At 40.8% G+C, this 72089-nt stretch overlaps 2 protein-coding genes and 1 long non-coding RNA gene across 3 annotated transcripts; all 3 read right to left on the reverse strand.

Moving 5' to 3' along the window:
* Positions 1–12374: 12374 nt before the first annotated feature.
* Positions 12375–24177, reverse strand: LOC128355630 (NLR family CARD domain-containing protein 3-like). Its single transcript, XM_053315947.1, has 13 exons — positions 24151–24177; positions 22280–22395; positions 21653–21687; positions 21484–21614; positions 21105–21130; positions 19281–19433; positions 17456–17534; positions 17066–17294; positions 15110–16898; positions 14189–14362; positions 13489–13662; positions 13124–13170; positions 12375–12987 (listed from the first exon to the last, which is right to left on the reverse strand). The coding sequence occupies exons 5-13, from the start codon at positions 21110–21112 to the stop codon at positions 12443–12445; spliced, it is 3198 nt and encodes a 1065-aa protein (XP_053171922.1). The 5' UTR covers positions 21113–21130; positions 21484–21614; positions 21653–21687; positions 22280–22395; positions 24151–24177; the 3' UTR covers positions 12375–12442.
* Positions 24178–26741: 2564 nt separating this feature from the next.
* Positions 26742–51486, reverse strand: LOC128355427 (NLR family CARD domain-containing protein 3-like). Its single transcript, XM_053315666.1, has 9 exons — positions 51407–51486; positions 46927–47005; positions 46537–46765; positions 44472–46230; positions 42934–43107; positions 28209–28382; positions 27796–27969; positions 27432–27478; positions 26742–27295 (listed from the first exon to the last, which is right to left on the reverse strand). The coding sequence occupies exons 1-9, from the start codon at positions 51472–51474 to the stop codon at positions 26742–26744; spliced, it is 3258 nt and encodes a 1085-aa protein (XP_053171641.1). The 5' UTR covers positions 51475–51486.
* Positions 51487–51545: 59 nt separating this feature from the next.
* Positions 51546–52874, reverse strand: LOC128355693 (uncharacterized). Its single transcript, XR_008321142.1, has 3 exons — positions 52817–52874; positions 52589–52614; positions 51546–51625 (listed from the first exon to the last, which is right to left on the reverse strand). It is a non-coding gene; the product is annotated as an uncharacterized LOC128355693 (long non-coding RNA).
* Between the last annotated feature and the right edge of the window lie 19215 nt (positions 52875–72089).

The following is a 72089-nucleotide window of genomic DNA, read 5'->3' on the forward strand; positions in this document are numbered from 1 at the left end:
CACAATGGACCACAGTCTCTGTTGTACTCTTTTTTTTTTACAGACAGGAGACAATACACAGAGACACAAAATACACAAAAAAAGAAAAACAAACAGACAAATAAATAAAAAAAAAAAAAAAATAAGGTTAGTTTAGGTTCAGAAAGTTGAGCATCCAGGCACTTTACACTTTACAGTGGTTCATCAGAGTAAAGATTACAGGTTTTCTCACTTCCACTATCCAGGTGCAACTGTTTTTGAAACGTTTAGAGGAAATCTGTCAAATCTATAATATTAAATAGTGTGGAGGTGGTTTGTGCAGAGTTGGCTCAACAGGAGCAGCTCTAGGTGAGTCGATAAGCTCAGTGGTCTCTGCAGTAGTGGCTGGATGACTGAGGGTTGCACACAGACAGTGGAGGTGCAGAGCAGCTGAAGAGAAGAGCTCAGAGTTTGTGTTGCTAGTGGAGATGTGACTGGGCACCATGCAGCTGCACATGGGAACTCCACAACTGTTTAATGTGCAAATAAATGACACCTGTCTGTGTTCTCTGCTGAGTGGGGAACCCTCAGTGGCAGCAACTCTGCTACTAATAGTTCAACAGTAGAAAAAGTAAACAAAGTAATTCTCTGCTGCTGAAGTTTAGTAAAACTGGTTTCTTGAATCCTGACCTGAGAGTTTCCAGCCCACAGTGTGGACTCTCCAGTCCAGCAGAAAGCTGCTTCACTCCTGAATCCTGCAGGTTGTTGTTACTCAGGTCCAGATCTCTCAGACTAGAGGACTGGGAGCTGAGAACTGAGGACAGAGCTGCACAGCTTCTCTCTGAGAGGTTACAGTCAGTCAACCTGGAGACACAATGATGAACAAGACAATAAATAATCTGAGTTAAAATATTTACTCATATAGTGTCTTTGGATATGCAGGATATATTCCTCCCAGTACTCGTAACAGAATATGAAACTGAATCAGAAAAAGATAAACTGAAACATTTTCATACCAAAGTGCAGAAAACCTTATGTTTAGTGGCTGTTTAGATTAGAAAAATATCTCAAATATTAACTGTAAGAAGCTCTTACCTGAGAGTTTCCAGTGTACAGTATGGACTCTCCAGTCCAGCGGAAAGCTGCTCCACTCCTGAATCCTGCAGGTTGTTGTTACTCAGGTCCAGATCTCTCAGACTAGAGGACTGGGAGCTGAGAACTGAGGACAGAGCTACACAGCTTCTCTCTGAGAGATTACACAAAATCAGCCTAAATAGGAAATTAAAAAAGTAAAACATTATTTTTCTGTCATGTTAAAAAGTGTAGCAACTACTTAAATTAATGAATCCAACCGAGTACTTACAGAGCTTTGTTGGAGGCTTTGACCACTGGCAGCAGCCTCAGAAGAGCCTCCTCTGAAGCAGAGTATTCCTTCAGGTCAAACACGTCCAGATCTTTTTCTGATGACAGTAAGATGAAGACCAGAGCTGACCACTGAGCAGGAGAATGTCTTCCTGATCTCAGGGACTGTTGGATCTGCTCCACTAGAGACCGGTCCTTCAGTTCATTCAGACAGTGGAACAGATTGATGCTTCTCTCTGCAGACACATTCTCACTGATCTTCTTCTTGATGTACTCGACTGTTTTCTGAATGATGTGTGAGTTACTTCCTGTCTGTGTCAGCAGACCTCGTAGGAAGGTCTGATTGGTTTGCAGTGAAAGACCCAGGAGGAAGCGGAGGAACAAGTCCAGGTGTCCATTTGGACTCTTTAAGGCCTCGTCCACAGCACTCCGATGGAGATGATTTAGTTTAGGTTTGTCTTTAAAGACTTCCTCTAAAAGCAGATTGACTCCAGACTTGATGAATGTCAGATGGACATGAAGAGCAGCCAGAAACTCCTGAACACTCAGATGGACGAAGCAGAACACCTTGTCCTGGTACAGCCCTCTCTCCTCTTTAAAGACCTGTGTCAACACTCCTGAGCACACTGAGGCTGCTCTGATATCGATGCCACACTCTGTCAGGTCTGATTCATAGAAGATCAGGTTGCCTTTCTGCAGCTGCTGAAAAGCCAGTTTTCCCAGAGACTCAATCATGTTCCTGCTCTCTGGACTCCAGTGTGGATCAGTCTCAGCTCCTCCATCATCATTGATGTTCTTCAGTTTGGACTGAACCACCAGGAAGTGGATGTACATCTCAGTCAGGGTCTTGGGCAGCTTTCCTCTCTCTCTGTTTTTCAACACATCCTCCAGAACTGTAGCAGTGATCCAGCAGAAGACTGGGATGTGGCACATGATGTGGAGGCTTCGGGATGTCTTGATGTGGGAGATAATGGTGCTGGCCTGCTCCTCATCTTTGAATCTCTTCCTGAAGTACTCCTCCTTCTGTGGGTCAGTGAACCCTCTGACCTCTGTCACCATGCCGACACACTCAGGAGGGATCTGATTGGCTGCTGCAGGTCGTGTGGTTATCCAGAGGCGAGCAGAGGGAAGCAGTTTCCCCCTGATGAGGTTTGTCAGCAGCACATCCACTGAGGTGGACTCTGTAACATCAGTCAGGATCTCAGTGTTGTGGAAGTCCAGAGGAAGTCGACACTCATCCAGACCGTCAAAGATGAACACAACCTGGAACTCTTCAAACCTGCAGATTCCTGCTTCTTTGGTTTCAGTAAAGAAGTGATGAACAAGTTCCACCAAGCTGTACTTTTTCTCTTTCAGCACATTCAGCTCTCTGAAAGTGAATGGAAATGTGAAGTGTATGTCCTGGTTGGCTTTGTCTTCAGCCCAGTCCAGAGTGAACTTCTGTGTTAAGACTGTTTTCCCAATGCCAGCCACTCCCTTTGTCATCACTGTTCTGATTGGTTCATCTCTTCCAGGTGAGGCTTTAAAGATGTCTTCATGTCTGATTGTTGTTTCTGGTCTGTCTGGTTTCCTGGATGCTGTTTCAATCTGTCTGACCTCATGTTCATCATTGACCTCTGCAGTCCCTCCCTCTGTGATGTAGAGCGGTGTGTAGATCTGATTCAGAAGGGTTGGGTTTCCTGCTTTAGCGATCCCCTCAAACAGACACTGGAACTTCTTCTGCAGGTTAGACTTGAGTTTAGACTGACACACTTCAGCAAAAGTTCCTGAATGAACACAAGAAATAAGGTTTATTCATAAAGAAAATCTAGCAGTTTAATCCCCCTAAAGAATTAACATAATGCACATATAAACATATTTCCCTCCATCTCTTGAACTTCAGTAAATGTCTCATTTATCCATCATGTGAAATCTTTATAGAAATCCTCTTACTGCTCTGCAGACGTTCAGCCAGCTCCTCCTGCTTCATTCTCCTCAGGAAGTGCAGTGTGATCTTCAGAAATGCTTCTCTGTTGCTCCTCCTCTGCTCTTCCTCCTCACCGTCCAACACCTCCTCATCCTCAGTCTGACTCTCTAAGCATTCTGGGTCATCTGGACTCAGAACCTTCTGCATCTTCTTCAGCTCGTTCTTCACAAAAGTGACGATGTTCTCCTCCAGCAGCTGGAACAGAATAATATATGAATGACACAATCAAACTAACATCATGAAGCAAACATCAGATCCATGTTGGACACACTGACAATCCACTGGTCTACAAAGTGCAGCATGGAGATGATTGTGAACACAATAGATGTAAAAGTAGTTGTTGTACATGTACAGACCATAAATATGGAGTCCAGGTGTGTTTGATGCTGCTGGGCAGACTGACCACTGGGAACCTCTGAGCTCTCCTGGTCCACTCTGTGGAGGAATCATGAAGAATGAGCTCACATTATGTCTGTCCACACAGAGACAAACACAAGCTAAAGTGGTGGCTTGTAGTGTTGAGAATCAACAGTTTAGTCTACAGGGTTTCTTTGATTGTTCTTTAACAAAAAGGGTTTTGAGAACTCCTTAGCAACACTGTGACCTGCAAATTAATAATAGCTGCCATTCCAAACCATCACATATTAGAGTTTATATGGATAAGATAAGGAGTACTTTATGAATCCCTCGGAGGGGAAATTGAATGTCACCTTCTCACTACAGCCAACATACAGCAAGGAAACATCCAGACTCAGGCAGTACAAGATAAGAGCAAAGCACCAACATCAACATCAATCAAACAATCATCAACACTCAGCAGTCAACAGCAATGTTCATTTAAAAACAGCAGGTATAAAAGAGCTTCTAAATCTTTCTGTAGAGCAGCGTGGCATCACCAGTCTGGCACTAAAGCAGCTTCAGTTCACTACAAACACCAAACAATGGCTGCTCCTTGTTGAGCAGGAAGCTACTGAGTTTCCTGCCTCTCTCTCTTCTCCATGAGAGTAGGCAGAGGGTATTTACATGCCAGTAATATTTTGTGATGTGTTTTTCCTCCACCACAATCCCAGTCCCCAAAAAACCACAGATCACATGACTTAATGACTCCAGACCCGTCACCCTGACATCTGTGCTCACAAAGATCTTTGAGTTCTTTCTGCTGCCACCTCAAATCCATCACTGATGCACTCATGGACATCCTAAGAAACAGGTCTGCAGACAGTGTAGTCCACATGGTCCTCAACCTCCAGCACCCAGACTCTTCAGGAACCTAGACCAGTTTCCTGTTTATGGACCTCAGCTCCACCTTCAACACAATCATCCTGGGTTTCCTGCCGACCAGCTCTACCAGCTGAGTGAAAACTGAATATTCTACTGTACCTGTAAAGTCTGTCTGTGACATGCAGACACTTGTTACACTGGGCTGGGAATAAAAACCAAGGAAATCAATAAATACAAACACTGTCAAATTCTCCCTGTGTAGCCAACATTACAAGTGTTTGGGTTCAGTAAATGTCAGCTGTCTGTCGCTGTTCTCTCAGCCGATTACAGAAGACGGAGTCAGTGTGGACTCATGTCTCACAACATTAGAGATATTTTATATTATTATGAGAAGTGGAATTATTATTATTATTATTATTATTATTATTATCAATGTATCTAGTCTCATAATCCACCAAATCGATGCATTTAACTTTTAAAAATGTACAAAATGTTCTTCCACAGGACCAAGACTCCAGACCTCCCGAGAGGGTCCAAGGTCCACTCCACAGTCTCACTAAACCCTGTAGGAGACACTGGAAGAACTGTAATTGAACGATATCTACTTGATTTAACTCTCATGTGGACTGAAACATTTATTAAAACAGAAACATATTTGGTTCATGAGAAGTGTGACAGACCTCAGAAACTCTTTTAAAAACACTTTCTAAACAGAAAACCCAGCAACAGTCCATCTGGAAGGTTTCAGAACTACTCACCTCCTCCTTTTTCTCAACTCTTCTAAACTTGGGCCTGGCAGCTCTCTTTTAGAGAGTAACGGGCGCTCCATGGACCGATCACTCTTTACTGACACACAGCCGGGTTCAGGTTCAGGTCCGGGTCCGGGTTCAGGTCCGGGTTCAGGTCCAGGCCTCCTTGTCCTTCAACACAACACACACAGAGCTTTGAGTGTGAATAATGATGGTGGAGAACAGTGATGGACAATTAGAGATCCTCATCTCACCTCTGAGCTTTGGTCTGGCTGTCATGTTCCCCACACAGAGAGCTTTTAGAGGGAGGGACTCCCTCCTCTCTGTCCTCACTCTGATCCATGCTGCTGAAGTCACATCCACATCAGTCACACACACTTTCTACCTTCATCTGGAGAGGAAACACAGATCATCCTTTACATCATTTCTCCTGTCACATCCTAAATATCAGCTGCTCCTCCTGTGATTGGCTGTTATTCTCTGTTATCAGTGTGAATGCAGCCAGACAGCAGTGTGAGGCAGAGAAAGCTGCCATCAGCTGCTGTACTTCTATCTGTCCACTAGATGGCGCCATGAAGCTGCAGTGAAGTGAAGAGCAGCACAAACCCTTCAAGTAGAATTACTGAATATATAGAAGCTTTCTAAAAGTAGAGTTTAGTGCCGAGTGGTTGGACTGCATTATATTGTACAGGTGTTCCTAATGAAGTGCTCAGTGTGTGTACGGTGAGTTGAACCTACACACAGCCGGGTCGACTCGTTTAATCAGCTGATCTCACAACGACCTGCAGCCACATTACAGCCCTTTATGGTTCAACATGTAGATGATCAACTGCATCTGACTGATGTCGCTGTGATGTCTGAGGCTAATTCACACTTTATCATATTTTAATAGGAACATAATTTCTTTTTTATTTTATATCGTAGTAAAAACAAACACTAAATATCTCCTGTGTAATGTTGTGAAGTGGAAATATTAAATAGCAGGAAAAGCCAGTACTAAAGTAAAGTACCTGTACTGTAGTGAATGTTATAAAAAGCAAAAGAGCTTCAACACATTTAATGACACATTTCCACCAAGCAGCGACACAAGTTCATATATATTATATATTATATGTGTCAGATAGCAGGGAGAGCAGCCGTCAGTCATCAGTAAGTGGACACAATAATAAGAACACTGTTGAACCACTGACCATCAGCTGCTCCTCCACTCTCTACTAACACACTAAATGATTTATATATTTATTTATAGGGTGATTATTTCTCAGCTGTCTCAAGTTTACAGTTAAAGATGGAGTTATGATTATTAAACATATCATATCAGTGATATCTGACTCATTTACAGTCTTTAAGTTTAAGTTTAGCATCAGATTCCCTCTTAGTGTTTCCTTTCCTTCCTTCCTTCCCTCCCTCCTCTTAGTGTTTCCTTTCCTTCCTTTCTTCCCTCCTTTGATACTAAAAACACTGAAACGCTGAAACATAGAAGATGAAGACTCATTTACTCTCCTCCTATCTGTCTGTCTGTCCTTCCCCTCCTACTTCTTCCTTCCTTCCTTCCTTCCTTCCTTCCTTCCTTCCTTCCTTTCTCTCCTCCTCATACTTCTTGTTCTTTCTGTCATTGTCCTCCTTCTCTCCTTCCTCCCTTCTTCAGTCCTCAATCACTTCCATTCTAGTAAACATTATGAAGGATCTAATGCTCAGTATGAACAGGAGGAATCATCACACACACACACACACACACACACACACACACACACACACACACACACACACACACACACACACACACACACACACACACACACACACACACACACACACACACACACACACACACTTACTTTAGAAGAACTTAGACTGAGACTCACCAGAAAGACACTGGATCCAGTCTGGAGCTGATTAGTGTTAGAAACCAGCCTGAAGAGAGCAGATGAGTAGAATAAGACAGAAAAGTAAAGTAAAGTTTAGTTTAGTTTAGTTTCATTAAAACACGGACAGACGATCAGCTGTTCACCAGGTTTCCGCCATGTTCAAACTTCTTCTTCTCTGGTGTTTCACGGTCATGTTGTTGTTACTGACACCTGGTGGAGGTTTGTATACCTGTCAGTCATGTTCTGCCCTGGACATGTGGTCTAGTTTAAATTTAAAGGGTTAAAATGTGAAAATAAACGTATAAATAACTTCACACATTCTTTTTTTGTGGACCCAGCATCAAATTTCTGCTTTTAATCCATTTAGAGAGAATATATTAGAGGATTATGGTAAAATGTCTAAGGGGTGTAACCATAAAAACTTTGGAAGGGAGGAAGGAAGGAAGGGAGGAAGGAAGGAAGGAAGGAAGGAAGGGAGGGAAGAAGGAATAAAGGAAGGAAGGAAGGAAGGAGAATATATTAGAGGATTATGGTAAAAATGTCTAAGTGGTGCAACCATAAAAACTTTGTACCAAATAATTCAACTTGCTCCTGAGTTTGGATTTGAACAGGATACTCAGTCTGTCACAGCAGCTTGTGATCATTGTTGGAGCGACTCTTGCTTCAGCCATGACTAGACTGCTGTGTACTTTGTTCTCATCGTTCTTATACTTTAGGTAAGAACGTGCACCATATCCCACATTGCTTGCATCTGAGAAGTGCTGCAGTTCCACCCTCTCAATCTTGCCGAAGTCTTGTGGATGGTAACACCTTGGGACCCACGAGGGGGGGGGCAACAGCGCCCCCTATAAATTAAAAACAAATATAGTCATATGACACACCGTTTTGAACATTTAACATTTACTGAGTAGTTAATATGTTGGAATTACACATTAGACTTACCTCTCTGGAAACAATTCTGTGTTTCTTTGTTTTTGGAAACAGGATGTGGGTCCGTCGCTGATTATGGTCCCCCTGGAAACATTTTCGTTTTCATCTAGTTTGCTGTTCGTTTCCCTATTTGCTCGTGTTGTGAATATTTTTAACATCGATGAAGGTGTTTTCTGAGTTTGCATGTGTTTTGGCATTTGCATGTGTTATGACCCTTCTCGGCCACCGTATCTATAATTACATTTTATTTGCATGATAAAAATATAACACTGAATACAACTAAAGCCATCATACATTGATGAGAGAATATGAGACATCCTGTAACCTGCTCACTGGGAATCACAAGTTTCATCTTAAACCACATAAATTAAACCTTGAGCTGAAATGATTAAATAAAGTTTTGACATGTTAATATTAGAAAGAGTCTAACAGACACACACTGCAACTCCACACCTCAACACACACACTAGATTTACTGCTTCATTTAAAGGTAAAAACACAAGAAGAAACAAACAAGACGTCTCATATTTATGTTAGTTTATTCATATTTCATTCATTCATTCATATTAGTCTCTACAGTTAGCACCGCGCTGCGCGTGCTGTCTAACTACGTCACTGCCAGAAAATAACGGCCGTGGCGGAGGGCGTCGCTGATTGGTCGGCACTCGGCGTCGCTGATTGGTCGGCACTCGGCCAGTGACTCGGCTGTTGCTGGGCAGATGTCGAGGCAGAACTAGTTAAACCCAGACCCGGCTAATCCAAGCTAGACTCGGCTAATCCAAGCTAAACTAGAGTAGAGAATATATAAATATGACGCCAGACTCAATTAAAACAAACACATGAACATTACAGCTCCATGAAAAAGCACGTTTTTCTAAGGAAATATACTTAAAATAGTAATTACTTACTGGTAAAGTACCTTGGAAACGGTCTCTCCTGCTTCTTCACTGTTTATGTTAAATCTAGGTAGCGGAAAAAATATTTTAAAATACCATGGCATGTATATATTATAATAGCTACAACAGTGAAGCAAGTCGGTCCGGGACTACAATTTGGGTATCTCAGAGCAAATAAAGAACTCTCTGAATTTTCATCCAGACTTAAAGTAATGTTATTAGGAAAATGTCTAACATGAACACCAGTGGATCCCTCACTATGGGTGCATTATTCAGGTCTGCAGTGTTATCTACTGCACATGTAGCCTATTATTTATTATTATTTATTATTTATTTACTTAAATCATGTTCATTATTATTAATTATTTAATAATTAATATCGTATCATTGCAGGCTGAATGAACTAAATGAAAATAAATGAGCTGCTAGTCCTTATAGTTGTCCATGCTGTTCCTCAAATTGTCTGTGAATAACTTTACTGTATTTACTTTAATGTATTAGAGATATTATTTTACATTGTTAATATAATCTGCAATCTATCCTGTCTGTCCATCTCCCATCAGCCCAACAAACAGGGACAGTCTGAGGGTGACTGGTGGATAATGGAGCCAGACTGGGACAGACTGGGACTGAACCATGACACCACAACCAGTTTAATTATTCTTTCACTTTATTGGTTAAGTTGCTGTTTCTTGTTTATTTATTTCTAACTGAACATATCATAGAATAACCTGAATTCATTTTAAACACCATGACAGCTTCATACTTTAACATTCAGATACATTAGTTTTGAGGTCATATGTACATCATTCTCATCATTATCTCTTTACTGCCATTTTGACTCAGATGAAGACACAGTAGAGTTAAAATGTTTGTTCAGTTAAAGGTTGTAAATGAATTGGTGTGCTCCAGTCCATTTTGTTCTCTGGAAGTCTGCTGTCCTCCTACTGAGAAGCATCCCTTTTTAGCATTTATGATTATTAACAACTCAAAACATTATTAGATGGGTACATAGAAGAAAATAAAACAATGAAAGAATACAAGGTAACATAAAAATAATGGTGAAGTTAAAAACATTTAAAATCCATTAAAACAAGGTCTGAGATAAGGCCTTTGAACAGCTGTAGTGGTGCTGGAGTTCATATGATTTCATTCCTTTTGGAAGATAAATGTTGGTCTCAGATGAAATCTAACAACTGTAGCTGTCACTTTAGTCTGAATGTAAAGTGAAGCTTCATGTTTTTACTGGACAGAACAACAGCTCTGTCTCTGAGCTCCATATGTACAAATATCATCAAAATACATAAATATAGGGGTTGAGGCTATAGTCCTCGTTGCAGGCAACCCCGGTTCGAATCCCGAGCCAAGCGGTCTTATCCTGCGTGTCATTCCCCCCTCTCTGCCTCCTGTTTCCTGTCTCTCTACACTGTCCTGAACATTAAAGGCAAAAAAGCACAAAAAAATATACTTTAAAAAAAAAAAAAAATACATAAATATATAAATGTATTAAAAATGAACGGATCAGTCTATATGAAATTATTGTATTCAGCTACATTAACAGGTAGATGTTTTATAAAACATAATTTACTGCATTTCTGACTGAGCTCATTTTATGTGAGAAAAATTCACACAAAAGCAGACATATGTATATACAAGCATGAAAGGATCAAAAATAAAATAGAACAAAAATTAAGCACAAATTTAAAAGTGCCAACAGAATGAGCGGGGCCCTGCTAACATGCTAAGGTGGGAGGATCTGAGGGTCTGTTGGTGTTGTAGAGGGCGAGAAGTTCTGAGATATATGTGGAGATGAGACCATGAAGGGATTTAAAGACAAATTAGGAGAATTTTGAATGTTATCCTGTAATGAGGATGGAGGTTCTGGATAAGTTGTAGACGGGATATGTAGAGTGAGTTACAAAAGTCCAGTCTGGATGATATTAGTGTATGAATTACTCCATCGAGCTCAGAGAGAGAGGAAATGCCTGAGTTGGAAAAGCTGGACTTGACAACGGAATTTACCCGTGTATTGAGGTTTAGATCACTGTCCAATATAAGACCCAGATTTCTTTTGGATGTGGTCTGACGAAGGTAGAAAGGTGACTGAGGTTCTGAGCAATAACAGTGGTATGATGTGGCAGTAGAGTATGATGTCTGTCTTCTCCTCGTTTAACTGAAGGAAGTTGTGAGCCTGCCAGTCTTTGATGTCATGCAGAAAGTTTTGCAGTTGGGTTACATCGGCCTGTTTGTGTGAATTAAGGTGGAGGTAGATTTGAGAATCATTTGCTTAGCTGTGAAAGGAGATGTTGTGACGTTCATCCTAATGGGAGCATGTAAAGGCTGAAAAGAAGTGGACCTAAAACTGAACCCTGTGGATCCCACATGAAATATCTGCTGGTGTGGAGGACGAGCTGCCAATGAAGTATCTTAGTATTATATTGTCTCTATGAAATGTAGGAGTGGAACCAGTCAAGGGCGGACCCCGAGATGCCAGCCCACCATATCAGGCAATTCAGGAGGATCTTGTAGTCGACAATGTCAAAAGCTGCACTGAGAACGAAGAGAATTAAAACAGAACATTTTCTGGCATCTGCAGCACAGAGGAGGTCACTTGTCACTCTAAGGAGAGCTGTCTCTGTAGGACCCTCACTTAGGACTCCTCAAAAATAATGTTTTGATTTGAAAATGACAGAATATTTTCTAAAATCTTTGATAAAAAGTAAAGTTTAGAAATTGGCATAAAATTATTCAGAATAGCAGGGTCAAGACCAGACTTCTTACAGAGTGGTTGAACTATGGCATGTTTAAAAGAAGACGGGACTATGCCTGTGGCTAGAGAACATTTAAATATGTTAATATGCTCGGGTCTGCTGCTGTTTTAAGAGCCTCGTAGGAACAATACTGAGCTAAGAGCTAGTTGGCTTCATGCCTGCAATTGTGCAACTAAGCAGGGGAAAAGTGATCAGATGGAAATTACTAAAAGCAGGAGCGTCCAGCCAGTGAGAAGTCTATTGTAGGGTGTGAAATATTTGGCCTGATGCTTTCGATTTTGTCTTGAAAGAAATTCTTAAACTGCTCACAGCTGATTTGGGTGGAATTTGTAGTACAGCAGGTAGAGGGGTTAATTACAGAGTTTGTGGTGCTAAAGAGGATCCTGGAGTTATGACTGCTGTTGGGGGTGTTGAAGCTGAGCTGCTGCTGTTCTACATGCAGAATGACCATCAGATTGACTTCAATCAAAGCCTTTGTTGTGTTCCTCATGTCTTTGTACATTATGACTCAGATGAAGACTCAGTAGAGTTGAAATGTCTGTTTGCTCAGTTAAAGGTTGTAAATTAATTGGTGTGCTCCAGTCATGTTTGTTCTCTGGAAGTCTGCTGTGCTCATACTGAGAAACACCCCATTTTAAACATTTCTATGTCAATTTTATGTCTATTTTCTTATTGTACTGTTGGTGCATGTAATGTCTTTCTTGTTAAGCACTTCTTTCTCCTACAGACGACACAGAGACACTGAGGAACCGGACTTGTCTTGTGACCGAAACCCAAACCCAGCATACAGAGGTTCAGTGAATGTGGTGTTGAAGGTGTGGAGGTGGATCAGTGTGTCAGAGGAGACTCTGTAGAAGGACAGAGTGCCAGCAGGACAGTCCACATACACTGCTACTCTACCAGAGGCAGAGGAAGAGGAGGAGGAGGGGGACGTTCCACTGTTGTTGTGCCAGAAAGAGTAACCACCATCAGAGCACCTCACACTCCAGGACTGATCATTCCATCCTAACCTGCTGTCATCACTGTCTCCTTTCCTTCTGATTCCTCTGTAAGTCACTGAAATATAAACTGTTCCTCTCCACTCGACCTCCCAGTAACAGCGATCAGTCAGATCATTTCTACACAGCAGCTGAGGCCGGTGATCAAATCTGTCTGGATGATCAGGATATGACTGAACCATCTCCACATGTGTCACCTTCCTGTTGTTGTCAGACAGCTTGAGTTTTCTGTTTGCTGTGTTTGGATCCAGTGTGAGTTCACAGGAATCTGATGGAGAGAACGAGACACAATACAGCTGCAGTTATTGATCTATCATCTGTTTGATGATGACATCATCTTCATCCTCAGCAGGATGTGAATGAGTGATGTCACAGTTTGATGAATTAAATGAAATCACACTTACACTTCCTCAGACCTGGTGTCAACCATCGGACTCCAGCAGGCTGCAGGCTGAAAGGAGGAGGGGGGTCAGAGCAGCACGTTCTCTTTCAGCATGCTAACATGGACGTTACATGGCTCTAGTCTACTGTTTTATTATTCTCTTCTAATGTGGGGTTGGGCTTTCATACACTTTGATCCAATCTGAATCCACTATCCCAATCCTTCTGAAACCCTGATTGAATCTAATCAGGTTTAACTTTCAACATTTACATGAAACTTCAGTTAGAAAGAAGAAAAAGTCAAAGATTCAGTTGAGATCTGTGATCAGCTCTGACAGAGAAAATGTTTGCAGCTCTTCCTCCTCTATCACACATTGTCTGTCCATACCTGAGAGTGTCCAGTCTCCAGTGTGGATCCTCCAGTCCAGCAGACAGGATCCTCTCTCCTGAGTCTCCTGGATGATTGTAGCTCAGGTCCAGCTCTCTCAGATGGGAGGGGTTGGCACGCAGAGCTGAGGCCAGAGAAGCACAGCCTTCCTCTGTGATCAGACATCCTGACAGGCTGCAAACACACAAAACAACACACATGTCACACAGTGTGAGAGTACTGCTGTGTGCAGTCACATACAACAACAAACTGTCTCCAAACTAACTCACTAAAAGTCAGCAGCTGAGGAAGGATTCAGCAACATGTTTTAATCTGATGTTTTTACCTCTGAATGCTAAAAAAGTTTTTGCCAAAAGGAAGAATAAAGAGATACTTTTATCAGAATGCTGTGTGAACTTTTCAGGTAAAAGTATTCACAAGACAGAGGCCACAGGTCTGCTCTTTAGCTTGAAATTAGTGCTTTACTATGTTTTTTTCAGAGGAAATCTGTAAAATCATCTGTGGTATTCAACAATTCACAGAGGCAAAACAAAAGAACTAATAAACATCTGCATGAAAAGTAATTCTCACCTGCTGAAGTTGAATAAAAACTGCTTGATAAACCATATGAGATGATGCAATCCTACAAGTTTAATATTTATCCTCTAATGTCATTCAGATTTTAACTGTTCATCTGTTGAACAGGCTGATGAATCCTGACCTGAGAGTTTCCAGTCCACAGTTTGGACTCTGCAGTCCAGTAGAAAGCTGCTTCAGTCCTGAATCCTGCAGGTTGTTGTTACTCAGGTCCAGATCTCTCAGACTAGAGGACTGGGAGCTGAGAACTGAGGACAGAGCTGCACAGCTTCTTTCTGAGAGGTTACAGTCAGTCAGTCTGGAGAGGGAATGAAGAGTAAAAAGTAAGATGTTATTGTGTCTTTTTAGTGCTGTTAAAATTAACATGTTCATTTCAGAATTAATTTGAAATATTTATAATGTGATCGGTCTAATAAGCAGCAACACAGAGCTATCAGGACACTGTGCTCTCACACGCGCTGCATAGATAGTCACACAAACACACAGACATGCAATCACTCTCTACTGCAGAACAGTAACCTGGGCTGTTCGAAGTATTTTCAGTTTCATCCATTTTTTGGAAGGTCTGAAAGATTGCAGCTGCCAAAGCTCCGCTGCCATATAGTTTCTAACTCTGGTCCTTATAGTCTCTTTAACTCTGACCAGCGGCTAGAGAGCCAACAGCAAAAGTCTGCTTCTTTTACCAATATATTTATCTATATCTTTACCTATATCTATTTCTTATCCAAACAACATCAAACTTGGCCCTGCACTTACTCGGATCTGTAGCAAGACACCTGTCATGTTTGAAATCAATCTGATGAACAGTTTGAGAGATATGCAAATAAGAGACAGACAGATGTTCCTGTCATTTATAGATAGATAGATGTATGTCTCACCATAGGAGGGCCATCCAATAAACCCTTATAAGGGTTCCATTGGCTCTTCCCGCACATTTCTCTTTTGTTGGTTATTTTTCTTGTTTCTTAATCTCAGTGTTCTGCATGTATAATGTTTTTTTTCTTTTGTGTGCAATATATTAAAAATATAACTACTCTGTACTTACAGAGCTTTGTTGGAGGCTTTGACCACTGGCAGCAGCCTCAGAAGAGCCTCCTCTGAAGCAGAGTATTTCTTCAGGTCAAACACGTCCAGATGTTTTCCCGATGACAGTAAGATGAAGCCCAGAGCTGACCACTGAGCAGGAGACAGTTTAACTGTGGAGAGACTTCCTGATCTCAGGGACTGTTGGATCTGCTCCACTAGAGAACGATCATTCAGTTCATTCAGACAGTGGAACAGATTGATGCTTCTCTCTGCAGACACATTCTCACTGATCTTCTTCTTGATGTACTCAACTGTTTCCTGATTGATCTTTGAGCTACTTCCTGTTTGTCTCAGCAGACCTCGTAGGAGAGTCTGATTGGTCTGCAGTGAAAGACCCAGGAGGAAGCGGAGGAACAAGTCCAGGTGTCCATTCGGACTCTTTAAGGCCTCGTCCACAGCTCTCAGGTAGAAACGAGTTGATTTGTCTTTATGGACTTCAGACCACATGGGTGTTGTTTGTCTCAGCAGATTGACTCCAGACTTGATGAATGTCAGATGGACATGAAGAGCAGCCAAAAACTCCTGAACACTCAGATGGACGAAGCAGAACACCTTGTCCTGGTACAGCCCTCTCTCCTCTATAAAGACCTGTGTGAACACTCCTGAGTACACTGAGGCTGCTCTGATATCGATGCCACAATCGGTCAGGTCTGATTCATAGAAGATCAGGTTGCCTTTCTGCAGCTGCTCAAAAGCCAGTTTTCCCAGAGACTCAATCATTTTCCTGCTCTCTGGACTCCAGTGTGGATCTGTCTCAGCTCCTCCATCATACTTGACATTCTTCAATTTGGTCTGAAGCACCAGGAAGTGGATGTACATCTCAGTCAGGGTCTTGGGCAGCTCTCCTCTCTTTCTGCTTTTCACCACATTCTCCAGAACTGTAGCAGTGATCCAGCAGAAAACTGGGATGTGGCACATGATGTGGAGGCTTCGTGATGTTTTGATGTGGGAGATGATGGTTCTGGCCTGCTGCTTATCTCTGAATCTCTTACTGAAGTACTCCTCCTTCTGTGGGTCAGTGAACCCTCTGATCTCTGTCACCATGCCAACACACTCAGGAGGGATCTGATTGGCTGCTGCAGGTCGTGTGGTTATCCAGAGGCGAGCAGAGGGAAGCAGTTTCCCCCTGATGAGGTTTGTCAGCAGCACATCCACTGAGGTGGACTCTGTAACATCAGTCAGGATCTCAGTGTTGTGGAAGTCCAGAGGAAGTCGACACTCATCCAGACCGTCAAAGATGAACACAACCTGGAACTCTTCAAACCTGCAGATTCCTGCTTCTTTGGTTTCAGTAAAGAAGTGATGAACAAGTTCCACCAAGCTGTACTTTTTATCTTTCAGCACATTCAGCTGTCTGAAAGTGAATGGAAATGTGAAGTGTATGTCCTGGTTGGCTTTGTCTTCAGCCCAGTCCAGAGTGAACTTCTGTGTTAAGACTGTTTTCCCAATGCCAGCCACTCCCTTTGTCATCACTGTTCTGATTGGTTTATCTCTTCCAGGTGAGGCTTTAAAGATGTCTTCATGTCTGATTGTTGTTTCTGGTCTGTCTGGTTTCCTGGATGCTGTTTCAATCTGTCTGACCTCATGTTCATTATTGACCTCTGCAGTCCCTCCCTCTGTGATGTAGAGCGGTGTGTAGATCTGATTCAGAAGGGTTGGGTTTCCTTCTTTAGTGATCCCCTCAAACAGACACTGGAACTTCTTCTCCAGGTTAGACTTGAGTTTGGACTGACACCCTGCAGAATTTCCTGAATGAATGCACAAAAAATAAGATCATTTATTCATTCAAAAAGAAAATCTGGCAGTCCAATCCCCCTAAAGAATACACGTATAAACATATTTTCCTCCATCTCTTGAGACTTCAGTAAATGTCTCATTTATCCATCATGTTAAATCTTTATAGAAATCCTCTTACTGCTCTGCAGACAGTCAGCCAGCTCCTCCTGCTTCATTCTCCTCAGGAAGTGCAGTGTGATCTTCATAAATGCCTCTCTGCTCTTCCTCCTCTGCTCTTCCTCCTCACCATCCAACACCTCCTCATCCTCCCTCTGACTCTCTAAGCATTCTGGGTAATCTGGACTCAGAACCTTTTGCATCTTCTTCAGCTCGTTCTTCACAAAAGTGACGATGTTGTCCTCCAGCAGCTGGAACAGAATTATATATGAATGACACAATCAAACTAACATCATGAAGCAAACATCAGATCCATGTTGGACACACTGACAATCCACTGGTCTACAAAGTGCAGCATGGAGATAATTGTGAACACAATAGATGTAAAAGTAGTTATTGTACATGTACAGACCATAAATATGGAGTCCTGGTGTGTTTGATGCTGCTGGGCAGACTGACCACTGGGAACCTCTGAGCTCTCCTGGTCCACTCTGTGGAGGAATCATGAAGAATGAGCTCACATTATGTCTGTCCACACAGAGACAAACACAAGCTAAAGGTCCATCAAGTGATATTTGGATGTGAACAGAGAATCAGATGACTCCCTGTAGTGGTAAAGCTTTACTAGTCCTGCTGATCCCACTGAGAATCAACAGCTCAGTCTGTTTGTAGCTTTCAGCTCAGAGTCACGTTGGTTTAGTCCCAACAGCTCTCACCAACCCTCCATACAGCTCTCACCAACCCTCCATACAGCTCTCCCTCCCTCACTTTACCAAGGTCAATTTAACCAACAAACATCCAATCACAGAGCTTCCTGGGAAAAGATGTAAAAAGCTAAAGAGGGCACTTTAAGGAAACCTGATGAAATGTTGACACAGTTTGAATTAGTTCACTTTCACATTCTGGATCAGTTTGGAATATGTTAAGGTTCCTGTGTCAAGTGTGTGAGCATCTAAAAGGAAGTTGATGAATGACATCATCCCCAGATCAAGAAGGGATCAGGAGGCCATTTAATTCATTGTTACTCAAACAGTATGAGTCAATGTAGCTGGGATGCAGTGGTACAAATCACCTGCTCCAACTGAAGCCATAACACAATGCTCAAAAACCCCTCAAGAATGGGCTCTGGGACTGAGATGGATGCTCCAGTCAGACACAGTTAGGTACAATGGAGTCTTTACCATCTACCATGAGGGACATTAACCAGCTGTTGGCAAGTTAGTATGATTTATGCATTAGGTTTCCTCATTATTTTCACTACAAAGGCCTAGTACAGCAGCTATGGACAAAACAGAGACTGTGATGTCAAGCTACATTTGGAGAGCTGGAGAACCTGGGAATGAGAAGTGCCACACCTGGACTAGGTCAGTCTGCCACGGTGCTGTGTAGGTCTACATATTTTTCAATGCACTGAGTCAGTCCTGGAGCACCGAGTAGTTAGAGCTCATGCCACATAATCGCAGTGTCCCTGGTTTGAATCCTGCCAGGGACCTACTGTATGCTGCAGGTCATTCCCCCCTCTCTCTCTCTCTCCCTGATTCCTGTCGTTCTTTCTGCCAGTTACTTACTAAAATAAAGGCATGAAAAGCCCAAAAATAAGTCTTTAAAAAAGCGGGTAAGTCATCTTGCATCTACATTATCCAGCGAGACTCTGTGTTCACAATCACATGAAAAGCACATTCCTGGTGGATTACTCTGTAATATGAACGGCTTACTTCTATTGTTTGTGTGATGATTGACACAACAAAAGATTAAATAACGTCTGCCGTGATAATTATGGCCAGAATTCTGGTCTCTCAATGTTATAAATGTTTTGGCCTGTGATATGTATTTATCTGTTACTTTAACTAGAAGTCCTGCATTAATGAGGACAGTGATGACCAGATGGACTAAAACAGCACATTTGGGACCAGCTGTGTTTTTATTGGCCCACATTGGATAACAAGACTTTGAAGTTGATGTTTCTTAAATACAATTTATCTTCATTGAAACTGAATAAGGATTCAAACATCAACAAAAACTGTGCTCCATCCTGCAGGATCAGTCACTGTTTGTCTGTGTTCATACAAACAGTCACACATACTGTAGTTTGTGCACGTAACAAGTGAAACAATCATTTCATGTCTCAGACAGAAAATGGTGGATTAGTTTGACCAGTTTTCTTCACAGAGTTGTTAAATATCAGCAGTAGAAGATCAGTTATTCTGAGCAGCTGTTTGCATTCAGTTACAGCTTACTTCTTTGCAGCAGACGGTTGTTGTCCTTTGAAATTAAAAGGCTGATCAATTGACCAGCCACTCTTTATAGATACACAGCTGGGTTCAGGTTCAGGTCCAGGTCCAGGTCCAGGTCCATGTTCAGGTCCGGAGGAGTCTGGTCTCTGATGGATCCTGATAGAAAGAGAGGAAGAGCAGCAGGGAGGAAATTCACTGTTTAGTCTTCAGCCTCAGTAACTGTTGCAGAAACTAGCAGCTATCAACAAGAAAAGGATCAACACAGTAAAGTTGAATAAAGTCTGAACCTCAGGTGAAAAGAGGTTTTCTGCACATCTTTCAACAATGACAGAAACCTTCAGAGGAAAAGAGGAACTGTGGCACATTGATAGATTTCAAACAGACTCATGTTTAACACGACTGTGTCTTCATTAGAGTCAACATGGAAAAAGATAAAGCACATTCACATATACAGTACACCTAGAATAGATGTACAGCTGGTTGAAGAGAACTTTAACTCTATTGAATGATGGATGATCCAGACTCTTCTGGTTTCTGGTCCTGTGATGGTGGACTGAGTTAGTCAGCTTCACATGGTGCGTTTAAGAAACGCCGGAAAACTGAGCTCCTCTGTGAACACCTCAACATTTGAGCCCCTTCAACCTTTTAGCACTTTTAGTGATTGTTGCACTACTTTGTTGTTGTTTGAGGCATTTCATAATGAACTCATCTATTATCCGTCATTGATTACTTTAATTATTAAAAACAAATAAACCTTTGTTCGGCACTTTTTATCATTTCACTTGTACCTGCTCAGCTATACAACAGTTTGTACCACAGCTCTGTCTCAGTCACTGTCCTCTAATGCTTCACTGTCTTTCTGTCTTAAAGTCAATTTGGATAAAAATGTGTGAAAATGATTAAATCTGAAAGTAATGCAACAGACTGATCAGTCCTCAGGGACACACAGCTGGGTACAGAGGAGTCTGAACTCTGCTGCTGGACACTTTTCAACCTACAAGCTTTCACAACAGGAAACACTCAGTAGAATCACATCTATCAGTCACTGTTTGTCTGTGTTCATACAAACAGTCACACATACTGTAGTTTGTGCACGTAACAAGTGAAACAATCATTTCATGTCTCAGACAGAAAATGGTGGATTAGTTTGACCAGTTTTCTTCACAGAGTTGTTAAATATCAGCAGTAGAAGATCAGTTATTCTGAGCAGCTGTTTGCATTCAGTTACAGCTTACTTCTTTGCAGCAGACGGTTGTTGTCCTTTGAAATTAAAAGGCTGATCAATTGACCAGCCACTCTTTATAGATACACAGCTGGGTTCAGGTTCAGGTCCATGTTCAGGTTCAGGTCCAGGTCCAGGTCCAGGTCCATGTTCAGGTCCATATTCAGGTCCAGGTCCAGGTTCAGGTCCGGAGGAGTCTGGTCTCTGATGGATCCTGATAGACAGAGAGGAAGAGCAGCAGGGAGGAAATTCGCTGTTTAGTCTTCAGCCTCAGTAACTGTTGGAGAAACTAGCAGCTATCAACAAGAAAAGGATCAACACAGTAAAGTTGAATAAAGTCTGAACCTCAAGTGAAAAGAGGTTTTCTGCACATCTTTCAACAATGACAGAAACCTTCAGAGGAAAAGAGGAACTGTGGCACATTGATAGATTTCAAACAGACTCATGTTTAACACGACTGTGTCTTCATTAGAGTCAACATGGAAAAAAATAAAGCACATTCACATATACAGTACTGTTGCTGTAATGTTTAACTGAAACACAGTCAGACTGAACAGTGGGGATCAAACAGTATCAGCTGTAATGTGAAGTGTTGAGTGTAATACCTTTCCATGTTGGTAACCTGCAGCACCTGATGAAGACACACACACAGGTTCATTATTATTCTGCAGTCTGACAGAAAAACTCATCAGGAAATCAAAAGTGTGTTTCTACATGTAGACTCTGATTTAAAGGCAGCCAGCTGTTATTCTGAGGATTTACTGCTGGATGAACTTTGTGTGATGAAGGTCGGACATTAGCCATCATAATGAAGACAATTCAAAACAAACAAACACACACCAGAAATCAGTGATGAAATGATGAGAGTCTTCTTCTGTTCTGGAAGTCAACACAGTAACAAACACAGAGCAGCTTGTTTGTGATGAAGAGGAAACATTAGAGATCCTAATGAAGACAATTCAAAGCAAATAAAGGTCCACTTACTCAACTTCTTCCCATGAAGGTTTTCTCTGTGAGGCTCTCTGCTGTCTGGACCAGCTCTGTTTCAAAAAGAGTCTTATTCTTAAGACATTTGAATAGTTGAAAAATTAGTATAATCTCCCCAGGACAGATTTCTTTAGATATTTACAGAACTTTCCTGACAAAACACAACGAGTGGGAAAAACTCCTTCCCTCCTAGAAATGTTCCTGATAGAAATACAAATGGGGAATGGAGATAATTATTAAATTATATTATGTATGTTTATCTATGAATATGCATGATTCTCTAAAGATAGAGCAGTGATGGGAGGCAAAATTGAACAAGATTAAATCAGTGGATACCTGGAAGGAGAAGCACACATAGTCACAAACTCTAATACATGGAGGGAATTCAAATGTTAAATAAAAACCAGATTTTTCAGAACACCAGAAATAACAGCTAAGATAGGCCCAACACATCCCTGTTCATGCTGGAGGAACCATTCACACTCATATATTCTGGCTGTGTCCTAAGCTTAGTCTATTCTGATCAGAAGTATCTGATGCCCTCAAAGAAGTTTTCAAGCAGGATATTCCACAAAGCCTTACAGTGGCATTATTGGGAGTCATACCTAAGGGTGTGGACAGGAAGGCTGAGGAATACCTTTTAAATATATTGCTAACAGTAGCATTAAAATGTATTTTGCTACTACTTTCATTACACTATGTGTATGTTGTAGGTATACGTGTGTGGATGTGTTGTGTGTATTCATTGTGCCCAAGACACATTTCTTTTCAAGGACAATAAAGTTGATCTTACCTTACATCAGCTCACTGTGAGCACAGCTGAAAGCATCAATCATAGCAGCTGCTTCTCCACAATCTCAACCTTCTTGTGCTTCATAGAAATGAGCTGCTGTATATTCACATGTACACCTGTAGTGAGTTAGAGGTGTAAAATATGTTAGTTTCCTATCTGCTTCAAATGGAAAGCTAATTCAGCATCCATGGCAATGCTACATCACCCAAAGCATTATGGGAAATCTAACTAACTCTAAGACGAAGAACAAAGAATAACAACAAAATTCATGAATATTAACTTTTTGTCATGTTGACATTATTAATGAGCAGACTTTGCTCTAAATTTAAATTTTTCATCTTCTCTTCACTTGAGTCACATAATAACTTCCTCTCAGGATCAAACTGTGTTCAGTCAGCACTTAAATATAATAAAAGAAAGAAATCCACATTTATGCTTCAGGCCAGACAGCCCTCACTTATTGATAGTGTGAGCAGAGCAAGCTGCCATCAGCTGCTGTACTTCTACTATCGGTCCACTAGATGGCGCCATGAAGCTGCAGTGAAGTGAAGAGCAGCACACATGATGCATGGAGGAGGATTTACATTCACTGACTCACACTGACATAAACACTATTTAAATAGTTTCATTTATCTATGAGTTATTTTTATGTCATCACATTAGTCCTACACATGATCAATCAAAAGTGTAAATGTATTAAATAATTATAATCAGGTCACATTTACTGTGATATGACTTAGTAACTAAATTATATAAATATAGTAAATACAAACTGTTTAAACAGATGATTGAACGATGTCTGCATGTTATTATATCAACACATCTCTCCACATCAGACCCTGACCCAGACCCATCTCTCCACATCAGACCCAGACCCTGACCCAGACCCATCTCTCCACATCAGAGCCAGACCCTGACCCAGACCCAGACCCATCTCTCCACATCAGAGCCAGACCCAGACCCTGACCCAGACCCAGACCCATCTCTCCACATCAGAGAATCTGGAGACAAATAATGTTCTTAAAAATGACTAAATGATTAATCAAGTATAATATTACATCATTTTCTGTTAAATCAATAACTAATCAATTAATTGTGTAACTGCTGCAGTTCAGTGTACTGACATCATGCAGTTTATCTTTGAGCCACCAGATGGCGCCAAATCATTTCTAATGACCAGAAGGAGAAGCTGAAAAACCTCCAACATGAGACTGAGGCTCAACAAACAGTAAAGTTCATCTTTGAGCTGCTGACATGCAGAAAGATGCAGTTTGTTCATGTTCATCTTTCTTACTTTAGTTCACGAATTCTGTTTTAACACAAATAACTTTAATAAGATTATTTCATTAAAACCGTTAACTTATTTACAGAAAACATGCATAAATTAAAAGGAAATAACTGACCCATAAAATACATTTGTTGTTAATTAAAATCTTCAAATACGTAGAAACTGTTAATAACAGCATCTAAACGTTAAACAGCGAACATGTCTTTGTTCAGCAGAAACAGGAAGTAGTTCTCACATGACTGATAACCACAGAGACTGTCAACAAACTCTATATTATCATGTCTTACTCTCATTTCTCTTTTATTTAAAATCTTAATAAGCTCTCAAACAGTTGTACTGTAGTAAAAGTAAAATATATCTCTGATAATGAAGCGGAAGTAAGGCGATACAATAACAGGAAATAGACCAACTGAACTCTCTCAAGAATTAAACTGATAATGTTTTACTGACGTTGTTTCTGCGTTCATTTACAGTTAATGCAGAACTTCAGATTAATAAACGGATTAGCGGCTCGTTTGTGCAAAATCTATTTATAAGCTACAACCGGACGTAACGAGTAAAACATTTAAAAGTGGATTCAAACCTTCAGCTGGATGTTTGCGGGTAGACATTTATCTGCACAACTGGTAGAAAGTGAAACTAACAGCTGATTGGCTTCGCTGCTCTGGTGTCGTTTCCTCTGCTGCTTTAAAGCATTTCACCAAAGATCACTAACAGAATATAACAGCTGACAAACTCATTTATGATTCTCTAATAACATTCATGAGAAACACAGAGAGGCTTGTGTGATTTAATATATCATTCCTGGTAGCCTCAACTACTATACTGTAGTACAGTTAGAGGTACTAATACTTTACTGTAGTACAGTTAGAGGTACTAGTACTTTACTGTAGTACAGTTTGAGGTACTAGTACTTTACTGTAGTACAGGTAGAGGTACTAGTACTTTACTGTAGTACAGTTTGAGGTACTAGTACTTTACTGTAGTACAGGTAGAGGTACTACTACTTTACTGTAGTACAGTTTGAGGTACTAGTACTTTACTGTAGTACAGGTAGAGGTACTAGTACTTTACTGTAGTACAGTTAGAGGTACTAGTACTTTACTGTAGTACAGGTAGAGGTACTACTACTTTACTGTAGTACAGTTAGAGGTACTAGTACTTTACTGTAGTACAGTTAGAAGTACTACTACTTTACTGTAGTACAGTCAGAGGTACTAGTACTTTACTGTAGTACAGTTTGAGGTACTAGTACTTTACTGTAGTACAGTCAGAGGTACTAGTACTTTACTGTAGTACAGTCAGAGGTATTAGTACTTTACTGTAGTACAGGTAGAGGTACTACTACTTTACTGTAGTACTGTTAGAGGTACTAGTACTTTACTGTAGTACAGTCAGAGGTACTAGTACTTTACTGTAGTACAGTTTGAGGTACTAGTACTTTACTGTAGTACAGGTAGAGGTACTAAACCTTTACTGTAGTACTGTTTGAGGTACTAGTACTTTACTGTAGTACAGGTAGAGGTACTAGTACTTTACTGTAGTACAGTCAGAGGTACTAGTACTTTACTGTAGTACAGTTTGAGGTACTAGTACTTTACTGTAGTACAGGTAGAGGTACTACTACTTTACTGTAGTACTGTTTGAGGTACTAGTACTTTACTGTAGTACAGGTAGAGGTACTAGTACTTTACTGTAGTACAGTTAGAGGTACTAGTACTATACTGTAGTACTGTTAGAGGTACTAGTACTTTACTGTAGTACTGTTAGAGGTACTTGTACTTTACTGTACTACGGTTAGAGGTACTAGTACATTTATCTGCTGACCCTTTGGAGGGGCCCCACCCTTAGGTTGAGAACCACTGGACTAAACTAGCTAACTGTATATAAAGTAGTATAAACTACTATAATAATATATATCACTACTTTTACTGTAATACTGCAGTACTACATCACTCAATTAAAGCTGGCAGATCAGACTGAAACAGATCACAGAACCAAAGATCAAACAGCAGTAAACTGAAAACCAGGACTTAAATACAAACTGAACTAATGAAACAACAAGGAACAGGTGGTGAGGGCAGGCTGGGAGAGTTAGCTTACATCAGGTAGAAACCCAACTTCTTAACCAGGTGAAGACGAAGCACGACTGATTACACCGAGCTCTGTAGCTCCTTCAATGTCAGGACAAAGGTTAAATACAACAAGCAATAGTTCCTCAAGTGTTCCTTTAATATCATCTGCAATCTATCCTGTCTGTCCATCTCCCATCAGTCCAACAAACAGGGACAGTCTGAGGGCAACTGGTGGATAATGGAGCCAGACTGGGACAGACTGGGACTGAACCATGACACCACAACCAGTTTAATTATTCTTTCACTTTATTGGTTAAGTTGCTGTTTCGTGTTTATTTATTTCTAACTGAACATATCATAGAATAACCTGAATTTATTTTAAACACCATGACAGCTTCATACTTTAACATTCAGATCCATTAGTGTTGAGGTCATATGTACATCATTCTCATCATTATCTCTTTACTGCCATTTTGACTCAGATGAAGACTCAGTAGAGTTGAAATGTCTGTTTGTTCAGTTAAAGGTTGTAAATGAATTGGTGTGCTCCAGTCCATTTTGTTCTCTGGAAGTCTGCTGTCCTCCTACTGAGAAGCATCCCTTTTTAGCATTTATGATTATTAACAACTCAAAACATTATTAGATGGGTACATAGAAGAAAATAAAACAATGAAAGAATACAAGGTAACATAAAAATAATGGTGAAGTTAAAAACATTTAAAATCCATTAAAACAAGGTCTGAGATAAGGCCTTTGGACAGCTGTAGTGGTGCTGGAGTTCATATGATTTCATTCCTTTTGGAAGATAAATGTTGGTCACAGGTGAAATCTAACAAATGTAGCTGTCACTTTAGTTTGTCTGAATGTAAAGTGAAGCTTCATGTTTTTACTGGACAGAACATCAGTTCTGGTCCACTTTGCAGACTTCAGTCAACTTGCACTTGTTGGACAGACAATTGCACACTAGGTCTAGGTTGATTGCCTTGTCATTGTACATTTTGACTAATGTGGTTAGAATGTTTTATGTACAATTTATTTTTGTTTTCAGGTTATGCTGTTGGTACATTTAATGTCTTTGTTGTAAAGTAATTCTTTTCTCCTACAGAGAACACAGAGACACTGAGGAACCAAACTTGTCATGTGACCGAAACCCAAACCCAGCATACAGAGGTCCAGTGAATGTGGTGTTGAAGGTGTGGAGGTGGATCAGTGTGTCAGAGGAGACTCTGTAGAAGGACAGAGTGCCAGCAGGACAGTCCACATACACTGCTACTCTACCAGAGGCAGAGGAGGAAGAGGAGGAGGAGGAGGAGATGGACGCTCCATTGTTGTTGTGCCAGACAGAGTAACCACCATCAGAGCATCTCAGACTCCAGGACTGATCATTCCTTCCAAACCCACAGTCAGCACTGTCTCCTTTCCTTCTGATTCCTCTGTACGTCACTGATGAAAAAACTCCTCCTTTCCACTCGACCTCCCAGTAACAGCGACCAGTCAGAACATTTCTACACAGCAGCTGAGGCCAGACCCCAAATCTGTCTGGATGATCAGGATATGACTGATCCTCCTCCACATGTGTCACCTTCCTGTTGTTGTCAGACAGTTTGAGTCTTCTGTTTGCTGTGTTTGGATCCAGTTCCAGTTCACAGGCATCTGATGGAGAGAACGAGACACAATACAGCTGCAGTTATTGATCTATCATCTGTTTGATGATGACATCATCTTCATCTTCAGCAGGATGGGAATGAGTGATGTCACAGTTTGATGAATGAAATGAAATCACACTTACACTTCCTCGGACCTGGTGTCAACCATCGGACTCCAGCAGGCTGCAGGCTGAAAGGAGGAGGGGGGTCAGAGCAGCACGTTCTCTTTCAGCATGCTAACATGGACGTTACATGGCTCTAGTCTACTGTTTTATTATTCTCTTCTAATGTGGGGTTGGGCTTTCATACACTTTGATCCAATCTGAATCCACTATCCCAATCCTTCTGAAACCCTGATTGAATCTAATCAGGTTTAACTTTCAACATTTACAGGAAACTTCAGTTAGAAAGAAGAAAAGTCAAAGATTCAGTTGAGATCTGTAATCAGCTCTGACAGAGAAAATGTTTCCAGCTCTTCCTCCTCTATCACACATTGTCTGTCCATACCTGAGAGTGTCCAGTCTCCAGTGTGGATCCTCCAGTCCAGCAGACAAGATCTTCTCTCCTGAGTCTCCTGGATGATTGTAGCTCAGGTCCAGCTCTCTCAGATGGGAGGGGTTGGACCTCAGAGCTGAGGCCAGAGAAGCACAGCCTTCCTCTGTGATCAGACATCCTGACAGGCTGCAAACACACAAAACAACACACGTCACACAGTGTGAGTACTGCTGTGTGCAGTCACATACAACAACAAACTGAAGTGAATCAGGGAGCTCCAGAACGTTGAGCATCCAGCCGGATGGAAAAAGTCAGCAGCTGAGGGAAGATTCAGCAGAGACAATCCCACACAGGTTTAATGTTTATCCTCTAATGTCATTCAGATTTTAACTGTTCATCTGTTGAACAGGTTGATGAATCCTGACCTGAGAGTTTCCAGTCCACAGTGTGGACTCTCCAGTCCAGCAGAAAGCTGCTTCACTCCTGAATCCTGCAGGTTGTTGTTACTCAGGTCCAGATCTCTCAGACTAGAGGACTGGGAGCTGAGAACTGAGGACAGAGCTGCACAGCTTCTCTCTGAGAGGTTACAGTCAGTCAGTCTGGTGAGGAAATGAAGAGGAAAAAGTAAGATGTTATTGTGTCTTTATTAGTGCTGTCAAAATTAATGCATTAATTTCTGATTTAATTTGAAATACTTTACACATAAAAAAGCATGCAACGCGCAGATGGTTGAGTGGTTAGGGTGCATGCCACATGTTCAGTTCCCAGTTCCAATCCCCATGGGATGCTGAACAATTCTGTGGTATTTGATCATTGGCACTAAAATATTTTTTGAAATACCTGCTGTTTGAGCAACAAATTACAGTTTCTAGCTCTCACACACATTTTCTAGAATTGACATTCTAGTTTCTGTTTCTGTCTTGTTGGAAAGAGAGCAAAATATTGAAATGGTGATGAATAAATCCACCTACAGAGCTTTTTTGGAGGCTTTGACCACTGGCAGCAGCCTCAGAAGAGCCTCCTCCGAAGCAGAGTATTTCTTCAGGTCAAACACGTCCTGATCTTTTTCTGATGACAGTAAGATGAAGCCCAGAGCTGACCACTGAGCAGGAGACAGTTCATCTGTGGAGAGACTTCCTGATCTCAGGTACTGTTGGATCTCCTCCACTAGAGAACGATCATTCAGTTCATTCAGACAGTGGAACAGATTGATGCTTCTCTCTGCAGACACATTCTCACTGATCTTCTTCTTGATGTACTCGACTGTTTCCTGATTGGTCTGTGAGCTACTTCCTGTCTGTGTCAGCAGACCTCGTAGGAGAGTCTGATTGGTCTGCAGTGAAAGACCCAGGAGGAAGCGGAGGAACAAGTCCATGTGTCCATTTGGACTCTTTAAGGCCTCGTCCACAGCACTCTGGTAGAAATGTGACGCAGATTCTTTTTTAGTTTCAGACTTCTGGGATGTTGTTTGTGTCAGCAGATTGACTCCAGACTTGGTGAATGTCAGATGGACATGAAGAGCAGCCAGAAACTCCTGAACACTCAGATGGACGAAGCAGAACACCTTGTCCTGGTACACCCCTCTCTCCTCTTTAAAGACTTGTGTGAACACTCCTGAGTAGACTGAGGCTGCTCTGATATCGATGCCACACTCTGTCAGGTCTGATTCATAGAAGATCAGGTTGCCTTTCTGCAGCTGCTCAAAAGCCAGTTTTCCCAGAGACTCAATCATCTTCTTGTTCTTTTTATTCCAGTGTGGATCTGTCTCAGCTCCTCCATCATACTTGACATTCTTCCGTTTGGATTGAACCACCAGGAAGTGGATGTACATCTCAGTCAGGGTCTTGGGCAGCTCTCCTCCCGCTCTGTCTTTGATGGTCTGCAGAACTGTAGCAGTGATCCAGCAGAAGACTGGGATGTGGCACATGATGTGGAGGCTTCGTGATGTCTTGATGTGGGAGATGATGGTGCTGGCCTGCTTCTTATCTCTGAATCTCTTACTGAAGTACTCCTCCTTCTGTGGGTCAGTGAACCCTCTGACCTCTGTCACCATGCCGACACACTCAGGAGGGATCTGATTGGCTGCTGCAGGTCGTGTGGTTATCCAGAGGCGAGCAGAGGGAAGCAGTTTCCCTCTGATGAGGTTTGTCAGCAGCACATCCACTGAGGTGGACTCTGTAACATCAGTCAGGTTCTTATTGTTGTGGAAGTCCAGAGGAAGTCGACACTCATCCAGACCGTCAAAGATGAACACAACCTGGAACTCTTCAAACCTGCAGATTCCTGCTTCTTTGGTTTCAGTAAAGAAGTGATGAACAAGTTCCACCAAGCTGTACTTTTTCTCTTTCACCACATTCAGCTCTCTGAAAGTGAATGGAAATGTGAAGTGTATGTCCTGGTTGGCTTTGTCTTCAGCCCAGTCCAGAGTGAACTTCTGTGTTAAGACTGTTTTCCCAATGCCAGCCACTCCCTTTGTCATCACTGTTCTGATTGGTTCATCTCTTCCAGGTGAGGCTTTAAAGATGTCTCCATGTCTGATTGTTGTTTCTGGTCTGTCTGGTTTCCTGGATGCTGTTTCAATCTGCCTGACCTCATGTTCATCATTGACCTCTGCAGTCCCTCCCTCTGTGATGTAGAGCGGTGTGTAGATCTCATTCAGAAAGGTTGGGTTTCCTGCTTTAGCGATCCCCTCAAACAGACACTCAAACTTCTTCTGCAGGTTAGACTTGAGTTTAGACTGACAACCTGCAGGATTTCCTGAATGAATAGACAAGAATGAAAATAAGTAGCAATTATTTACTAACAAAGGAAATCTGGCAGGTTTAATTCCCTTAAATAATGTACATATAAACATATTTTCCTCCATCTCTTGACACTTCAGTAAATGTCTCATTTATCCATCATGTTAAATCTTTATAGAAATCCTCTTACTGTTCTGCAGACGTTCAGCCAGCTCCTCCTGCTTCATTCTCCTCAGGAAGTGCAGTGTGATCTTCAGAAATGCATCTCTGCTCTTCCTCCTCTGCTCTTCCTCCTCACCGTCCAACACCTCCTCATCCTCCCTCTGACTCTCTAAGCATTCTGGGTAATCTGGACTCAGAAGCTTCTGCATGTTCTTCAGCTCGTTCTTCACAAAAGTGACAATGTTGTCCTCCAGCAGCTGGAACAGAATAATATATGAATGTCACAATCAAACTAACATCATGAAGCAAACATCAGATCCATGTTGGACACACTGACAATCCACTGGTCTACAAAGTGCAGCATGGAGATGATTGTGAACACAATAGATGTAAAAGTAGTTGTTGTACATGTACAGACCATAAATATGGAGTCCAGCTGTGTTTGATGCTGCTGGGCAGACTGACCACTGGGAACCTCTGAGCTCTCCTGGTCCACTCTGTGAAGGAATCATGAAGAATGAGCTCACATTATGTCTGTCCACACAGAGACAAACACAAGCTAAAGGTCCATCAAGTGATATTTGGATGTGAACAGAGAATCAGATGACTCCCTGTAGTGGTAAAGCTTTACTAGTCCTGCTGATCCCACTGAGAATCAACAGCTCAGTCTGTTTGTAGCTTTCAGCTCAGAGTCACTTTGGTTTAGTCCCAACAGCTCTCACCAACCCTCCATGCAGCTCTCCCTCCCTCACTGCACACTGCTGTAGATCCTTTGAGCAAGGCAGCTAGAGCCAGTGTGTGGTTGTATCAGACTGGTTGTAGTGGTCAAGTCCCAATGTGAATGTGTTTCACTAGCAAGTACCACATCAACAACATGCTGTGTTTAAATGATTTATCAAGAAAAATGATTGATAAGTATAGGTAATTAATAATAATAATAATAATAATACATTTTATTTGATGGCACCTTTCAAGTCACCCAAGGTCACCTTACAAAGAATCCCACAGAATAAAACAACAAACATTATTAAAACCAGACATCAACCCAAAAACCTAAAAACAAGTGTAGTGCACAGTGTCAAAGTGAGTATGACAGTTTGAACAGGTGTGTTTTTAGTTTGGATTTGAATGTTGTGATGGAGTCTGACTGTCTTATGTGTGGGGGGAGGGAGTTCCATAGTCTGGGTGCCCTGCATAGGAAGTCCACAATAGCACCAGGGGCAATGCGGACCCTAAAACATCCTATTAAGACTGAGACTCTTAAAAATAGTGCGATGAATGATTAAGCAGTTGTCTAGATTCAGAGATGAAAAGAGGCTCTGATGATGACAAATATTGGGATTTTCAGAACTGCAAATAGTTTGTGTTAAGTGAGTCAGTCAATTTAATTTATATATTACATATATTATATACAGAGACCCAATGTTCCCCCATGAGCAAACACTTGGCAAAGGATGGATACCAGGTTTGGCTGTCAGTTAGGAGTTTAGGGAAGAAGAAAAGCATGTCATATGTGTTTTGATGGCCAGAAAAGGGGTATTGATCATGATAAAAAGCTTTTATTGTCACTATATTTAAAATACAACCAAATTGCTAGTGCCCATCACAGTGGTATTTTGACATACTACTGCATACATTCAGCATCACACACAATTAATCATGACCCATCATAAAACTATATAACAAAACAAAAACCAAGGCAGGTAAAAATGATGAAAAGCCAGGTAAGTAGGTAAGGTAAGATGGAACAACAGGTGGGTTACGTTGTACTTGTTGTGAAAACAATAATGGCTGGTAGATCTCGTGAACGGTTGGAGATATTTCAAGAATTTAGCAAGCAAGGAATGCATAATCACAGCTGGCCATTTGGTGGAGAATAGTCATCCTCCATGGAAACCCCCAAAACCGGCTTGCACGATATTTAAGTTAAATTAGTTGTCCTAGCAACTTATGACCCTGTATACATAAGGAGAGACATTACTTAAGTAACTGTAGATCAGTCATGTTTTTGCAATTTGTAATATGCCACATGGTGCGCATAATGGCACTCAATGCTGAAATTCATCCAACCATTTTCAGCTGGCTCCTTTCCATGTGAAGGAGCAGCGGCTCTAACTCCTGACCCGGTCTCTAAGGCTGAGCCCAGACACTCTCTGCTTGGATCCAGCATCTCATTGTTTGGGTCACTACCCAAAGCTGGTGAGCATAGGTGAGGGTTGGGACGTAGACTGACTGCTAAACTGAGAGCTTCACCTTCAGGCTCAGCTCTTTCTCCACCAGGACGGTCATCACTGCTGATGCTGCACCCATCCACCTGTCAATCTCACGCTCCATCTGACCCTCACTATGAACAAGACCCCCAGATACTTAAACTCCTCCACTTTGGCAAGCAACTCTCTCCCACCACTGAGGAGGCAGTCCACCTTGTTCCAGCAGAGAACCATGGCCTCAGATGTGGAGATGCTGACTACCCACCCGACCACTTCACATTCAGCTGCAAACTGTCCCAGAGCCTGTTGGAGGTCTTCACCTGTAGAGTCCAACAGAACAACATCAACCGTAAACAGTAGAGAGGTGATTCTGAGGTCCCAAAACTGGACTCTCTCCTCCCCCCAGCTGCACCTTGAGACTCCATTAAGATCACAAACAGGATCAGAGACCAGGGACAGCCCTGGTGGAGCCCAACACCCACTGAGACCAGGTCTGACTTACTGCAGAGAATGTGAACACAGCTCTCACAGCAGTTGTATAGGGACAGAATGGTTCAGAGCAGTGACCCCGGTACCCCAAACTCCCACAACACCTCCAACAAGGTTCTAAGCCTTTTTCACATGTAGACCCTCCAGTATCCCTGCAGGGTGAAGAGCTGGTCCACTGTTCCATGGCCAGGACAGAATCCACATCTCTCCTCCTGAATCAGAGGTTCACAATCAGCCGGAGCCTCCTTTCCAGCAGCAGCATTAGCTTTTCCTGGGAGGCTGAGTAATGTGACCCCTAATAGTTGGAGCCTCAGATCCACTTTTTAAAAATGGGGACCTTCATCCTGGTCTGTCAGTCCATGGGTCCCTGACTTCCATGACAGCCCCACAATGTCCAGAGCCTTCAGCATCTCAAGGTGAACCCCCCTCACCATTGGTGATCAGCGAAAAGCTCTTCTCTTCGCCCGAGTATCCAGGTCTGATGACTACAAAGTTGATTTACAAAGTTGATCACCTGGCATCCCAGTGCCAGTGTTTGTTTTTTACTGGTAAGTTTGTGTAGGGCAGTTTGTGTCATTACCAAACTCTGACTGAATCACCACTATAAAATATGAAAAACTGGAAATAAAAACTGAAGGAGACAAATAAATTACATCTCCCAAGGTCAATTTAACCAACAAACATCCAATCACAGAGCTTCCTGGGAAAAGTGTGAAAAGCTAAATATGGCACTTTGAGGAAACCTGATTTAATGTCAAGCCGTTTGAATTAGTTCATGTTTACATTCTGGATCAGTTTGGTTTATATTAAGATTCCTGTGTAAATGTCTGAACAGTTAAAGGTGAATTAAGAAATTACATCATCCCCAAATCAAGAACGGATAAGGAAAGCTCAGCTCCTCTGTGAAAACCTCAATATTTGAGCTCCTTTAACATTTTAGCAATTTTGGTGATTGTTGCACTACCTTCCTGTTGTTTAAGGCATTTTGTAATGCACTCATCTATTCCCAGTCATTGATTAATTTAGATATTAAAAGACAAACTTTAACTCTATTGAATGATGGATGTGAGGACAGCAGTTTCCATCCTCCACACACTAACATCTTGATGGATGCAGTCTATAAAATCAGTCAGTGTGCTCTCATCAGTTTTTCCTCTAAGGTTTGAAACTGTTCACACTGAATGATTTCTGCTCTCTCCTCAGTCTGTCTGACTGATGAAGAAACTCTGTCACACATCAACATGAACTGTGCTCCATCCTGCAGGATCATTGTAGACTGACAGGAACACTGAGGCCAGCTGTACACCTCACTGACCACCAGGGGGAGCTCACTGGCTACAAACCATTAATGTAAGACACTGCCAACACCATGTGTAACTATGGTAACCATAGTTATTGATTGAGTTATAAAATTATTAAAACATGAAAGCTTTATCAAATCACTGTGACCAACAATCAATAAACATGAACTATAATCCTTCATAAAACAACCTGAGTATCAAAGTCCAGAACAACATTCATATCAGGCTCTCATTCCACTGTTCTACTTTTAAGATAAATGGTAAATAGTTGTTGTTTTAGGCATTTCATAATGAACTCATCTATTATCAGTCATTGATTACTTTAATTATTAAAAACAAACTAATCTTTGTTCAGCACTTTTTTATCATTTTACTTGTACCTGCTCAGATATACAACAGTTTGTACCACAGCTCTGTCTCAGTCACTGTCCTCTAATGCTTCACTGTCTTTCTGTCTTAAAGTCAATTTGGATAAAAATGTGTGAAAATGATTAAATGTGAAAGTAATGTAACAGACTGATCAGTCCTCAGGGACACACAGCTGGGTACAGAGGAGTCTGAACTCTGCTGCTGGACACTTTCAACCTACAAGCTTTCACAACAGGAAACACTCAGTAGAATCACATCTATCAGTCACTGTTTGTCTGTGTTCATACAAACAGTCACACATACTGTAGTTTGTGCACGTAACAAGTGAAACAATCATTTCATGTCTCAGACAGAAAATGGTGGATTAGTTTGACCAGTTTTCTTCACAGAGTTGTTAAATATCAGCAGTAGAAGATCAGTTATTCTGAGCAGCTGTTTGCATTCAGTCACAGCTTACTTCTTTGCAGCAGACGGTTGTTGTTCTTTCAAATCAGTGAGGCAATCAGTTGACCGATCACTCTTCATAGATACACAGCTGAGTTCAGGTTCAGGTTCAGGTTCAGGTCCAGGTCCATGTTCAGGTCCAGGTTCAGGTCCAGGGGAGTCTGGTCTTTGATGGATCCTGATAGAGAGGAAGAGCAGCAAGGAGGAAATTCACTGTTTAGTCTTCAGCCTCAGTAACTGTTGGAGAAACTAGCAGCTATCAACAAGAAAAGGATCAACACAGTAAAGTTGAAAGTCTGAACATCAGTTGTTCCTCTAAGGTTTGAAACTGCTCACACTGAATGATTTCTGCTCTCTCCTCAGTCTGTCTGACTGATGGAGAAACTCTGTCACACATCAACATGAACTGTGCTACATCCTGCAGGATCATTGTAGACTGACAGGAACACTGAGGCCAACTGTTCACCTCACTGACCACCAGGGGGAGCTCACTGGTTACAAACCATTAATGTAAGACACTGTCAACACTGTGTGTAACCATGGTAACCATAGTAATTAGTTTCATTGAGTTATAAAATGATTAAAACATTAAAGCTTTATCAAATCACTGTGACCAACAGACTGCTCAATAAACATGAACTATAATCCTTCATAAAACAACCTGAGTATCAAAGTCCAATTTATATCAGGCTCTCATATCAAATTATACTTTTATAGTTTTAATGAGTTAATGTTTAACTGAAACACCGTCAGACTGAACAGTGAGGATCAAACAGTATCAGCTGTCATGTGAAATGTTGAGTGTAATACCTTTCCATGTTGGTAACCTGCAGCACCTGATGAAGACACACACACACAGGTTCATTATTATTCTGCAGTCTGACAGAAAAACTCATCAGGAAATCAAAAGTGTGTTTCTACATGTAGACTCTGATTTAAAAGGCAGCCAGCTGTTATTCAGAGGATTTACTGCTGGATGAACTTTGTGTGATGAAGGTCGGACATTAGCCATCATAATGAAGACAATTCAAATTAAACAAACACCAGAAATCAGTGATGAAATGATGAGAGTCTTTTTCTATTCAGGAAGTCAACACAGCAACAAACACAGAGCAGCTTGTTTGTGATGAAGATGAAACATTAGAGATCCTAATGAAGACATTTCAAAGCAAATAAAGGTCCACTTACTCAACGTCTTCCCATGAAGGTTTTCTCTGTGCAGCTCTCTGCTGTCTGGACCAGGTCTGTTTCAAAAAGAGTGTTATTCCTCTGAGAGCTCAGGCTGCTGTCACACTGAGACACAGAGACAATGAACCTGGACACCAATAAAAGCATAAAGCAGTGTGACACTGCAAGTAAGAGCTCAAAGATCAGCTGCTGTAATATAACACATATGTGACCTACAGCTGCCTTCCTGCTGCCACTCTAACATGCTGTAAAAACCTCCTGATCACTGAAACAAACATCAACCTTTCTTTACGTTCAACATGTGAGTTCAGACTGTAGATGTGATGGAGGCGCTCAGGAATCACTTCCTGTATTTACACTCTGCTATAACAAGTCAGAGCAGGAAGCAGCAGCTCGTCCTATAATCCAAAATGAATCATGTTACACATTCACATCAGCTCACAGACACTTTCTACCTTCATCTGTGGAGGAAACACTGTGAGCACAGCTGAAAGCAATCAATCATATCAGCTGCTTCTCCACAATCTCAACCTTCTTGTGCTTCATAGAAATGAGCTGCTGTATATTCACATGCAAGCTGCCATCAGCTGCTGTACTTCTACTATCGGTCCACTAGATGGCGCCATGAAGCTGCAGTGAAGTGAAGAGCAGCACACATGATGCATGGAGGAGGATTTACATTCACTGACTCACACTGACATAAACACTATTTAAATAGTTTCATTTATCTATGAGTTGTTTTTATGTCATCACATTAGTCCTAAACATGATCAATCAAAAGTGGAAATGTATTAAATCATTATAATCAGGTCACATTTACTGTGATATGACTTAGTAACTAAATTATATAAATATAGTAAATACAAACTGTTTAAACAGATGATTGAACGATGTCAGCATGTTATTATATCAACACATCTTTCCACATCAGAGCCAGACCCTGACCCTGACCCTGACCCAGACCCTGACCCATCTCTCCACATCAGAGCCAGACCCTGACCCTGACCTAGACCCTGACCCATCTCTCCACATCAGAGCCAGACCCTGACCCTGACCCAGACCCATCTCTCCACATCAGAGCATCTGGAGACAAATAATGTTCTTAAAAATGACTAAATGATTAATCAGACTGCAAAATCATAACATGTCTCATACACACTCCTTCACCTCCTCAGTGCAATAACTGCTGTTTTTATCTTTTAGTTATTTAAGTTATTTATTAATGAGAGCATGTGTATGTGTGAGATGTGCTTGTGTGAATGTGTTAGCTTTTGTGTATTTATACATTTATATTTTTATATATTTTATCCTATGCTGCTATCTGAAAGAGATTGCTCAAATTTTAATGTTGTTGTATCATATACAATGACAATAAAGATCTATCTATCTATATTGCATAATTTTCTGTTAAATCAATGACTAATCAATTAATTGTGTAACTGCTGCAGCTCAGTGTACTGACATCATGCAGTTTATCTTTGAGCCACCAGATGGCGCCAAATCATTTCTAATGACCAGAAGGAGAAGCTGAAAAACTCCAACATGAGACTGAGGCTCAACAAACAGTAAAGTTCATCTTTGAGCTGCTGACATGTAGAAAGATGCAGTTCTTTTTCATTCTCACTGACTGCCAGGGCGACGCTTCAAGCACTGAATGTCTCAATCTCGCCCAGCGATTGACTCCAGGAAGAAACTTGCCTCTATGGTCGACCAGTTAACTGAGGTGCTTAACCAGATGAAATCCCTCTTCCTAGTCCTCCAGTCTGGGACTGGTGCAGGGGATGTGGGTGCTCCTGCAGCCATGTTTGATCTGGAGGATGACATTCTCTCAGCCACTAAGGTTGGTGAATATGGGGCAGACGTGGTCTCCCTGTGGTCTCCCAGGATACAGGACGTTTAGCTTTGGCTGCATATTACATTCATGGGTTGCAACCAGTGCGCCCCCTGGTGGTCAATGAGGTGTTCAATGCCAAGTGTTATATTTTTTTCTCTGATTCATCTCTGATTCATCATCTCTGATTTCATCAACAACTTTATTCATTAGAAAGATTTTTCTTTTCATGATCTATTATTTCTCCTGTTAACTTTTATTATAGATAAAATGAGTCACTTCAGACAGACACTAACTGCATGCCTGCACTCAAAATATAAAAACTGGCAGATCAGACTGAAACAGAATACAGAACCAAAGATCAAACAGCAGTGAACTGAAAACCAATCAAATGCTTCTGTACGCTACTGGACAAACTTACTGCCAATCATAACAACAATACACAATGAGGTATTCAGAGCCTGTAGGGAGCAGCGTGAACACTTCCTGTTTATGAAGGATTTTCAAAGTGGACTTGCCTTCCAATTTATTTAGCAGACAATCTGCTGCTGCTTTGAACGGTTGCTGCAGCTCCGTGGCTGCCATGCTGGTTGTAAACAGAGTCACTCTACAGTCATCATCATCGTCGTCTTGAGCCCGCCTCCCCATTCTGTGATTGGTTCCCTATCTCAGGCAAAAAATGTTGTCCTTTTTGGCCATGCTAACTGTCTAAACGAAGTAGAATCTCACTGGACTGAGAGCATGAGTTTACCCAGGCTACTGAAAGCCAGGACTTAAACACAAACTGAACTAATGAAACAACAAGGAACTGGTGGTGAGGGCAGGCTGGGAGGTGATTGGCTGATGAGACTAATGCAGGGCAGGTGAGGAGGGAAAGCATGAAGGGAAAAGACCACTCGTACATTTTGTTTGTTCCTAAGAAAAGAGCCTAAATATGAGAAAACTCGTGAACACGTCAAATTCTCATAAATCTCTCGTTCACGTGATTTAAGAATGAATCAGTGCGCACACGTTGAATCTGGTCCAATGAGACACAATGATACTATACTACAAACAGATGAAGCCAAATAACAAAAATACAAATATTTATAAATTGCAACTGTCAGTGCAAAGTTAGCTTACATCATGTAGAAACCCAACTTCTTAACCAGGTGAAGACGAAGCACCACTGATTACACCGAGCTCTGTAGTTCCTTCAATGTCAGGACAAAGGTTAAATACAACGAGCAATAGTTCCTCAAGTGTTCCTTTAGTATCATCTGCAATCTATCCTGTCTGTCCATCTCCCATCAGTCCAACAGGGACAGTCTGAGGGCGACTGGTGGATAATGGAGCCAGACTGGGACAGACTGGGACTGAACCATGACACCACAACCAGTTTAATTATTCTTTCACTTTATTGGTTAAGTTGCTGTTTCTTGTTTATTTATTTCTAACTGAACATATCATAGAATAACCTGAATTTATTTTAAACACCATGACAGCTTCATACTTTAACATTCAGATCCATTAGTTTTGAGGTCATATGTACATCATTCTCGTCATTATCTCTTTACTGCCATTTTGACTCAGATGAAGACTCAGTAGAGTTGAAATGTCTGTTTGTTCAGTTAAAGGTTGTAAATGAATTGGTGTGCTCCAGTCCATTTTGTTCTCTGGAAGTCTGCTGTCCTCCTACTGAGAAACATCCCTTTTTAGCATTTATGATTATTAACAACTCAAACCATTATTAGATGGGTACATAGAAGAAAATAAAACAATGAAAGAATACAAGGTAACATAAAAATAATGGTGAAGTTAAAAACATTTAAAATCCATTAAAACAAGGTCTGAGATAAGGCCTTTGAACAGCTGTAGTGGTGCTGGAGTTCATATGATTTCATTCCTTTTGGAAGATAAATGTTGGTCTCACAGATGAAATCTAACAACTGTAGCTGTCACTTTAGTCTGAATGTAAAGTGAAGCGTCATGTTTTTACTGGACAGAACAACAGCTCTGTCTCTGAGCTCCATATGTACAAATATCATCAAAATACGTAAATATATAAATGTATTAAAAATGAACGGATCAGTCTATATGAAATTATTGTATTCAGCTACATTAACAGTTATATGTTTTATAAAACATTGTTTACTGCATATCTGACTGAGCTTATTTTATGTGAGGAAAAATCACACAAAAGCAAACATATGTATATACAAGCATGGAAGGATCAAAATTAAAATAGGACAAAATGTAAGCACAAATTTAAAAGTGCCAACAGAATGAGCGGGACCCTGCTAACATGCTAAGGTGGGAGGATCTGAGGGTCTGTTGGTGTTGCAGGGGGCGAGAAGTTCTGAGATATATGTGGAGATGAGACCATGAAAGGATTTAAAGACAAATTAGGAGAATTTTGAATGTTATCCTGTAATGAGGATGGAGGTTCTGGATAAGTTGTAGACGGGATATGTAGAGGGAGTTACAGTAGTCCAGTCTGGATGATATTAGTGTATGCAGACTTCAGTCAACATCCGGTGCACTTCCTGGACAGACAACTGCACACTAGGTCTAGGTTGATTGCCTTATGTCATTGTACATTTGCTCATACATATGCTGTTGGTACATGTAATATCATTGTTGTAAAGTACTTCTTTTCTCCTACAGAGGACACAGAGACACTGAGGAACCAGACTTGTCATGTGCATTAAACCCAAACCCAGCACACAGAGTCTGAGTGAATGTGGTGTTGAAGGTGTGGAGGTGGATCAGTGTGTCAGAGGAGACTCTGTAGAAGGACAGAGTGCCAGCAGGACAGTCCACATACACTGCTACTCTACCAGAGGCAGAGGAGATTGTTGATCCTTTGTTATCATGCCAGACAGAGTAACCACCATTAGTGCACCTCAGACTCCAGGACTGATCATTCCATCCTAACCCACTGTCTTCACTGTCTCCTTTCCTGCTGATTCCTCTGTAAGCCACTGAAATATAAACTCCTCCTTTCCACTCAACCTCCCAGTAACAGCGACCAGTCAGATCATTTCTACACAGCAGCTGACGCTTTTGATCAAATCTGTCTGGATGATCAGGATATGACTCCTTCTCCTTCACATGTGTCACCTTCCTGTTGTTATCAGACAGTTTGAGTCTTTTGTTTGCTGTGTTTGGATCCAGTTCCAGTTCACAGAAATCTAATGGAGAGAACGAGACACAATACAGCTGCAGTTATTGATCTATCATCTGTTTGATGATGACATCATCTTCATCCTCAGCAGGATGGGAATGAGTGATGTCACAGTTTGATGAATGAAATGAAAACACACTTACACTTCCTCAGACCTGGTGTCAACCATCGGACTCCAGCAGGCTGCAGGCTGAAAGGAGGAGGGGGGGGGGGGGGGTCAGAGCAGCACGTTCTCTTTCAGCATGCTAACATGGACGTTACATGGCTCTAGTCTACTGTTTTATTATTCTCTTCTAATGTGGGGTTGGGCTTTCATACACTTTGATCCAATCTGAATCCACTATCCCAATCCTTCTGAAACCCTGATTGAATCTAATCAGGTTTAACTTTCAACATTTACAGAAAACTTCAGTTAGAAAGAAGAAAAAGTCAAAGATTCAGTTGAGATCTGTAATCAGCTCTGACAGAGAAAATGTTCCCAGCTCTTCCTCCTCTATCACACATTGTCTGTCCATACCTGAGAGTGTCCAGTCTCCAGTGTGGATCCTCCAGTCCAGCAGACATGATCTTCTCTCCTGAGTGTCCTGGGTGATTGTAGCTCAGGTCCAGCTTTTTCAGATGGGAGGGGTTGTCCCGCAGAGCTGAGGCCAGAGAAGCACAGCCTTCCTCTGTGATCAGACATCCTGACAGGCTGCAAACACACAAAACAACACACATGTCACACAGTGTGAGAGTACTGCTGTGTGCAGTCACATACAACAACAAACTGTCTCCAAACTAGCTCACTAAAAGTCAGCAGCTGAGGGAGGATTCAGCAACATGTTTTAATCTGATGTTTTTACCTCTAAATGCCAAAAAAAAAAAACAATTCATGAAGAGTTAAGTTTTTGTTTTACAGGTTTGTTCTGTATTTTATTAGGTAGATATTTTTTTTATTTCATGTCGCCTCCCTTTGTGACTTTGCAGTGGTTAATATGAGTGATAATAATGAAATTAGTGCTTGAGGAACACTCTCTTAACACTTCTCTGTCCGGGTATAAAGGCATTTAGACAGATTTAGAAAGAAATCTGTAAAATCATCTGTGGTATTCAACAATTCAACAGAAACAAAATAGAAAAAGAACTAATAAACATCTGCATGAAAAGTAATTCTCATCTGCTGAAGTTTAGTAAAAACTGCTTGATAAACCATATGAGATGATGCAATCCTACAACTATTCATCTGTTGAACAGGTTGATGAATCCTGACCTGAGAGTTTCCAGTCCACAGTTTGGACTCTCCAGTCCAGCAGAAAGCTGCTTCAGTCCTGAATCCTGCAGGTTGTTGTTACTCAGGTCCAGATCTCTCAGACTAGAGGACTGGGAGCTGAGAACTGAGGACAGAGCTGCACAGCTTCTCTCTGAGAGATTACAGTCACTGAGCCTGGAGAAGAAATAGTAAGAGGTTATGGTGTCTTTATTATTTCTGTCAAAATCAATGCATTAATATCTGATTTCATGAAAAATTTCACATGTAAAATGCATTACTGTCTGTTAGAGACTATAACAGGCTCAGTTTTAAATCTAGAGTGAAGATAGTGATATATTAAACTAGATGATATGTGGCATGTATTGGTGCCATATCATGCTAGCTTGTTGAGAAGGAAGCTAAATAATGCTCCAAAAGTTAGGGCTAAATTTTGGCAGGGGAAAAGGGTCCCTTTGAACTCTATCAACATGTGAATCAGAGTCTGTCTTTATATTTGCACAGACTATTGTGGACCGTGTTGTAATTTAACTTGGAACATGGAACACATTTATTGTTGTTCATTATCATATATATTAGACCATATTAGAAATCATTGCCTCATCAGTGGACTTGTTTATTTGGCTGTTGTAATTTTCTTTGTAGGTTTATTTTTAATGATGAAAAACAGTGAAATGAATAATTGAACCTCTGTCATAGAAGATGTTGCACTTCGTATGTTGGTTTGTTGGTGTTGGTAGCAGTGTGGTCGTTGCATACTGTCTGTATTGCTGATATAAGTTTTGGGGCAGTGTTTACTGTGGCGTTATGGATGTCTAGTGTAGGGTAGTGGATGTTTGTTCTGCATGTGTATTTATCTGACGATTGTCGTATGGTGCACCATGAATTTCCCTAAGGACAAAATAAATATCTATCTTGCCATACAGTATCATCCCCAAAGCCAGGGTAAAGTGGAGAGAAGCCACTGTGAATTAAGGAAAAGATAATGTATGACTTAGTCAGCTATCAACAAGGAAGAGTCAGCTGGACCAAGCACACATCCTCCCTGACCAAGAAAGCCCACCAGCGACTACACTTCCTGCGCTGGCTGAGGAAAGTGCACCTTCCCCCTTCCATCCTAACTACCTTCTACAAGGGTATGGTGGAGAGCATACTGACCAACTGCATCTCCATACAAATACTTTGGCGCTATACAAATAAATATTGGTTGATTGATTGATTGATTGATTGATTGATGGTATGAGGGCTGCACTGCCTCAGACCGAAAGGCCCTGCAGAGAGTGGTGAAGGCCGCTCCTCTCACACCCATCAAGTACATTGCACAGAGCCACTATCCGTCAAAGCCACCAAGATCATTGCAGACCCAACCAACCCCAACCATTCACCCTTCTGCCCTCAGACAGACGGCACCGCTCCACCAGCTTCTTTCCCAACTGCAATAAGACTTTTGAACTGCCAGTATTTTGTTCCATTTTGTACCTGTCTGGTATATATGTGGAATGACAATACAAGGAAATCTATCTATCTATCTGTGTACTTACAGAGCTTTTTTGGAGGCTTTGACCACTGGCAGCAGCCTCAGAAGAGCCTCCTCTGAAGCAGAGTATTTCTTCAGGTCAAACACGTCCAGATCTTTTTCTGATGACAGTAAGATGAAGCCCAGAGCTGACCACTGAGCAGGAGACAGTTTATCTGTGGAGAGACTTCCTGATCTCAGGTACTGTTGGATCTCCTCCACTAGAGAACGATCATTCAGTTCATTCAGACAGTGGAACAGATTGATGCTTCTCTCTGCAGACACATTCTCACTGATTTTCTTCTTGATGTACTTGACTGTTTCCTGATTGGTCTGTGAGCTACTTCCTGTCTGTGTCAGCAGACCTCGTAGGAGACTCTGATTGGTCTGCAGTGAAAGACCCAGGAGGAAGCGGAGGAACAAGTCCAGGTGTCCATTTGGACTCTTTAAGGCCTTGTCTACAGCACTCTGATAGAAACAGGTTGTTTGTTGTTCTGCCAGCAGATTGACTCCAGACGTGATGAATGTCAGATGGACATGAAGAGCAGCCAGAAACTCCTGAACACTCAGATGGACGAAGCAGAACACCTTGTTCTGGTGGAGCCCTCTCTCCTCTATAAAGACCTGTGTGAACACTCCTGAGTACACTGAGGCTATTCTGATATCGATGCCACACTCTGTCAGGTCTGATTCATAGAAGATCAGGTTGCCTTTCTGCAGCTGCTCAAAAGCCAGTTTTCCCAGAGACTCAATCATCTCCCTGCTCTCTGGACTCCAGTGTGGATCTGTCTCAGCTCCTCCATCATACTTGATGTTCTTCAGTTTGGCCTGAAGCACCAGGAAGTGGATGTACATCTCAGTCAGGGTCTTGGGCAGCTCTTCCCTCTTTCTGCTTTTCAACATATCCTCCAGAACTGTAGCAGTGATCCAGCAGAAGACTGGGATGTGGCACATGATGTGGAGGCTTCGTGATGTCTTGATGTGGGAGATGATGGTGCTGGCCTGCTCCTCATCTCTGAATCTCTTCCTGAAGTACTCCTCCTTCTGTGGGTCAGTGAACCCTCTGACCTCTGTCACCATGCCGACACACTCAGGAGGGATCTGATTGGCTGCTGCAGGTCGTGTGGTTATCCAGAGGCGAGCAGAGGGAAGCAGTTTCCCCCTGATGAGGTTTGTCAGCAGCACATCCACTGAGGTGGACTCTGTAACATCAGTCAGGATCTCAGTGTTGTGGAAGTCCAGAGGAAGTCGACACTCATCCAGACCGTCAAAGATGAACACAACCTGGAACTCTTCAAACCTGCAGATTCCTGCTTCTTTGGTTTCAGTAAAGAAGTGATGAACAAGTTCCACCAAGCTGTACTTTTTCTCTTTCAGCACATTCAGCTCTCTGAAAGTGAATGGAAATGTGAAGTGTATGTCCTGGTTGGCTTTGTCTTCAGCCCAGTCCAGAGTGAACTTCTGTGTTAAGACTGTTTTCCCAATGCCAGCCACTCCCTTTGTCATCACTGTTCTGATTGGTTCATCTCTTCCAGGTGAGGCTTTAAAGATGTCTTCTTGTCTGATTGTTGTTTCTGGTCTGTCTGGTTTCCTGGATGCTGTTTCAATCTGTCTGATCTCATGTTCATCATTGACCTCTGCAGTCCCTCCCTCTGTGATGTAGAGCGGTGTGTAGATCTCATTCAGAAGGGTTGGGTTTCCTTCTTTAGTGATCCCCTCAAACAGACACTGGAACTTCTTCTGCAGGTTAGACTTGAGTTTAGACTGACAACCTGCAGGACTTCCTAAATGAACACAAGAAATAAGATTATTTATTTATTAATAAAGAAAATCCTGCAGTTTAATTCTCCTAAAGCAATGGTCTCCAACCCTGCTCCTGGAGAGCTTCTGCCCTGCATGTTTTAGGTATCTCCCCACTGTAATACACCTGATTGTAATAATGAAGTCATTATCAAGCCTGTTGACAAGTTTCAGCTGCTTATCAAATGCCCTAAATAATTAACATATAAACATATTTTCCTCCATCTCTTGAGACTTCAGTAAATGTATCATTTATCCATCATGTTAAATCTTTATAGAAATCCTCTTACTGATCTGCAGACAGTCAGCCAGATCCTCTTGCTTCATTCTCCTCAGGAAGTGCAGTGTGATCTTCAGAAATGCCTCTCTGCTCTTCCTCCTCTGCTCTTCCTCCTCACCGTCCAACACCTCCTCATCCTCACTCTGACTCTCTAAGCATTCTGGGTAATCTGGACTCAGAAGCTTCTGCATCTTCTTCAGCTCGTTCTTCACAAAAGTCACGATGTTGTCCTCCAGCAGCTGGAACAGAATAATATATGAATGACACAATCAAACTAACATCATGAAGCAAACATCAGATCCATGTTGGACACACTGACAATCCACTGGTCTACAAAGTGCAGCATGGAGATGATTGTGAACACAATAGATGTAAAAGTAGTTGTTGTACATGTACAGACCATAAATATGGAGTCCAGGTGTGTTTGATGCTGCTGGGCAGACTGACCACTGGGAACCTCTGAGCTCTCCTGGTCCACTCTGTGGAGGAATCATGAAGAATGAGCTCACATTATGTCTGTCCACACAGAGACAAACACAAGCTAAAGGTCCATCAAGTGATATTTGGATGTGAACAGAGAATCAGATGACTCCCTGTAGTGGTAAAGCTTTACTAGTCCTGCTGATCCCACTGAGAATCAACAGCTCAGTCTGTTTGTAGCTTTCAGCTCAGAGTCAGTTTGGTTTAGTCTCAACAGCTCTCACCAACCCTCCATGCAGCTCTCCCTCCCTCACTGCACACTGCTGTAGATCCTTTGAGCAAGGCAGCTAGAGCCAGTGTGGGTTGGTCATCAAACTTTAATAAAATCAGACAATTTAATTTTGCTTCCAGTTTTATATCCTTACCTTTCATCAACATGGTGATGTCTTTTCCTTGAAGTAAAATGATGTTTTTCAGTGTGGTCACTCTGTTTTTCCAGCTTCCTCCTAATAAACACAGGATGATTTCACACTGTAACCAGATGACACTGTAACATGTACTGCTAATATATTTGATATATCCTCTGTGGAGGAATCATGAGGAATGTAACATTATGTTTGCACTACAGACTGAACACAGTTTTGGCTTATTTACATGTTTGTGTTCTGTTGTTATTTATTCCAATGAAAACCTAGATGTAAACACTAATGTAAGCTGTGATAAGTCATTCTGACAGAGGAGATGGCTGACCACCTTTATATCTCATTAAGAAGTGTCAGAACAACAAGTCCATCTGTTTTCATCATCAGGTCTAACTGACCAATCATTCTCCAAGGACACACAGCTGAGTTCAGGGGAGTCTGGACTGATGGATACTGAGATGGCTGTCTTGATGTCTACTGTGAGGTGAGAAAAGTTCTTGCAGATAATTATAAAGATTCTTCCAGTAAAAGTCTGGACTATGTTCTCATAAACATTGTGAGGTGACTGATAGTTGGGTCATTACCAAACTCTCCTGACTGAATCATCACTGCAAAAGATGAAAAACTGGAAATAATGTGTGAATCAGAAGCCAAATATATCAAATATATATATATAGTACACCTAGAATAGATGTACAGCTTGTAGAAGAGAACTTTAACTCTATTGAATGATGGATGTGAGGACAGCAGTTTTCCATGCTCCATCAGAAACAGACCAATCAGAGTTAAGGGACAAAAAGTACAATTACTGTGTCTGTTAATCAGTCAGTGTGCTCTCATCAGTTTTTCCTCTAAGGATTGAAACTGTTCACACTGAATGATTTCTGCTGTCTCCTCAGTCTGTCTGACTGATGAAGAAACTCTGTCACACATCAACATGAACTGTGCTCCATCCTGCAGGATCATTGTAGACTGACAGGAAAACTGAGGCCAGCTGTTCACCTCACTGACCACCAGGGGGAGCTCACTGGCTACAAACCATTAATGTCAGACACTGCCAACACTGGGCCTGATTTACTAAGATCCCAAATAAAGGGTACTAAATTGTGTGTGCACGTTTGGCCAGCGTGATCTACTAAGAATAACTGTGCAAATGACAACAGGAGCAGACAGCAGTATTTAAATGAAGGTTTTCTGACTTAATGGAGAGTTTGGACGAGCAGAAAGCTGCAAGTAGGGCTTCTAGTGGAAGAGGTTAACTAATACTGTGTGTAACCATGGTAACCATAGTCATTCGCTTCATTGAGTTATAAAATGTATAAAACATTAAAGCTTTATCAAATCACTGTGACCAACAATCAATAAACATAAACTATAAACCTTCATAAAACAACCTGAGTATCAAAGTCCAGAACAACATTTATATCAGGCTCTCATTCCACTGTTCTACTTTTATGGTTTTAATGAGTTAATGTGAGAAATACATTCACTGGCCACTTTATTAGGATCTAATATAACAGCTCTGCTATCTAACTTTTACTTTACAAAGTTTGTACATTTTCAGTTCTTGTTGACTTGGTCAGAAATGTAATAATTCTAATGTTTCTCATTGAGGTGATAGTGGCTGGTGGATTACTGGAGTGCTTTATATATTCAACAGTGTTCCTCATATTTACCTCCCTCATGTTTGTTCATGGAGTGTAAAAATATAACAATCACTGATCCATATAAAGCTCAGCAGTCCACCAGCAGCCACTATGATGTCTGGTAGAACCATCACAGCCTGGTATGAAATCAGGATCCAGACTCGTCTGGTTTCTGGTCGTGTGATGGTGGACTGAGTTAGTCAGCTCCACACGGTGTGTTTAAGGAACACCGGAAAACTGAGCTCCTCTGTGAACGCCTCAACATTTGAGCCCCTTCAACCTTTTAACACTTTTAGTGATTGTTGCACTACTTTGTTGTAGTTTGAGGCATTTCATAATGAACTCATCTATTATAAGTCATTGATTATTTTAATTATTAAAAACAAACTAACCTTTGTTCAGCACTTTTTATCATTTCACTTGTACCTGCTCAGATATTCAACAGTTTGTACCACAGTTCTGTCTCAGTCACTGTCCTCTAATGCTTCACTGTCTTTCTGTCTTAAAGTCAATTTGGATAAAATGTGTGAAAATGATTAAATATAAAAGTAATGCAACAGACTGATCAGTCCTCAGGGACACACAGCTGGGTACAGAGGAGTCTGAACTCTGCTGCTGGACACTTTTCAACCTACAAGCTTTCACAACAGGAAACACTCAGTAGAATCACATCTATCAGTCACTGTTTGTCTGTGTTCATACAAACAGTCACACATACTGTAGTTTGTGAACGTAACAAGTGAAACAACCATTTCATGTCTCAGACAGAAAATGGTGGATTAGTTTGACCAGTTTTCTTCACAGAGTTGTTAAATATCAGCAGTAGAAGATCAGTTATTCTGAGCAGCTGTTTGCATTCAGTTACAGCTTACTTCTTTGCAGCAGATGGTTGATGTTCTTTAAAATGAATAAGACGAGGATTTGACCGATCACTCTTCATAGATAAACAGCTGGGGTCAGGTCCAGGTCCATGTTCAGGTTCAGGTCCATGTCCAGGTCCAGGTCCAGGTCCAGGTCCGGAGGAGTCTGGTCTCTGATGGATCCTGATAGACAGAGAGGAAGGGCAGCAGGGAGGAAATTCACTGTTTAGTCTTCAGCCTCAGTAACTGTTGGAGAAACTAGCAGCTATCAACAAGAAAAGGATCAACACAGTAAAGTTGAATAAAGTCTGAACCTCAGGTGAAAAGAGGTTTTCTGCACATCTTTCAACAATGACAGAAACCTTCAGAGGAAAAGAGGAACTGTGGCACATTGATAGATTTCAAACAGACTCATGTTTAACACGACTGTGTCTTCATTAGAGTCAACATGGAAAAAGATAAAGCACATTCACATATACAGTACACCTAGAATAGATGTACAGCTGGTTGAAGAGAACTTTAACTCTATTGAATGATGGATGTAAGGACAGCAGTTTCCTCACTGACCACCAGGGGGAGCTCACTGGTTACAAACCATTAATGTCAGACACTGCCAACACCGTGTGTAACCATGGTAACCATAGTCATTAGTTTCATTAAGTTATAAAATGATTAAAACATCAATGCTTTATCAAATCACTGTGACCAACAGACTCGTCAATAAACATGAACTATAATCCTTCATAAAACAACCTGAGTATCAAAGTCCAGAATAACATTTATATCAGGCTCTCATTCCACTGTTCTACTTTTATGATATGACTATACTTATATAGCACTTTTCTAGTCGTTATGTCCACTCGAAACGCTTTTACACTACATGTCACATTCACACATTCACACACAGTCATACAACCTCAACATTTGAGCCCCTTCAACCTTTTAGCACTTTTAGTGATTGTTGCACTACTTTGTTGTTGTTTGAGGCATTTCATAATGAACTCATCTATTATCAGTCATTGATTACTTTAGTTATTAAAAACAAACTAACCTTTGTTCAGCACTTTTCATCATTTCACTTGTACCTGCTCAGATATACAACAGTTTGTACCACACCTCTGTCTCAGTCACTGTCCTCTAATGCTTCACTGTCTTTCTGTCTTAAAGTCAATTTGGATAAAAATGTGTGAAAATGATTAAATGTGAAAGTAATGCAACAGACTGATCAGTCCTCAGGGACACACAGCTGGGTACAGAGGAGTCTGAACTCTGCTGCTGGACACTTTTCAACCTACAAGCTTTCACAACAGGAAACACTCAGTAGAATCACATCTATCAGTCACTGTTTGTCTGTGTTCATACAAACAGTCACACATACTGTAGTTTGTGCACGTAACAAGTGAAACAATCATTTCATGTCTCAGACAGAAAATGGTGGATTAGTTTGACCAGTTTTCTTCACAGAGTTGTTAAATATCAGCAGTAGAAGATCAGTTATTCTGAGCAGCTGTTTGCATTCAGTTACAGCTTACTTCTTTGCAGCAGACGGTTGTTGTTCTTTAAAATGAATAAGACGAGGATTTGACCGATCACTCTTCATAGATACACAGCTGGGTTCAGGTCCAGGTCCAGGTCCAGGTTCAGGTTCAGGTCCAGGTCCAGGTCCATGTTCAGGTCCATGTTCAGGTTCAGGTTCAGGTTCAGGTTCAGGTCCAGGTCCAGGTCCAGAGGAGTCTGGTCTCTGATGGATCCTGATAGACAGAGAGGAAGAGCAGCAGGGAGGAAATTCACTGTTTAGTCTTCAGCCTCAGTAACTGTTGGAGAAACTAGCAGCTATCAACAAGAAAAGGATCAACACAGTAAAGTTGGATAAAGTCTGAACCTCAGGTGAAAAGAGGTTTTCTGCACATCTTTCAACAATGACAGAAACCTTCAGAGGAAAAGAGGAACTGTGGCACATTGATAGATTTCAAACAGACTCATGTTTAACACGACTGTGTCTTCATTAGAGTCAACATGGAAAAAGATAAAGCACATTCACATATACAGTACACCTAGAATAGATGTACAGCTGGTTGAAGAGAACTTTAACTCTATTGAATGATGGATGTGAGGACAGCAGTTTCCATCCTCCATACACTAACATACACTGACAGGAACACTGAGGCCAGCTGTACACCTGACTGACCACCAGGGAGAGCTCACTGGTTACAAACCATTAATGTCAGACACTGCCAATACCGGGCCTGATTTATTAAGATCCCAAAGAAAGGGTACTTAAATTGCGTGTGCACGTTTGGCTAGCATGATCTACTAAGAATAACTGTGCAAATGAAAACAGGAGCAGACAGCAGTATTTAAATGAAGGTTTTCTGTCCTAATGGAGATCCCATGGAATTAGGACTTCTAGTGGAAGAGGTTAACTAACACTGTGTAACCATGGTAACCATAGTCATTAGTTTCATTGAGTTATAAAATGATTAAAACATGAAAGCTTTATCAAATCACTGTGACCAACAGACTCCTCAATAAACATGAACTATAATCCTTCATAAAACAACCTGAGTATCAAAGTCCAGAACATTCATATCAGGCTCTCATATCAAATTATACTTTTATAGTTTTAATGAGTTAATGTTTAACTGAAACACAGTCAGACTGAACAGTGAGGATCAAACAGTATCAGCTGTCATGTGAAGTGTTGAGTGTAATACCTTTCCATGTTGGTAACCTGCAGCACCTGATGAAGACACACACACAGGTTCATTATTATTATGCAGTCTGACAGAAAAACTCATCAGGAAATCAAAAGTGTGTTTCTACATGTAGACTCTGATTTAAAGGCAGCCAGCTGTTATTCTGAGGATTTACTGCTGGATGAACTTTGTGTGTAATTGTCTATCATAATGAAGACAATTCAAATTAAACAAAGGTCCACTTACTCAACTTCTTCCCATGAAGGTTTTCTCTGCGAGGTTCTCTGCTGTCTGGACCAGCTCTGTTTCAAAAAGAGCGTTACTCCTCCGAGAGCTTCGTCAGGCTGCTGTCACACTGAGACACTGAGACACTGAGACAGTGAACCTGGACACCAATAAAAGCATAAAGCAGCTCAGAGCTCAAAGATCAGCTGCTTTAATATGTAACTTAAGCCACCTTCAGGTAACATGTCGACGTCAGCAGAGTGTAAAACAGTAAAAACACTCACAGCCATGAAGTCCAGCTCATTATTTACAGTTAATACCAAAATACAAGAATCAACTAAAAGCTTTATTCCAAACTTCAAGATTTACTGACAGAATTTAATGAAATGAAGCAAATAAACATATTTAAGAGCAGGTTGGTTAAGTTTAACTGAACTCAGTTTTCTTTGTATAAGCACAGCCATGAGCACAGATTGTTCCAACAGGATGAATCAAATCTACATTATATTTAAAAAGATGATTCAATGATTCTGAATCAGATTCACTAAATGTTTAAATATGTTGCTCAATATTAAATTTCAGGTTAAAGAATGAATCAGATGGATTTAATGTGAGTGTAATCTGCTGTAGAGACAGAGTTCAGCTTTCTGGGACAACTTCACCTAAAAAAGCTCCAGCAGCTCCTGCAGTATAGAAGCTTTTCATCAGGGTCATAAAACACCACAAGCAGCATTTAAACAGAGAAAATTCAAAAAATAACCAATTATGTGCTTCCAGATAGGCATCAGCCAATGGGTGAGCACCAAGGTGTGCTGGGTGTATGGTCATGTGACTTCAGGCCAATCACAGACAGTCAGGAAGGCAGTATCCAATGAGAGACATGGTGGCACCCAATTGGTCCATGAACCAGAAAAATAGATCTAACCTGTTTCTATGTGATCTGCCATATTTACCTTGTATGCATATCTACATAAAATACCCTCACACACACACACACACACACACACACACACACACACACACACAGAGAGAGGGAGAGAGAGATATATATAAATAAATAAATAAGCAACATTTGGGAAGAGTAAACAAATCTAATAGAACAATAATAAATTAAAACATTATATTAAAACAAACACAAGAGATATTTAAAAATATCTGAAAACTGGTTGATAGAAAAGTTCTCTTTCAGCCTCCTGGAAATAAACTCAAACAACATTTGCACCTCTTTGACTGAGTTTAATAACTTCTATAGCTATAAAAGAATAGAGATGAGATGTGATGTTGCTCCTCATTGAAATGTCAACAGGACTATTACATCATTCCTTTTAATAGAGCTCCTGTGTTCAGTGATTAGCTGTTTAGGGGAACAAGATGTCTCACATATATATATGTTGGTTTTACTGGTAATAAAAACTTTCATTGTGAGGGTCTTCTCATTGGTGGGATGATTAAAAGCCTGAAGGTTGTTGGTATTGTTACAACCCCTCCCTTTCTGCTCGCCATCATGCAGTTCATCACTTCCTGCAGGAGCTGGCAGTCAGAGTCAAGGTGCTGACACGTGGAGAGGCCCTTCTCTCTCTCACATGTTCGGTTTCACTGCTGAACTCAGGTTAACGTTAAATGTCATATTTGATAAGATTTGATTGAATAGTTTGAGTTTTTCTTTCTATGTTTAGATTCTCTTTATTCTCATCGATGCCCAAATCAGAACACCACCCTGACATCCTGTTCACATGAGCAGACCCACGTTTGGGTTTCATCTGGCTGTGCAGCAGTGTTGCTCTGGACCAGACATTTCTCTCCATATGAGGAACTACCAGTTTTCATCTTTGACAGTTATACTGATCCTTTATGTACGACAGCTTGTCTGGTTTTCACTGGTTCATGTTTGAAGCAGGATAACAGCTTATTATTGGCGTCATAGAGTAAAGATTGTATTCTGTTATGTAGATACTGCAAATACACACATAGACCTTCTTGTATCGCCACCATGTTTGGATCTGCTCACCTTGTTGAGCTCAGATGAGATTCTTGTCCAGTTCTGCCCTCTGCTGGTTAGTTAGTGAAACACATCAAACCTGTTGGAAGGAATCTTGGTGTTATCTGATATTAATTTAAGCTTTCAGCAGCACAATCTTGTTTTTAATCATCTTAGAAATATTTAAAATATAAAACCAATTAAATACTAAAGACACAGAGAAAGCTATAAGTTTTATATCATCACATTTAGACTCCTGCAACAATCTTTTTACTCTAAAGCAGACATCTATTAGACTCCAGACTGAACAGAGGCTCTTCATGACTTCTAGTGCCATATGTACCTGGATGTACTTTGAGATCTTTGGGTAGAGGCTTTTATTTTAAGCTGAGTCTAAACATTTGCTTTGACATGTTGAGTTAAACTATAAATTATAAAAACTAAAGAATGAAATAATTGATTCACTCCAACTTCAATTAAGTTTTAAACACAGACACTAAGCATACTCTGACTGAATCCTGTAATATTATTTCTGCTAATGGTGCATGTGTAGAGAAAGTGCCCCTGTATAAATAAATGTAAATACCTTGGCCCCTGGGTGGAAAATAATCTCAATTTTAAGCATCGCATTATCACACTTATTGGTACCAATACTTGTTTTTCTGGTTTCTACATTTAATTCATGCTACTCTGTAAAAAACGTCAGCTTGATTAATGTTGACCTGATTAAGTTTATATTGTTGGGCCAACTTTTTGTAACTGAATTAGTTGAGATGTTATATTGTGTTGTTAAAATATTGGAAGAAACATACTGAGTGAATGCATAGATTTAAGTTGAGCCATTTACCTACACTGTGTTGTGCTGACTTGCTTTTACATCTAAAGAAATACAGAATAAACAAGAGCAAACAAATATTGTTTTTAGTCTTTTTACAATTGTATTTTGATGTTATTTAAGCATTTAAAAATCCAAAGTTGATTCTTGTTCAAAAAATATATTGTGGACTAACATTAATACAGTGCATGTATGTATTATAGGAGCTATTATAATACATACATGCCATGGTATTTTAAAATATTTTTTCCGCTACCTAGATTTAACATAAACAGTGAAAAAGCAGGAGCAACCATTTACAATGTACTTTACCAGTAAGTAATTACTATTTTAAGTATATTTCCTTAGAAAAACGTGCTTTTTCATGGAGCTGTAATGTTTATATGTCTGTTTTAATTGAGTCTGGCGTCATATTTATATATTCTCTACTCTAGTTTAGCTTGGATTAGCCGGGTCGCGTCGACATCTGCCCAGCAACAGCCGAATCACTGGCCGAGTGCCGACCAATCAGTGACGCCGCGTGCCGACCAATCAGCGACGCCCTCCGCCACGGCCGTTATTTTCTGACAGTGACGTAAATAGACAGCACGCGCAGCGCGGTGCTAACTGTAGAGACTAATATGAATGAATGAATGAAATATGAATAAACATAAATATGAGACGTCTTGTTTGTTTCTTCTTGTGTTTTTACCTTTAAATGAAGCAGTAAATGTAGTGTGTGTGTTGAGGTGTGGAGCTGCAGTGTGTATCTGTTAGACTCTTTCTAATATTAACATGTTAAAACTTTATTTAATCATTTCAGCTCAAGGTTTAATTTATGTGGTTTAAGATGAAACTTGTGATTCCCAGTGAGCAGGTTACAGGATGTCTCATATTCTCTCATCAATGTATGATGGCTTTACTTGTATTCAGTGTTATATTTTTATCATGCAAATAAAATGTAATTATAGAGGACAAAAATATCCTTTGTGAATGTATTTGATATTAAACAAAGCATCTTAAAGTATTTCTCATTAATCTGTGGCTGTTTTTAATGGTTGCTGACCCTCAGATAGTGGAGTCCCTTCCTCCCTTCAGATCAGTGATGGAGACCCAGGCTTCTTCCTGGAACAAGTGAGTCAAGTTTTCATCATTTCTCAATTAAACTACTTCCTGTTAATCCAAAAAACAGTGATAAATGTCTCCATCTACAGTCAAAGGTCAGCTATTGACAATGGCCGTGGCCTCGTAAGAGAAGCATCGTCCAGTCTTCCTAGGCTTTCAGCCAGGTCTGGATCTACTTACTTCATTGTTGATTTTCATTGTGCTTCTCTCTCCTCCTCTTCCTCTCTCTCCTCTCTCTCCTCTCTCCTCCAACCGGTCCAGGCAGATGTTCTCCCACTCTGAGTCTGGTTCTGAGGGTTCTTCCTGTTAAAAGATGTTCTCCCACTCTGAGTCTGGTTCTGAGGGTTCTTCCTGTTAAAAGATGTTCTCCCACTCTGAGTCTGGTTCTGAGGGTTCTTCCTGTTAAAAGATGTTCTCCCACTCTGAGTCTGGTTCTGAGGGTTCTTTCTGTTAAAGGGAGTTTTTTCTCTCCACTGTCACCAAGTGCTGCTCATGTGGGAATGTTGGTTCTCTTTAAATGAAACCTGAAGAGTTCGGTTTAGACCTGCTCTATGTGGAAAGAGCCTTCACATGACTCTGTTGTGATTTGGAGCTTTATAAATAAAGATTGATTGATTGATTGATGGAGGCTGGGATGAGAGTAGATTGAATTCATAAAGAAACCTCTCTGATTTCTCTGCCTGAGGTCAAAAAGGGACACAAAAGTTGAGAAAATCTGAGACTTAATTGAGAGCTTCATGATATCTCCTTTGAAACTGACAATGGGTCCAAATTAAGATTTTGTGCATCTTATTGCTCAGAAACAAGAGAATGAGAAACAGGAGAAGTAAGCCATCGTCTCACTTTGGTTTCACATAGATCTAATTGTTGTCTAGGATAAATGAATGAGACACTGTTGAGACTTTCTTTTCCTCTTGGTGGGAGAGAGGTCATGATGAGATTTGATGTAATCACCTTGCAACGTCTCTGTTTTCTGATTAAAAGCCCGGCAGCTGAGATCTGTTCAGTCTGGAGTCTAATAGATGTCTGTTGCAGGAGTCTAAATGTGATGATATAAAACTTATAGCTTTCTCTCTGTCTTTAATATTTAATTGGTTTTATGTTTTAAATGTTTCTAAGATGATTAAAAACAAGATTGTGCTGCTGAAAGCTTAAATTAATATCAAATAACACCAAGATTCCTTCCAACAGGTTTGATGTGTTTCACTAACTAACCAGCAGAGGGCAGAACTGGACAAGAATCTCATCTGAGCTCAACAAGATGAGCAGATCCAAACATGGTGGCGATACAAGAAGGTCTATGTGTGTATTTGCAGTATCTACACAACACAATACAATCTTTACTCTATGACACCAATAATAAGCTGTTATCCTGCTTCAAACATAAACCAGTGAAAACCAGACAAGCTGTCGTACGTAAAGGAGCAGTATAACTGTCAAAGATGAAAACTGGTAGTTCCTCATATGGAGAGAAATGTTTGGTCTCAATAGGTGTGGTCTGAGGTGCATAGGTTGATGGGGAAGTCACAATACAAACAAGGTTATTCTTCCATATGGGATAATCCACGTATCGTGATCCTTGGCAGAGGAACGGTATATGTGTGATTGATGATTTGTATAAGGATGCAGTTTTTAAGTCATATCAGGAGCTATCAGGGGTGAATTTTGGAAATATCTACAACTAAGAAGCAGTGTGCGGAGTGTGTTCCCACTTAACAGAAATATAGAAGAACCTAACATGTTACAAAACCTTTTTGATTTGCCAAGTACAATGCATAGTGTCTCAATATTTTACAAAAATATAATGGAACTACAAAGTGTGAACACTGAGAAACTTAGATTAATATGGCAAAGAGATTTAGAATGTGAAATAAGTAAGGAGAAATGGCATAATATAGTTTCCAAGGTTGGGTGGGCCACATTATAAAATCATACATACATATTACTATACTCCTATGAAGCTTTTCAGAGTGGGGTTAGGAGAAGACAAAAGGTGTTGGAAGTGTAAGGGAGAAGTTGGTACAATTTTACTTGCCTTTTGGGAATGTCCGGTGGTATTACCTTTCTGGAAAAAAGTATTAAGGAAACTGGGAGATTGGTTGGGACAAAGTTTACCGGAATCTCCACTGTTGTGTCTCCTGGTAGATAGCACACTTTTGCCACAAGGAGTCAACAAAGGACAGCATGCGCTAATAACCTCGGGCCTCATTACTGCAGTGAGGCTGATATTGAGAAATTGGAAGAGCATGTGTACGCTGGAGCTTGCAAACTGGACTCAACTGATGACAGAGACGGCATCTTTCGAATATCTGATTGCCAGGAAGGACAATGTTAAAGGGAAGTTTATTATGGGACTATTTCTTTCGATACATTAAAGACTTGTCACATTAAGCATGTGTTGAATCACATCGCAACTGATATAATCACAAACATACAATGTGTGTGTGTGTGTGTGTGTGTATGTGTGTGTGTGTGTGTGTGTGTGTGTGTGTGTGTGTGTGTATGAGGGTATTTTATGTAGATATTCATACAAGTTAAATATGGCAGATCACATAGAAACAGGTTAGATCTATTTTTCTGGTTCATGGACCAATTGGGTGTCACCATGTCTCTCATTGGATACTGCCTTCCTGACTGTCTGTGATTGGCCTGAAGTCACATGACCATACACCCAGCACACCTTGGTGCTCACCCATTGGCTGATGCCTATCTGGAAGCACATAATTGGTTATTTTTTGAATTTTCTCTGTTTAAATGCTGCTTGTGGTGTTTTATGACCCTGATGAAAAGCTTCTATACTGCAGGAGCTGCTGGAGCTTTTTTAGGGGAAGTTGTCCCAGAAAGCTGAACTCTGTCTCTACAGCAGATTACACTCACATTAAATCCATCTGATTCATTCTTTAACCTGAAATTTAATATTGAGCAACATATTTAAACATTTAGTGAATCTGATTCAGAATCATTGAATCATCTTTTTAAATATAATGTAGATTCGATTCATCCTGTTGGAACAATCTGTGCTCATGGCTGTGCTTATGCAAAGAAAACTGAGTTTAGTTAAACTTAACCAACCTTCTCTTAAATATGTTTATTTGCTTCATTTCATTAAATTCTGTCAGTAAATCTTGAAGTTTGGAATAAAGCTTTTAGTTGATTCTTGTATTTTGGTATTAACTGTAAATAATCAGCTGGACTTCATGGCTGTGAGGGTTTTTACTGTTTTACACTCCGCTGACGTCGACATGTTACCTGAAGGTGGCTTAAGTTACATCTTAAAACAGCTGATCTTTGAGCTCTGAGCTGCTTTATGCTTTTATTGGTGTCCAGGTTCATTGTCTCAGTGTCTCAGTGTGACAGCAGCCTGACGAAGCTCTCGGAGGAGTAACGCTCTTTTTGAAACAGAGCTGGTCCAGACAGCAGAGAGCCTCACAGAGAAAACCTTCATGGGAAGACGTTGAGTAAGTGGACCTTTATTTGCTTTGAATTGTCTTCATTAGGATCTCTAATGTTTCCTCTTCACCACAAACAAGCTGCTCTGTGTTTGTTACTGTGTTGACTTCCAGAACAGAAAAAGACTCTCATCATTTCATCACTGATTTCTGGTGTTTGTTTAATTTGAATTGTCTTCATTATGATGGCTAATGTCCGACCTTCATCACACAAAGTTCATCCAGCAGTAAATCCTCAGAATAACAGCTGGCTGCCTTTAAATCAGAGTCTACATGTAGAAACACACTTTTGATTTCCTGATGAGTTTTTCTGTCAGACTGCAGAATAATAATGAACCTGTGTGTGTGTGTCTTCATCAGGTGCTGCAGGTTACCAACATGGAAAGGTATTACACTCAACACTTCACATTACAGCTGATACTGTTTGATCCTCACTGTTCAGTCTGACTGTGTTTCAGTTAAACATTAACTCATTAAAACTATAAAAGTATAATTTGATATGAGAGCCTGATATAAATGTTCTGGACTTTGATACTCAGGTTGTTTTATGAAGGATTATAGTTCATGTTTATTGAGGAGTCTGTTGATCACAGTGATTTGATAAAGCTTTAATGTTTTAATCATTTTATAACTTAATGAAACTAATGACTATGGTTACTATGGTGACACACAGTGTTAGTTAACCTCTTCTACTAGAAGTCCTAATTCCATGGGATCAAATTTAATGTTGCACTTGCAGCTTTCTGCTCGTCCAAACTCTCCATTAAGACAGAAAACCTTCATTTAAATACTGCTGTCTGCTCCTGTTGTCATTTGCACAGTTATTCTTAGTCGATCACACTAGCCAAACGTGCACACGCAATTTAGTACCCTTTATTTGGGATCTTAGTAAATCTGGCCCACTGTTGGCAGTGTCTGACATTAATGGTTTGTAGCCAGTGAGCTCCCCCTGGTGGTCAGTGAGGTGTACAGCTGGCCTCAGTGTTCCTGTCAGTCTACAATGATCCTGCAGGATGGAGCACAGTTCATGTTGATGTGTGACAGAGTTTCTTCATCAGTCAGACAGACTGAGGAGAGAGCACAAATCATTCAGTGTGAACAGTTTCAAACCTTAGAGGAAAAACTGATGAGAGCACACTGACTGATTTTATAGACTGCATTCATCAAGTATAATCACTTAGATAAACATGATAAACTCAGTTCTTCATTTCGTCCAAAAGGCTCATTTGTGTACACAGTAATTGTACTTTTTGTCCCTGAACTCTGATTGGTCTGTTTCTGATGTGATGTTAGTGTATGGAGGATGGAAACTGCTGTCCTCACATCCATCATTCAATAGAGTTAAAGTTCTCTTCAACCAGCTGTACATCTATTCTAGGTGTACTGTATATGTGAATGTGCTTTATCGTTTTCCATGTTGACTCTAATGAAGACACAGTCGTGTTAAACATGAGTCTGTTTGAAATCTATCAATGTGCCACAGTTCCTCTTTTCCTCTGAAGGTTTCTGTCATTGTTGAAAGATGTGCAGAAAACCTCTTTTCACCTGAGGTTCAGACTTTATTCAACTTTACTGTGTTGATCCTTTTCTTGTTGATAGCTGCTAGTTTCTCCAACAGTTACTGAGGCTGAAGACTAGACAGTGAATTTCCTCCCTGCTGCTCTTCCTCTCTGTCTATCAGGATCCACCAGAGACCAGACTCCTCTGGACCTGAACCTGGACCTGAACATGAACCTGGACCTGGAAAAAAGCATGGACCTGAACCTGAACCTGAACATGAACCTGGACCTGGAAAAAAGCATGGACCTGAACCTGAACATGAACATGAACCTGGACCTGGACCTGAACCTGGACCTGAACCCAGTTGTGTATCTATGAAGAGTGATTGGTCATCTGATCGCCTCATTATTTTTAAAGGACAACAACCATCTGCTGCAAAGAAGTAAGCTGTAACTGAATAAATTAATACTTTAATAAATTACCTTATTGGTCTTCCGAGGGAGACCAATAAAATATCCTAATCCTAATCAAAAAAGTGCTAAAAGGTTGAAGGGGCTCAAATGTTGAGGTGTTCACGGAGGAGCTCAGTTTTCCAGTGTTTCTTAAACGCACCGTGTGGAGCTGACTAACTCAGTCCACCTTCACAGGACCAGAAACCAGAAGAATCTGGATCCTGATTTCATACCAGGCTGTGATGGTTCTGCCAGACATCATAGTGGCTGCTGCTGGTGGACTGCTGAGCTTTATATGGATCAGTGATTGTTATATTTTTACACTCCATGAACAAACATGAGGGAGGTAAATATGAGGAACACTGTTGAATATATAGGTAGAAGAGCGGACGTTAGACGATACGAACCCATTTAATTTACGTTTAACCTCTCATTTAAGCAACACATCATTAAGATTCTGTAAATGTAGTTTGGTGGTGATTTAGTGGATTAAAATAGACAAACTTTGTTCTTTTTTCGAGAAACCTATGCCAACGCCCAATCGTGGGCAGGGCAAAGACGAGCAAGTAAAGGCTGATTTATACTTCTGCGTCGGAGCGACGCCGTCGTTGACCATTCGAAGTTCTGCGTCGAGGGAACGTGTTGCTTGGGGGTGTGACTGTGTCTGTGTGTGTGTGTGTGTCTGTGTGGTTTCAGAGGAGTCTCTATCTGTATCCTTGTTTATTGTCCGGTCACAGTAGCATGTAGCATTGCTCTATGTGGCTCTAATAACAGAAAACACAAACCTTTTGTTCATTATTAATAAATAAAGCAACAACCGGAGGAACTGATACTTTGACCGGACCAATCACAGCCCTTGCGGTCCGCGTTGCAGTGACGCGTAATTAGGATTTTTAGGAGGTGTACGTCAGGCGTCGACGCAGAGAGCTCTGCGTAGGTATGCCGTCGTTCCGACGCAGAAGTATAAATCAGCCTTAACGTGTGTGCTGTTAAAGGAGATGAAAGTTATTCAGTCCAAGGTGGACAATATTGAAAAGCAACTGAATAGCAAGATGGACGGACTGTGTATGGATCACTGGAAAAACTCCTGAAAAGTGAGCTCAAAAAGTGCGTTAAAGAAATTCAAGATAATATTGATTTAGAAATCGGAGCACTAAAATCCCGTTTGGACCTGCTGGAGCAAAAACGTCTATCAAGCAATTCCAGCCCTTCCAACAAACATACGACAAAGAGGAAGATTTGGAGGAAAAGTTGGGAAAAGTGTTGGAGGTGTGCTGTGCTTGAGAGGTCCAGGACCCGGAGCGGTACGAGTCGCGTTTGCCTCGGTGAGGGAAAAAGTGGACGTGCTTCGTGGGAAACGTAATCTGAAATCCAACCCGGAGTTTGCAAAGGTGTAAACTCTGGGAAGGGTCTGTAAGAGGAAGAGACTGTAATATTTTTTTTGGCAATTTACTTACTCAGGTGTATTCTCTTGATGTGGACGCTATTTATATATGTGGAGATCTAAACAGTCGGATTGCTGAATTATTCCAGAGAGAGTAGCAATAGATCTGTCTTATAATAGCCATGGGGAATCATTTCTAGGCTTAATGGAGATCATGATAATTTCATATCAATATCAATGAGAGGGAAGGCTGTGGTTGATTATATAGTAACACCTCATGACTGATTATATAGTAACACCTCATGACTGTTAAGAGTCCTGTGTTGATTTCAAAGTGATGACTTTGACAGATCTTATGGATAGTTGTGACGCAGCCTTTATTGATCTTATCGGAGAAAGATGTCACTTACCAGATCACTGGCTATTAATGTTAAATTTTAAGGCGGAGATCCAAATGAGAGAAGATCACACACCTGTCATTTATCCAAAAAGGCAACATAGGACTTTCCCTGAGCATTTACTGACTTCTAATATGTCTCGTTCTACACTGTTGGAACTCATCAGACAGCTTGAAACTTGCCAAGGTACACAGAATAGTGTTGATAGATGCTATAATTCACTCTGCAATTTGTTAATTTCAGAAATGGATAAATGTCAATCTAGAAATTCTTATAAGGTCCCTTATCTACGATTTTATAAAAGGACATTTTGGAAAGGACGTCATTAAGATTTGATTACTTACAAATCAATAATCCACAGCAAGTTTAGAAAGAGATGAATAAATTAGGACCCAAGAGAGTACAGACGATAGCTATGGAGGTTATAATAAATTATGACTTGGTCGAAACCAGGAAAGAGTTTGTGCTTAAAAAATGGGAGCAAGACTTTGCTGATTTATTTTCTGGAAATCAGATTTCCTCAAATTTTGATGATGATTTTCTGAGAGAAGGGTTAGAGTATGTGTTCTAAAAATTGAACTGGAGAGAAATATGGTTCAAGAAGAGTATCCGTCTAATATAATCTGAACTGTGATATCTCTCTAGAGGAAGTGAGAGCTGCCATACATCAGTCAAAGGTGAAGAAAGCTGTAGGTGTGGAAGAAATCGCCAATGAGGTCTTAAAATCACAGTCACTCTTAAATGTCCTTTTTTGTTTGTTCCAATTTTGCTTTAATTACAGTATTGTTCCCTCAGTTTGGTATAAATCTATTATTAAGCCCATCCCAAAATCATCGAAAAATGACCCAAGGGTACCTTTAAATTACAGGGGAATCAGCCTTCTCAGTACTGTGTATAAATTATATTCTAGTATACTGAATAGCTTCTATATACTGGCTGACCCAGTATATAGAAGCTGTAGAATATTTAGTTGATGAGCAGAATGGTTTTAGGAAACATGGAGCTTGTATTGACCATATTCATTCTGTCTCTACTATTGTTAGAACAAGACTTTCCAAAAAGCTTTTGATTGGATTCATAGAGATCTACTCGCTCTAAAACTTTTACAAGCGGGGGTGAATGGCAGATTCTATAAAACACTTAAATCTGTTGCTTGTATAGAAATAAATAACATGCAGACAGATTGGTTTAGTACAGGCTGATATTCTTTCTCCTAATCTATTTGCTATTTATGTTAATGATTTGGCCCTCAACATCAAAGAATCAGATCTGGGTATACACATGGATGATATTGCTCTCCTCGCTGAATCAGAGGATGATTTACAGAAAATGTTGAATCTTCTCATGACATGGTGTCACAGATGGAGATTATTAATAAACCAAAGTAAAACCCAGATTATTCATTTTAGAAAAAAAGGCACTCCAAGAAGTAATAAAAATATGACCTTTGGGGAAGTAAGATTGGAATATACATCTACATATAAATATTTAGGATTTACTTTTGATGAGTTCATGATGATAGAAGCAGGAGGGCATTAAGGTCTGTGGTTAGTAAGTTTAAAATATGTAAAACTCTTGGATATTCTACCTATTCACAACTTTATGATGCTTGTGTTTCTCCCATATTAAATGATGCTTCAGGGGTCAGAGGTCAGACAGACAGGGGATTCAAGGAATCTAAAACTGCAGATTCTATAGAGAACAGAGCTGCTCGCTGCTTTTTAGGTGTTCATAAGTTTGCTACGGTTTTGGCTGTTCAAGGTGACATGGGCTGGCTTCCTGGGTCTATAAGACGTAAATGTGAGATGATCAGACTATGGAATCGTTTACTCAATATGTCAGAAGACAGGGTCAATAACAAAGTTTTTATTTGGAGTAAATTAAACGGCTCTTATTTGAAGAGGTTGGATTACAGTATATGTACAGTAATAATTTAACTTGTTCAATAGCCTCATTTAGTGAGAAACTATTTGCTTTGTTTGAGACAAAATGGTTAAATTATATTTTATTAAAGCCCAAATTATGAACATATATTCAAATTAAACATAATGATGGCCCTGAACCTTATGTTAAAGGTCCTTAGTGGCTCAGCTGAGAACAGGAATCCTTCCCCTGAACCTTGAAGTCGGCAGGTTTAAAAACATGTTGGAAGATGAAAGGTTTTGTGAATTATGTGAACTCAGTGAAGTTGAAAATGAATCACATTTTCTTTTATACTGTCACTTGTATGATGAACTGAGGACTCCGATATTTACTGAAATGTCTGTTAAAAACCCAGAAATGTTCTGATGATGACAGAATGGACTGGCTGTTTAACTTTAATGTTTTTAAGTTTGTTAAATATGAATCTGAAGCCTGGAAAAAGCGTCAGGACGGTTTATATGTTTAGTTGCTCTAATGCTCGTTATCTGGTTTTCATTTGTTATTATGTGTTGTTTTCTTCTTTTGTTTCAGTGTCTTGTAAAATCATTTGGGAACTTCTGGTGCAAGACACTTTAATAAAAAAATCAATCAAATCAATCATATAAAGCACTCCAGTAATCCACCAGCCACTATCGCCTCAATGAGAAACACACATTAGAATTATTACATTTCTGACCAAGTCAACAAGAACTGAAAATGTACAAACTTTGTAAAGTGAAAGTTAAATAGCAGAGCTGTTTTATTGGATTCTATTTACATTGCACAGGTTTTCCTAATAAAGTGGTCAGTGAATGTATTTCTCACATTAACTCATTAAAACTATAAAAGTAGAACAGTGGAATGAGAGCCTGATATAAATGTTGTTCTGGACTTTGATACTCAGTTTGTTTTATGAAGGATTATAGTTCATGTTTATTGAGGAGTCTGTTGGTCACAGTGATTTGATAAAGCTTTAATGTTTTAATCATTTTATAACTCAATCAATGACTATGGTTACCATGGTTACACACAGTGTTGGCAGTGTCTTACATTAATGGTTTGTAGCCAGTGAGCTCCCCCTGGTGGTCAGTGAGGTGTACAGCTGGCCTCAGTGTTCCTGTCAGTCTACAATGATCCTGCAGGATGGAGCACAGTTCATGTTGATGTGTGACAGAGTTTCTTCATCAGTCAGACAGACTGAGGAGCAGAAATCATTCAGTGTGAACAGTTTCAAACCTTAGAGGAAAAACTGATGAGAGCACACTGACTGATTTTATAGACTGCATCCATCAAGTATAATCACTGAGATAAACATGACAAACTCAGTTCTTCATTTAGTCCAAAAGGCTCATTTGTCTACACAGTAATTGTACTTTTTGTCCCTGAACTCTGATTGGTCTGTTTCTGATGTGATGTTAGTGTATGGAGGATGGAAACTGCTGTCCTCACATCCATCATTCAATAGAGTTAAAGTTCTCTTCAACCAGCTGTACTTCTATTCTAGGTGTACTGTATATGTGAATGTGCTTTATCTTTTTCCATGTTGACTCTAATGAAGACACAGTCGTGTTAAACATGAGTCTGTTTGAAATCTATCAATGTGCCACAGTTCCTCTTTTCCTCTGAAGGTTTCTGTCATTGTTGAAAGATGTGCAGAAAACCTCTTTTCACCTGAGGTTCAGACTTTATTCAACTTTACTGTGTTGATCCTTTTCTTGTTGATAGCTGCTAGTTTCTCCAACAGTTACTGAGGCTGAAGACTAAACAGTGAATTTCCTCCCTGCTGCTCTTCCTCTCTGTCTATCAGGATCCACCAGAGACCAGACTCCTCTGGACCTGGACCTGAACCTGAACCTGAACCCAGTTGTGTATCTATGAAGAGTGATTGGTCATCTGATCGCCTCATTATTTTTAAAGGACAACAACCATCTCCTGAAAAGAAGTAAGCTGTAACTAAATAAATTAATACTTTATTGGTCTCCCTAATCCTAAACTGAAAGCAAACAGCTGCTCAGAATAACTGATCTTCTACTGCTGATATTTAACAACTCTGTGAAGAAAACTGGTCAAACTAATCCACCATTTTCTGTCTGAGACATGAAATGATTGTTTCACTTGTTACGTGCACAAAAAATACATAACTGTTAAAATGTATAGACAGATATGCCAACTGCAAGCTAAATTAAATTGTTGGATTTTATTAAAATTTGATTTAAATTTTAAACTGTTACAGTCAGATGATGTCAAACACATTCACATTCTCCCTCTCTCTCTCTCTATCCATCCATCTATATCCATTAACATTCATGTTCTATTAATGCTTCAATAAGCTAAACTTCTTCCCCGGAGATGTCTGTGCTTTCTGGTCTCACAGGTAATCTGGGCCTGGAGACGTCCGGATGATGGATTCCAGTCCTGGACCTTCTAGCTTCATTGTTGATTTTCATTGTGCTTCTCTCCTCTATCCTTCCTCTCTCTCCTCTTCATCTCTCTCTCCTCTCCTTCCTCTCTCTCTCCTCTCAACCCCAACCGGTCGAGACACTTCTGAGTCTGGTTCTGCCTGAGGTTCCTTCCTGTTAAAAGGGAGTTTTTTCTCGCCACTGTTGCTCATGTGGGAATGTTGGGTCTCTTTAAAGTTGAAACCTGAAGAGTTCGGTTTAGAACCTGCTCTATGTGGAAAGTGCCTTGAGATGACTTTGTTGTGATTTGGCACTATAAAAATAAAGATTGATTGATTGATTGATTGATTGATTGAGTAATTGAGTAAGTGAAATGTGAAAACAACAAGAAGAGGCGAAGGGTCAGTTTGGGGATGTCGCAACAGGCCTTATAGTAAATATCAAATATCACTTGATGGACCTTTAGCTTGTGTTTGTCTCTGTGTGGACAGACATAATGTGAAGTCATTCTTCATGATTCCTCCACAGAGTGGACCAGGAGAGCTCAGAGGTTCCCAGTGGTCAGTCTGCCCAGCAGCATCAAACACACCTGGACTCCATATTTATGGTCTGTACATGTACAACAACTACTTTTACATCTATTGTGTTCACAATCATCTCCATGCTGCACTTTGTAGACCAGTGGATTGTCAGTGTGTCCAACATGGATCTGATGTTTGATTCATGATGTTAGTTTGATTGTGTCATTCATATATTATTCTGTTCCAGCTGCTGGAGGACAACATCGTGACTTTTGTGAAGAACGAGCTGAAGAAGATGCAGAAGCTTCTGAGTTCAGATTACCCAGAATGCTTGGAGAGTCAGAGTGAGGATGAGGAGGTGTTGGACGGTGAGGAGGAAGAGCAGAGGAGGAAGAGCAGAGAGGCATTTCTGAAGATCACACTGCACTTCCTGAGGAGAATGAAGCAGGAGGATCTGGCTGAGCATCTGCAGAACAGTAAGAGGATTTCTATAAAGATTTAACATGATGGATAAATGAGACATTTAGTCAAGTCTCAAGAGATGGAGGAAAATATGTTTATATGTGCATTCTTTAACGGGATACTTATTTCTTGTGTTCATTCAGGAAGTCCTGCAGGTTGTCAGTCTAAACTCAAGACTAACCTGCAGAAGAAGTTCGAGTGTCTGTTTGAGGGGATCGCTAAAGCAGGAAACCCAACCCTTCTGAATCAGATCTACACACCGCTCTACATCACAGAGGGAGGGACTGCAGAGGTCAATGATGAACATGAGGTCAGACAGATTGAAACAGCATCCAGGAAACCAGACAGACCAGAAACAACAATCAGACAAGAAGACATCTTTAAAGGCCCACCTGGAAGAGATGAACCAATCAGAACAGTGATGACAAAGGGAGTGGCTGGCATTGGGAAAACAGTCTTAACACAGAAGTTCACTCTGGACTGGGCTGAAGACAAAGCCAACCAGGACATACACTTCACATTTCCATTCACTTTCAGAGAGCTGAATGTGCTGAAAGAGAAAAAGTACAGCTTGGTGGAACTTGTTCATCACTTCTTTACTGAAACCAAAGAAGCAGGAATCTGCAGGTTTGAAGAGTTCCAGGTTGTGTTCATCTTTGACGGTCTGGATGAGTGTCGACTTCCTCTGGACTTCCACAACACTGAGATCCTGACTGATGTTACAGAGTCCACCTCAGTGGATGTGCTGCTGACAAACCTCATCAGGGGGAAACTGCTTCCCTCTGCTCGCCTCTGGATAACCACACGCCCTGCAGCAGCCAATCAGATCCCTCCTGAGTGTGTCAGCATGGTGACAGAGGTCAGAGGGTTCACTGACCCACAGAAGGAGGAGTACTTCAGGAAGAGATTCAGAGAGGAGAAGCAGGCCAGCACCATCATCTCCCACATCAAGACATCACGAAGCCTCCACATCATGTGCCACATCCCAGTCTTCTGCTGGATCACTGCTACAGTTCTGCAGACCATGAAAGGCAGAGAGAGAGAAAAGCTGCCCAAGACCCTGACTGAGATGTACATCCACTTCCTGGTGCTTCAGGCCAAACTGAAGAACATCAAGTACCATGGACTAGCATACACAGATCGACACTGGCATAAAAGGAACAAGAAGATGATTGAGTCTCTGGGAAAACTGGCTTTTGAGCAGCTGCAGAAAGGCAACCTGATCTTCTATGAATCAGACCTGACAGAGTGTGGCATCGATATCAGAATAGCCTCAGTGTACTCAGGAGTGTTCACACAGGTCTTTGAAGAGGAGAGCGGTCTGTACCAGGACAAGGTGTTCTGCTTCGTCCATCTGAGCCTTCAGGAGTTTCTGGCTGCTCTTCATGTCCATCTGACATTCATCAAGTCTGGAGTTAATCTGCTGGCAGAACAACAAACAACATCCCAGACACATTTCTACCAGAGTGCTGTGGACGAGACCTTAAAGAGTCCAAATGGACACCTGGACTTGTTCCTCCGCTTCCTCCTGGGTCTTTCACTGCAGACCAATCAGACTCTCCTACTAGGTCTGCTGACACAGACAGGAAGTAGCTCACAGACCAATCAGAAAACAGTCGAGTACATCAAGAAGAAGATCAGTGAGAATGTGTCTGCAGAGAGAAGCATCAATCTGTTCCACTGTCTGAATGAACTGAATGATCGTTCTCTAGTGGAGGAGATCCAACAGTCCCTGAGATCAGGAAGTCTCTCCACAGATAAACTGTCTCCTGCTCAGTGGTCAGCTCTGGTCTTCATCTTACTGTCATCAGAAAAAGATCTGGACGTGTTTGACCTGAAGAAATACTCTGCTTCAGAGGAGGCTCTTCTGAGGCTACTGCCAGTGGTCAAAGCCTCCAAAAAAGCTCTGTAAGTACTCGGATAGCTATATTTTTAATATATTGCACATCAAGCAAAAAAATACACAATAGATGAAATATACATAATACATGCAGAACTTTGAAATTATGAAAACAAGAACAAAAATGGACAACAGATAAATGTGCAGGAAGAGCCAATGTAACACAGAGGGGCTTGTTGGATGGCCCTCCTATGGTGAGACATACAACATATAAAACCCCAATACATACAAAGGACAAACAAAAGCATTGCGATAAACTAAACTTAAACTTTAGCGATGCATGGAATATGATAGTGACAGTGGTTATGATGTTGCATTACTTAATTGGTCCAGAAAAAAAGAGTATGGTTAATTTCTTAAATGATTTCAGATTGGTTTGTAATATGATCAAATACCACAGAATTGTTCGGCATCCCATAGGGATTGGAACTGGGAACTGCACATGTGGCATGCACCCTAACCACTCGACCATCTGCACATTGCATTCTTTTTTTTATGTGTAAAGTATTTCAAATTAAATCAGAAATTAATGCATTAATTTAGACAGCACTAATAAAGACACAATAACATCTTACTTTTTCCTCTTCATTTCCTCACCAGACTGACTGACTGTAACCTCTCAGAGAGAAGCTGTGCAGCTCTGTCCTCAGTTCTCAGCTGCCAGACCTCTAGTCTGAGAGATCTGGACCTGAGTAACAACAACCTGCAGGATTCAGGAGTGAAGCACCTTTCTGCTGGACTGGAGAATCCACACTGTGGACTGGAAACTCTCAGGTCAGGATTCATCAACCTGTTCAACAGATGAGCAGTTAAAATCTGAATGACATTAGATGATAAACATTAAACCTGTGTGGGATTGTCTCTGCTGAATCTTCCCTCAGCGGCTGACTTTTTCCATCCGGCTGGATGCTCAACTTTCTGGAGCTCCCTGATTCACTTCAGTTTGTTGTTGTATGTGACTGCACACAGCAGTACTCTCACACTGTGTGACATGTGTGTTGTTGTGTGTG

This window comes from Scomber japonicus, chromosome 3 (assembly GCF_027409825.1).
Source record: "Scomber japonicus isolate fScoJap1 chromosome 3, fScoJap1.pri, whole genome shotgun sequence".
NCBI classification, from domain to species: Eukaryota; Metazoa; Chordata; class Actinopteri; order Scombriformes; family Scombridae; genus Scomber; species Scomber japonicus.

Coding starts and splice junctions, on each gene's coding strand:
- LOC128355630 (XM_053315947.1), bottom strand. Junction 14,363..15,109: donor AAAGCCTCCAACAAAGCTCT/GTAAGTACAGAG, acceptor TTCCCTCTCCAG/ACTGACTGACTGTAACCTCT. Junction 13,663..14,188: donor TGTGGACTGGAAACTCTCAG/GTCAGGATTCAT, acceptor GTGTGTTTGCAG/CCTGTCAGGATGTCTGATCA.
- LOC128355427 (XM_053315666.1), bottom strand. CDS start 51,474: ATGAAGAGTGATCGGTCAAATCCTCGTCTTATTCATTTTAAAGAACAA. Junction 46,766..46,926: donor ACCTGGACTCCATATTTATG/GTCTGTACATGT, acceptor ATTCTGTTCCAG/CTGCTGGAGGACAACATCGT. Junction 27,970..28,208: donor TGTGGACTGGAAACTCTCAG/GTCAGGATTCAT, acceptor GTGTGTTTGCAG/CCTGTCAGGATGTCTGATCA.